Below are 72089 nucleotides of genomic sequence, written 5' to 3'. Positions count from 1 at the left end.
CTGCAATAATAATAAGATTAAGTAAAATAAAAAAATAAAAAATGAGATCTTAAATATCAATAATTGTACCTAAACTTTGCCTAGAGGTTAAGGAGTCCAAGTGATTTCATTATATTTAAGAACTCGATTTTAAATTGACATTTCATCCCCATGCATGTCATCTATTGGCATATACACATTTGTTTATTATTATTTGCATTCATTTTGCATGTTTGTGCATTTTACTATTATTTTTTAATTAATTGTAGCATCATTAGTTTTTTGTCTAAAATATATTTTTATGAAAAATATTATTTGAAAACTAAAATTTTAAAATAAAGCAAAAATAACATCCCGAGAGAAATAATTTTTAGTACTCTGCCTAGATGTTGGAGAGTCACCAGTAATTATATTTTGCAAAGAATGTTATTTTCCTTTTCAAGGGATGTCATGGTAAAGTTTTGAAGAAAAGAGTTATCTTTAAAGTTCTGCCTAAATGTCAAAAACTTTGAAAGTAATTCCTTAACTTAAAGAGTTCCACAATATTCCTAAACAAAACTTTTTAATGAAATTGATTTTTTTTCTTCAAAAAATGAAGGGAATTATTATTAAATTTCAAATCGAAACCATTTTATCGCATACAAAAAATAACACATGATTAATGGGTACCAATTTTTATGGGCATAATAGGGGTGTTAATCTTTCCCGATACTTAACCAACTCCTTAGCCCAATTATACTTTTATAGATAAAAAATTATCTTTTTGATAAACTTTAAACATGTTTTTATTGCTTTATTAAAAAGATAAACTTTTTAGGTGATCAATCGTACTTAAAAAAAATATTGGTGACGACTCTCCCGTTTTTCATGATTTTAAAATTTTAATTGTCCAGCAATTTCAAAATCGTTATGACACATGGGTTATTAAATTTAGTTCATAGATTTTGGAATAGGTTAGTGGAGGTTTTTTGGAAATTTTTTTTGGGTTTTCATTTGACTTTGAGATTTTTGGTGAATTTTGAAAATTTTTTGTTTTTTTGGAAATTTATAGGTTTAAGATGAACTTTCTAATGAAGATTTGAAAATTTTGGCAAGTTTCATGACAGCCAGAAGAAAAGGCAATAGCCAGATTCTAGGTTCATAGTACTCAAATCTTTTTGAAAAATTATGGAAAGTGCAAAAAAAAAAGTGAAAAAAAGAAAAAAAAGAAATTAATGGAGAAAAATGTCACAGTGCTCTACATGGAAAGAAATGATCATTTGTTTGATTATCCTTTAAACATAATTTAGGATTATTTTATCTATTTCTTTCGTAACCCCTCACCCTAGCCTACGTTACGTCCCTTAAAAGTCTATTTTGATCAAATGTGAATATTCGAATTAGAGAATCATAAATTGAACTAAGGTAAATTTGCCATTAAATTGTTGGACATTGAGATCAAAGTGTCACTGATGGATCAAAGGGAAAGAGAAATGAAAAGAAAGATAACAAAAAATATGTGCAAAAAAAGTGAAAAAATAAAAAAAAGGAAGACTTAAACTAAAAACCCAAAAAGGTGATTTAAGTAAAAACTTGAAAAAATAATTTCTTTTGAAGATCCCAAGAATATGGATGAGGTTTGGCTCAAAGATCAAGAATATCAATGAAATGTGTTTTTAAGAAAGAATTCTAAGTTGAAGTTCAAAATTGTCAACCAGTCATTATTTTGGATGTTAGTATCCCATTTAAGCAGACACAGTATTTTTGTGTTTTGATTTATTCTTGACCAGACTTCCTTTTGATAATGAATACCCAATTTTCTTATTCTTTGCTAAATGTGATCTCCTGAATGAATTGAGAAAATGTATCATATTTGTCATGAATTAAAATGATGATAAACAAGTGAATAACAATGTCCATAAAAGATTTTTCCATTCTTTTGAAGGAAATCTAGATGACTGAAGTGAAAGAAGCTTGAGAAAATGATTTGAAAAGTGCAAATGAAGTAACCCAAAGATGAATACTGTGATAGATTGGTCGATATAACCTATGAGTTAGGATCAGATGAGGAAGATAACATGGTTTAGTAGATAGAATTTGTTCTAAGATTGTGATGGAGTCTTGAAAACCTTGTTACCACGATTAAAATTTTATAGCATTGATTTAATGACATATGCATTACTTACATTGTGTTTACATTGTACATATATAATTGGATGAATATTTGAATCCTTAATATTTGCATTTGCATCATGGTTGATGTATGCATTTGCATCATCTTATGGCATATGCATTATTGTTTAATAGATGCATTTGCATCATTTAGTGAGAATATAGATTATTACATTTGCATCATTTAGATAGCATTTACATGACATTTGTCACATACAAGAATTTGATTTTGATTGGAGAAAGTTTTTTAGTCTTGAACCCTCGAATGATGAAGATCTTTCATGATAAGATTTTTTTGACAAGGGAAGCTTTTCAAACTTTTAAAGGTATAGAGCCTTTGCTTAAATGAGCTTTTTGAATGAGAATCTTTAAAATTTTAGATGCGAAACCCAAAAAATTTATTCGAATGAGAATCTATAAAATTTTGGACTTAAAGCCATAAAGTTTTTAAAAAAGAACCTTTAAAACTTTGGACCTGAAATTCTAAAATTTTTCAAATGTAAATATTTGAAATTGTAGATGTGAAACCTCAAAATTTTTCGAATCAAAATTTTTAAAATTTTAGTTGTGAAATATTATAGTTTTTAAATATGAATTTTTTTAAATTTAAAATGTGAATCTCTAAGTTTTTCAAAGGAAAATCTTTAACTTTTGGATGTGAAACCCTAAAACTTTCGAATGAGAATCTTTGAATTCTGGTTATAAGCCTTGAAATCTTTGATGAAAATCTATGAATTTTTCAAATGTGAAACTTTAAAATTTTGGATGTGAATCACTAACAAAAATCTTTTGAATATGATCTGTCTTACGAATCTTTGTTTTACAAATCTTTAAATTCTTGTAAATTTGAAAGTCTTTACGAATCTGAAATCTTTGTAAATCTAGAATCTCTACAAAATTTAAAACCTTATGAATCTAGAACCTCTATGAAACTTAAAATTTTTGTGAATCTAAAACTTTAGCGAAACTTAAAAATTTTATGAATCTAGAACCTTTGCGAAACTTGAAATCTTTGCGAATCTAGAACCTTTAAAAGTTTTGAATCATTTAAGAACTTTTGAAATTTTGTGAAACTTGAAATTCTTGCAAACCTTTGTGAATCTTAACTTTTTGTGAAACTTGGAGTCTTAGAATCTTTTAATTTATATTACGGAACCTTGCGAATCTTTGACACAAATCCTTGAATTTCCAAATTGTAAAATTTTGGATTTCAAGCTAAAATTTTTTGAATTTTCAATTTTTTTGAACCTGAGCAAAATGTATATCTTTTGACATTTCCTAATTAAAGTTTTTAAAGTTGTTTAGCCTAAATTTCTTAATTTACAATTGTTAAACCTATGTTTAGAGGAGTTCTTTAAAAGTTTTCAAAAGTTCATACCTTTATTTAAAGGATTCTTTGAAAAAAATATATTGATTTGGTCCTAGATGTAGTGGGTATCAATATCCTTGTGAAATTTTTATTTCACAGAAAATGCACAAAGAGAGGCAACTATAAATATCTCATTTAGTGTGAGAGTTTCTCTAGAATTGAAATGGCCCTTCAATTGTCAATTAAGTCAATTGTGAAGCTTTGGGCTCAACATGAAAATTTTTAATTTTAAGTTTAATTTGATTTTTGGTTAGTTTTTATTATTATTATTTTAAAGTAAAAAAAAAAAAAAGGGAAAACAAAAAAAATGAGAATTTTAATTGGATTCAATCTCAAATTTGATTCTTGAGAATTGAATAATTCATGAAAATTTTGGATCCCAATCTTCAATGAATTGGAAAGTCAAAGGAGATTAAAATCAAAATAGATTTATCAAACAAAATCACAATTTTGAATTGATATTTTCCAGAATTAAAAGGATTAAATCAATATAAGAATGGAATCAACCACATAGAAAAATGACACAAAAAAAGAGGAAATTCTTAGCAAGAGGGAACTCAAAGCAATTAAAAGTTTTTATTTTTGGTTTCTTGTTCCAGGTTGATTTTATGGTGGATTTTCTAGGAGTTTCTAGGAATTGTTCTAAGTCTGGGGTTTTCAAGGTGTAGTTTAGAATTTAATTTCTATTTAGGGGTTTGAGTTAACTTGCAATTTTTTTGAAGAGCATAGGTTATTGAATTCAGTTCATAGATTTTGAAATAGGTCAGTGGAGGTTTTTGGGAAATTTTTTCTAGGTTTGTGTTTAACTTCTAGATTTTTGGTGAATTTTGAGAATTTTTAATTTTTTTGAATTTTTTTGAGAAATTTCTAGGTTTAGGATGAACTTTCCGATGAAGATTTGAAGATTCCAATGAATTTCATGGTAGTCGAAGGAAAAGACGACGGTCAGATTCTAGGCCTGACCCTGGTAGAGATGTTAAAGGATGGGGAATGAATGACAGAGGAGTTTCATAGAGCTTTGGTGCAGACAAGGTGTCAGAATTCTCAATGAAGCATGATTTAGATCTTGTCTGCCGCGCGGATCAGGTTATTGGTTTGGCTAAAGTTCCGTGTTCATCTATTTAATGCTTTTCTATGTTAATGCTGAACTGATTATTTTGGTGTAGGTTGTGGAGGATGGTTACGAATTCTTTGCTGATGAGAAACTTTTTACAATATTTTCAGCACCTAACTACTGTGGTGAATTTGATAATGCTGGTGCAATGACGAGTGTAGATGAAAAGCCGGTGTGTTCTTTCCAGATTCTTAAGTCAACGGAGAACAAAGCAAAGTTCATGTCCACAAAATGTGATGGTTGCAGCTCATTTATTATGGCTTAAAAGTCTTTACCAAGGTCAGCTGAATAGAATTATTTTTGGTTCTAATTTCTTATTATCGATTGAATGGTTGGTGATTTTCTGGTGTTTGTGCTCAGTAGTGCATATCTATATTTATGATATCAATAAAGTACATTTATTTTCATGACTTTGCTCTAGGTTCTGCCAATATGTGGTTTTGAGCGTAGGAATAAATCAATTTAATGACTTCAGCTGACTACAGTATACCATTGCAAAGATGTGCCATTAGTAACAAGAGTACATGATGTTCTTAATTTAGTAACAAGAGTACATGATGTTCTTAATTATTAATGGTTGCTACTTCTCTCTGTGTATACTTTTAGAAGGTTTCGGCATTTTCAAGTATCTAGTCCAGTCTGAATATGCTTTTGATATTAATAAAAAATTTGCAAGTGAATTGTCAGCTTTTGGGTGGTAGAAATGTGTGTCATTATCAGAATTATCATTATAAGCCATTTTTGTCAAGCCAATCATGAAATGCTCATTATTGCATTTGATGATCCACTGATCCAGGTTCCTAAAATAAAGGAAAACACCTTCCAAGATCTATCTAGCTCTCTCTCAGGATTCAGATTGAAGGGTTGTCTGGATCACATTAAAATAGAGAATGTTAAAAAGTCAAAAAGGCTGGTAATAGAGAAAAATGTTAGTTATATGACACAGAGCACTTAATGTAATTGTTAATCAAGTTTATCATTTTTTATTACTGGCGTATGTTATTCATATGGTTATTAAATGCCATACCAAGCATCAGTGCTACTTTGTACGATTTACTGTTTCTCTTTTTCTCTAATGCAGATATCCTTTTTTGTTTCGCCTCCAAAAAATGGTTGAAACTGAAGATCTCTGGCTACGGAACTTTAGTTAGAAGAGGTGCAAGTGACAGCTTAATGCAAAAGTGTTTGTAGGGTGAAAAGTTTGACAAAACTGGTTCAGGCAATAGCTCTTTTGTAGAGTAGCAAAAGCCTGAAGTGTTTTCTCTTATTCTTCTCTTTTTTCCCCTCCCTGTTTAACTTTTCTTTGTTGCAGTTAATCTGTGGTGCATGTGTAGATTTTCGGGTCTGGTAACTTGAATTTGTGCTTGGAGTTGCTGGAACATAAAAACAGCCGCATCAGTCTTCTGAAGATTTTTGGTTTTTCCCAGAATATTTACTGATTGAGCTGTTTGTATGGATGAAATTGGGTGCATTCAAATGTTATGAGATGGTTAATTGCAATTAACGGCCTATTTTGCAAAGTGTAACGATTCGTGTGTTGTGAAGATTTGTCTTCTCTTGCTATATGAATGACCGGTGGCATCTTTAATTTATAATTGCTAAGTTTATAATTTTTGTTCGTAGCACCATACAGAGTCAGGTTAATATAGGGAGATTTAGTTGACAGCTAATACTTCTAGTGCAGCATTGTTCATTTCCAGGCCAATAGATATAGCCAGAAGCAATCCAGTGCTCACTACGGATTGAGATGCTTTCAGTATCACTGATTTGTCTGGTTTAGTAGTGTCCATAGCTGATTTAACTGTCAAAAAGGTGCAGGTGTTACATTTTCGATGTCTTCATAGTTATTGGTCAGAACAGATTGAATCGTTGATTGTCGTCGTATGAATGAGTCAGAAACAGATTGTTTATTCATCTTTTTTTATTTGATCCAATACTAGAATGCATGTGTCATTTTGTCCAATAGAAGCTTTGCTTATTAACATCAAAGGATAAAGATGACTAGCAAAGATGCTCTCAAGGAAGCAAGACAAAATTAGGGATGCAAGAAAAGAACCAACCCCCAAAAGAAAATAACAAGAATTGCAGATGCTACAATTTCTAGTCAGCTTTTGGGGGTTTCGTTCCAGTAAGTTGGCAGCCTTCAATCCATGGTTTCTTTTGCATCGGATAACAATTTAGTAAACCATCAAAATAATCCTGTTAAGGTTATCGCAATCATCCATAAAAAACTAATTTAAGGGTGCATTTGGATCTCAGATTATCTCTGGCACGACTTGGAGCTTCAATCGCCACCGAAAGATGTTTGAGTCTCATGTTCTGGCAAGGGTGAGTCCTCTCTGATTGCATTGGAACCTCCGATCACCATTCGTACCCTCACGTCCCTGCCTTTTTTTTTTTTGGCAGAATACCCCTAATCATTTATAGTTTTTGCCTTTTTTTTTTTGGTTATTTACATTTTCATTTTTGATTTCAAATCATTTTTAATATTTAAAATTTTATTTATTATTTTAATGTCAATATTTTGATTGAATAAATTTTTTAAGATTTTAAATGTTAATTAATATTAAAAAATATATATAAATAATTTTGTATTACATTTTTAGATTAATGTTCTTAATATTCAATTTTTTATTATATTATATTTTATTATTACAATTATTTTTATATCCAAATATATATATCACTATTAATTTTAATCTCAACATTATAATAATTAATTTTATCACTTTCATTGTTTTTATTTTCTCTAAAACTAATTTCTTCATCATCTAAATGTACCTTTTAAGTAGAATTACAGATACACCGGTGACAATCAGATATTGTATCCCTGAAATGAATCCCATATCAATCAGAGCCACTTCAAAAACCAAATTTTTAGAGTACGGCAAGAGTTTGTCTGTTGCATGCTTCTCCCCAAAAGTGTAGTCTTTCAATAAGAAACATGGAAATTTGGAATTTACTTTGATAATCATCTTCATTACAATCTCTCGTGGTAGAGTAAAGAGGTTGACTATCACCAGCATCCACAGCAGCAGATTCTTTGCATTCCATTGAATAGTGTCCTTTCATCCAAAAAGGGAAATTTATACCAAAAGGTTGGGAAAAATTAACAATAAGCCACATAAACCATTCTTAGCATCGAAATTGAACTTTCAAACTCAATTTTTTTAGAGGTATTTGATACGTAAAATCTTAAAATTAAGAGAAAAACATGATACTTGAAAAAGTGCAATACTTGAAGTTTTGTTTGATTTTTAAGATATCTCGTATTCAAATTCATTCATTTAATTGAAGAGAATCTATATTTAGTAATTCTTATATAATTACTATAATTTATTTGACAAGCTTGAGGCAACCTTTCATTTTGTTTTATTAATAATCAATTCTCAAATGATAAAAGATACCTTTAGCAGCCAAAAAAAAAAAAAAGAAAACAAATATTTTAATTGACTTTTTTTATTTATAAAATATCAACAATTAAGAGGTTTGTTAATATGATCGTCTTAATTATTAATTTTATAATTTATAAAACATCATCATATAAGGAGTTTGTTAACATGAACATCTTAATTGACAATTTTATATTTTGTAAAACATCATCAATTAAAGCATTTGTTACTATGAAAACTTTAAATGATATATTAAATTTAATTTATAAAACATGATCAATTAAGGCATGTCTCATTATGAACGCCTTAATTGATAATTTGTTATAATTTATAAAAACATGATCAAATAAGGCGTTTGTATATATGAACACCTTAATTGATCATGTTGGCGTTTCTAATGGTGAACGCCTTATTTGCTCAAGTCAATTAAGGCGATTTTCAAAGTGAACTCCTTAATTGATTACTTTTTTTTATCAAATATGACATTTATTTGTAAAAATGCCTTAATTGCTCTACAAATAAAAACCATTTGTTTAACTCAATTAAGGCATTTGTTACACACAAACGTCGTAATTGATAATTTTTAAAATATTCATTTTACATTTTTGAACCTTGAAAAACCAAATGGCTAAAATGCCTTTAATAGTTCAATGGCTAAAACCATAAACCTATTCACTTTCCATTTTCGTTTTTCATCTCCCTCGTTGACGCCAACCATTATACCCTCAATGCCGTCGCACATTGTTTTAATCTAGTAAGTTTTTTTTTTCTTTTTGTGCATTGTTTATTCATCAATGTATGCCACTTTTTTTTTGTTCTTCCTTACTATATATATTTTATATATTTATTTAGATATGCATAAACCACTGTCACCAACATATCACACCCTTCTTGCAATGCACACATGGTTACTTTTTGGTTGTTTGGTTGGAGTATTGTGGTTTACCAATTGGTTTTATGGAAAATAGGTCTTATATTTGTTTTTATTTGTTTTGGATGGACTTTTATGATATGATGAAACTTAGTATGGCTTGTATAGTGCATAATATTATTGGTTTTGTTCTGTGTAATGTATATTGGTTTTTTTACTATAATGGATATTGGTTGTATTTACTGTGTGGATATGTAAAGAGAAAATTTGGTGTATTTCATGTAATTGTGATCAAATTCTCAAGTATTATAGCTTCTGAAGAACATATGTTTCATTTTATTGAACATGAAAATGATATACCCGCTTTAAAAAAGAGAAAATCAAGAAGACGTGGCAAATCGCTTAAAACGAGTGGGATGAAAATTCATGTGGAGTTCAATCAAGATGGGTATTCTATATTAAATGGAGGTGCAAAGTTGGCTAGTCACATTGGAGCTATCATCTGACAGAGTATATCAATTACATAACCTAGTTGGTAGATGATTCTTAATTATAGGAAAGACAGTATATAAGATTTGATTATAGTATGTTTATTCAACAAAATCTAAAGTTTTGTTAATTTTTAATGGAATTGAATTATTGTGTTGAGTTTATTTAATTTAATCATATTTATTGAAATTGTTTAACATCCCAACCAAGTATAAAAAGCTTGTGTTGCAATCGATTGGGAAAGCATTCAAAAACTTTAAGAGCATATTGACAACCAAATATATTTTACCGTTCGTTAAAAATTTTGAATTGTTGGCAGATCCTCCAACGACATATGCAAATGTTATCAGTTATGAAGAGTGGTTACAGTTTGTTTGATATAATCTATCGATGAATTCTCGGTATGCAACCCAGTTTGTTAATTGTTTATAATATATTGTTTATATATTTGTATGATAATATGTACTTTATCTTTTTAAAAAATCAAATAACAACAAAAGAACATACGACCTAAACAATTATATCATTATTGGATATTGAGAAAGGGTTATGCAAATGTCAAGCATTATCTTGTAAGTGTGCAAACACTTTTATTATTCTCATATATGAATATTATGAAATGTAAATGGAAATGTGAAATTTATTATGATTCATGGTTCTAGGAATCATTTGGCTTTGGAATTGAAATTTCTAGATAAGATGTTTTGAAAAAAAGATTATATATACAAAGATGGATCATTTGCAAATAAAGCAACTAAAGAAATGGCTAAAAAGATTATAAATTGATTTCATTTTTTTATCAAGTATGAAAAGTGTGCTTTTATACATGACTAAATATTGTATTTAGTTAGTTACGCATAATCATGTTATGTTTCAGGATGAATTGGTTACGAGATAAGAATCTGGTGAGCTATTAACCGGCTATGGTGAAGATTCGTTGTCCTTAGCTTTAAGATCCAAAAAGAAACATGGTCAAGTTTAAGGGGTTGGTAAATTTATGTTGTCATCACAATTTTTCAAAAATCAACCAAAATCCCATGCAATGAAAAATGCAAAATATGAAGCAATCATTTAGCAACAATATTAATGAAGCAATAGCAAAGACTTGATGAGCAAGTGCAATGGCTTAATGATCAACAACAATGACTCACAGCATTGAAGGTAATGTTGGTAGCAATACAATCTAATATGCTTTGAGGACAGTTTGTTACCGACATCCAATCGAAAAATGAAATAGTAAACAAGTCTTATAGCAAACCCAATCCAATAATCATCATTAAATTTATTTTGTTTATTGATTAAATATTTATTTGTATTATTTATTTTTTCAATTGGTTTTAGGATTTTATATTTTATACTATTTTGTAATAGGATGTTCAAACTTAAACGATGACACTTGCACAGTTTCCCATTAATGCATTAACCCCTTATGTGCGTGATCGTTTATTAGGAGGAGACGTCATTATCATTAAGGGAAAATATGGATTATTTGATTATCCCTCGATGTCGTACATAGGGTGGTTAGAGATTAAGGTATTTTGTACCATGGATGAAATATCAATATTTGATATTGTTGCATATATGCAGTTAGCTTATCATTTAATCTAATATATTCTGTCAATTTGTTTTCCTATGTTATATAGTATTACTTAATGATACTGTTAATTGTCATCGTACAACTTCTTATACAGAAGGATCAAAAAGAGACAATTAACCCATAGATATAGATTCATTAACCCAAATTTGATTGGTAATTTAAGTGGCACTGTCACTACTTGTGTTCGTCATATGGCTCAATGCATGCAAAAATCATCTGAATATTATTTGGTACCTTATAATTTTAGGTAAGTTATATTCGTAGTAATAATTGTATCATTTATGATATCTAATACATTCTATATAAGTGTATGCCAAATTTATATTTTTCATATTATATATTTTAAAATAATATCATGCATATTATTTTACAAGAGTTATTGGTAGTTTGTTGAAATTGAGATTAATGTGAAGACTCCTTACTTATTGAACTCCAGACAATTAGGGTCGATGCCTATACCCGATCTTGCCATTTTAATAAAAGAGGTATTATATTTTATGTATAAGTGATAATTTAATTAAATTATGTTTTTGTGTAATTACTATTATTTATGTTTACTATGATTTTTGTGTTCAATTTAGGGGAATGGCTACAGTTCATAAGAATAGAAAGTTCAATTGGTTGATATTATCAGTAAGTGTAACATATATTCTTTTATGTTGAGTTTATTTAGATAAATGTTTAGCAACCCACTCAATTTTATTTTTAGGTTCTTCACCAACCAGGAGTTACCAAATGTGGATATTATGTCTTTTATTTTATAAGGGAGATTGTTATGTAATCTTATGAGCACACCATTCAAGGTTAGTATAAATATCATATAATAAGTAATATTTTTCAATTAAACTTATATAATATTGTGCAAATTGATTAACATTGACTCCTTATTTTTTGTTAATGGTGGCAAAAAAGGGAAACTTCACACAATAAGAAATTGATGAAGTCCGTAAAGAATGGTATGATTATGTATCTACTTTTACACAACCTTAATGTTGGACAACCAAATTGATTGTAAATATATACAAACATTCCAAATTTTTTGGTATAGGCACTAAGATTGTGTATTTGTTAATTTTTATAAGTTTATATTTGTTTAAATTAAAACCAATCCCCAGTTGTTTCATTTAAACAATATAATGATCAATTTCCTATATCATTCGTATTCTACAACTGAAATGTGATCATTTTAAGGCAAATTGTTCATCCTAATGCTGAATTGAAATTCAAATCATTTCATGACTCATACACTCCATAAAACATATATATTAATACAAATATGAAATTAGTTAAAACCAAATATTTATATTATTCACCAAGTATGATTTTTATTCTAATAATACAAATGTGAAATTAGTCCTATATATAATCTTAAATTTCAATCTAAACAAACGAATTTATAATATGCAACTCTATTTGCATTAATAAAAAAAAAAAAAAACATCTTCATGTCTTAATTAAATGAAAATGCTTAAAACATAATATATGAATCTTTATACAAAATACAGTGCATTCTATATGTGTCCAATAGGAGGAAAGTCAAACGATGGGTAATATGCATTACATTTGTTTAATTGTTTTCTAATGTAATCCTTTCTAAATATAGGTGGTAGAGAAAAGAAAAAGTCAATGTTGTGATTTTCTTTCAACATATACTCACCAATAATGATCACTTCATCATGTGAGAAACCGTTGAGTTGTATTATTTCATTTAAAAGTGACATTATTTTATCATTACTCTCTACTTCTTTCTTGAAGAAGCTGAAATGCCCTCTATCACATTCACAACCCTATCATATAAAGCTCTAAGCTTGCCTATGTGATCAACCAATTCAACAATTGGTCCGTCTTCACTCCTAGGATGCTTCTTGCCTGACAACGTTCTAGTGTTACTTAGAGCAACTGAATCGATTTCTTCTTCTTTGGCTCCTCTTTCATATTTCTTTCAATATGGATATCAAACTCTAGAGAAAAGTAAGCATCTTCAGTAGCATTCATTGATTCAACTGCATCAGCTTCTATTTTGACTCTTTGATCAGTTGCTTTATCGAATCTAAAAATCACTTTAAAATCATTAAAGAAAAAGAAAGGTTTGTTCCTTAATCCTTTAGTATGTAGATAAGTCTACACAAAAGTTTAAGCAAATACAAATAAAAAAGTAGAAAATAATAAAATAAGGTAAGCCATAATGTAATCTTAAAATATTTATTTGAACCCACTCATTAAAAACTTCTTTCTTAGCTATGATACATTTTTCTTGATAATTTCATCCAAATCAATTAGTATTTTTCATATCACAAATTGCATGATATTGTCTTTTGAGTGGTTTAACCTGAACTCGATGTGGGGGTGGCTTTAAGTTGGAAAGTAGGCATAAGTTGCTTTGGCATTTGTTCAAGATAACCTAGATATCCAATGCTAAATGTCTCATTATCCGTTCTCCATTTAAGATCATTTACCAAAGAATTTAGGCATTGAACCATAAAGGAATTCTCATATCTTATCCAAGAATGATTACCAACCCTTAAACTTTTGGTTCTTTATTTGGGTAGGTTTTGTACGGATTACGAATGATTGGCACGCAATGAAGATATGTTCAATTCCTAATCACATGGATGCAACAATATCAATATAGTAAATCAAAAACCCATCAAGGGAATGGATTCAATGAATACACATGAAAAGTAAACAAATGTATATGTACTAAAAATTGTAATATACATTGAACACTCGAAAAGAAAAGAAATATCAAATAAACATATATTCAATAATGATATAAACTAAATTCTACACTCACCCATATGGTACATAAATCAATTAAATTGAGCAAATGTTATAACATATAAAAAAATTTTATAATGTTCTTATCCTTGGGATTGCAAGCCAAATTATCTCTAAACTGAGTCCAAGAATCAATGACTTAACATGCGTAATCAATTCTTGATATTTGGATCTATCTTGTTGGCTAATACTTACTTTAGTAATATCACCTTTAATATGAGCAATTACGCTCTCAGACCTAATAAAATTATGGAGAAGACAACAAGCAAAAATGATTCTACATTGTATCTTTATTGAATAAAATGACTTATCTTTTAAAATTGTCCATTTAGCTTTTAATATATCAAAATATCTCTCAATACAAGTTCTTGCTTGAGATTATTTCATATTGAAGTATTCCTACGAGGTCATCTGTTGGAGTCCTACCCTCTAATCACTAAAGTGGTATCATTGACCTTTATAAGATGCTAAGAAACCTTTCTTATTTATGTATCCAGCATCACACAAATAGCAATTACCTGTTACAATGGAACATCAGTAATAATATAAAAAAAAAGTGTTTGTTATAAAGTTAAAACAAACATAATAAAGATAATACATTGTGGGATCCTCAACCCATTCTTATGTGTAATGGCATCCCTTAGCATTTTACCATCTGCTATAGAACATTTTCATCCAAGTAGAACGTATATAAATTGCATATCTGAGGTGCAAACACCAAGAAAATTAGTAGCAATTTCATTTTTTTTAGTCATGTATCTAGGCTTATCAATTGCGTCTATATTAACCTTGATGTGTGTCCCATCTAAAGCACATAAACAACCCTTGAATCATTTTCATCTATTATCTGTTGAATTATTTAGTATTAGTTTAGGTTTTTTAAACAATAACATATGCAATCCTTAAAACAGAATTCAACACAAAATGGAATTGCTTACTAATTATCTCTCTAAATCTAGCTTCTTAACGCTTTACAACCCTTTTTTTTTATTTGATAGGCAATGATGTGGAGGAAGTTAATAATCACTTCTTCTATTAACATATGTCTAAATGTTTGTAATCCCCTTTTTGTTTGAAACAAATTATATAATTTTGCAAAAACTCTTCTATCCATTCTAGTATTATCTATACACTGTATATCGCTTTAAAAAATCATTACATTTAAGTTTAACTCTCTAATATGTAACCTATCATAAGATGTTTCACCATAAGATAGTCTATGTCGTTATCTAAGATTCATATGTAATAAAGTCACAACAACAAAATATGACACATACGACAAAGTTTCCATCTGGTTCAAATGCATCATAAGCAATGCAACCAATTGTATCATCGTTTTTAGTGATAAATGAGCCATAATTGTTTAAAAGACAAAATCTCATTAAAGTTGAAAACATAATTAGAAAGAAATCTTTGCATATGGTATCTAAAATCTATCAAACATAAAAAAGTATATATAAATAAGCAACAAAACATTTGTGGATGATAGAGCTAAAAAAAATAAACCATAAACACATTAGATATATCAACATAGTTTCAATCCAAATCTAAACAACATCTAAAAAGATGAACAAAAAAAGAAAAGATTGGAATTTAACAAATAATGTATAACAGATAATTAGATATCGATAGTATACATACCATTTTTTGAAAAAATTAAAGATAAACTTAATGGAACGAAGATTAAATTATGGATGTTGAAACTAAAGTTGGTTCAAATAGAAAAGGTATTTACTTTGAGCTCAAATATGTTGAAATAAAAATTAGAAACATATTGGTTATTGAAACATGATAAAGACATCAAATAAGGCATTTCATATATAGAAATGCCTTATTTGATGTATAAAATATAAGTTCTTCTGAAGTTGATTAGACATTACAACATTTATATTGTTAGAATATGATCTTCAAGAACGAAAATAAAATTTTAATTATGGCGTTTGAAGGAAAAAAATGCCTTAATTGAGAAGGAAAGTTAAAATTTAATACTTCTCTTTTACAGCGTTTCTAGGAAAAAACGTCTTAATTGATTATCAATTAAGGCATTTTTCCATTAAAACAACTTAATTAATTATCAAATTGCGATTGAAAATCAATCATGTCATAACATGGTCCTCGAAACCCAAAGATCAATTTAATATGTAGAATTAAGGCGTTTCTTCCAATTAAGGTGTTTAAATGAAGAAACGCTTGATATATAGCAATTAAGGCGTTTCAAGGAATCAATTAAGGTGTTTAAAAAAAAAAACATTTGATGTATAGCAATTAAGGTGTTTCAAGGAAGAAACACCTTAATTGATTACTAAATAAAACTAAACTAAAAAAAAAGGTAAATTTTTTGAAAAAAAGCTACAACTGAGTTCTAGATTTGCTTTTCAAAAGGGTAATAGATATGTGATCAATTTTTTATTCAAGACAAATTCGAAAATAAGGTAACTTTCTTTCCTAAAATCTTAGAATACCATAGGTAGAAATGGGTTTCTGATTCCAAGACTTTGGGTACTGTTAAAAATTTAACATTTTCTTTCGTAATTAGATTACCCTAAACTAAATATGAAAAAAAATACCCACCATTAAGATTTCGAAAAAAAATTTATGGATTCCCCCGAACTTAGCGCACTCTTAGTTTTATATGGTACTAAGAAGATTATGCGAAATAATTATGAATTTTATCAATAATAGATAAAAAAAAAAGCGTGTTCCATTGGATAGAAACACTTTTAGATCATATAATTAATCAATTTTTAGACAAATTTTAGATTTTAAGCTCAATTTGTTTTGCAAAAAATGATTTTCAAAAAATAATTTTCGTATTTTCAAGTATTTGTTCGATAGAAAATTGGTTGGTCAACAGAAAATGATTTATTGGTAAACTGAAATTAAGGCTATTTTTCTAAAATTGTTTTACAGATTTAAAAAGAAAAAGATATTTTTTGAAAAAAAATTGTCTATGAACAGAATTATTTATCAATACTTTTGAGCATAATTTTACTTATAAACATTATTATATTAATAAATAAATAGTATTATATTAATAAATAATATATTAATATATTAATAAATAACATATTAATAAATATTATCAATAAATAATATTATAATATATTAATAAATAATATAAAGAATAATAAATAGTTTTGTTTTAAATATTTTTTACATTAACATAATATTTTAATATTAAATATTATTATTAAAATATAATTATTTTTTAATATTAATATTTTAATAATAAATAATTTCAATATACTTTAATAATAAATAATTTTTAATATTTTAATAATTATATTAATATTATTTGAAAAAAAATAGATTTTTTAAAAAACAACCAAACAATAGAAAATATTTTTCATTAACTCATTTAAATAACAGAAAATATCTTTCAATTCAAAAAATATAAATACTTTTCAGAAATCATTTTTTGAAGAGCATTTCCTGTAAAACAAACGGAGTCTAAGTGGCATTAGGTGCTATACATCATGATCATTTAATTCCCATGTTGCTTATATAATTTTGAATCTCTAAACTCACCAAGATTGAAGACAAATATGTTGAGATTGATTCAAATCTTATATGAGATTTGGATAGAGATTTATTCGAGATAAAATTAACTAAATGTAGTTTGATGGATCAAAATACTTGTAAAATAAAAATTTTAAGAAAAAATTGATTCTTAATACTTAAATTGGTGTACTTATACACAGATGGAGTCTCATAAAGCTAGACAAATATGTAAAAGAGTTATAAGATTTTATTTGATGAACACCTTATAAGATTTGAAGAGATTGAGAGGATTCTTATTTATGTATATATTTGAGTTGATTAAAAGAAATTACAAAGGTCTAAATGTATGTGTTAGTATTTATTTGAGTTGAAAATATTCTATAAGACTAAATGAGATAAGAGAGTCAATGGGTATTGTTTGGGATTGAGTGTTAAAGATTATAGGTTTGTAATTTTTGATAATTAATTGATCTTTCTTTTATTCATAGACATAATATGGTTAAATTATGTTAAATTGTTAGTTCTTATATGATTGATTAATTATTTAAATACATTTTTGCTAACTTAATTATTTAATTGAATTGAAATTTTTTACTTAACAATTGATATTAGAAACATGTTCGAAGCTTATGGATGGAATTTCTAACAAGATCAACCATTCAAGATTCATTTAAGCAAGTACTCTTTCTTATAATTAATAAATAATAAAAAAGAAAGAAAAGCGTTAGAGAGAGGTTTCTTTAAACAATAGAATAATTTTTTAGCTATTGTTATCGGGATACACACCAAATTTCTAATCTTCTTTTGCCAAAGGTTTTCCAATAGATGAGAATACATCTTTCCTCACTGATAGCGGAACATCCACGTCATTTTGTTGCAATTTGCACTTCATTTTTTTTTATTTTGATAATTTTTCACTAGATTGAAGAAAATACAAAAATGAAAAAAGCCACTTAAAAATAACCAGGCTACCCATATGCCTTAGCAAGCAAAAGAATTCTTTATATATATATATATATATATATATATACACATATATGTATATATATATATATATAAAAGAAAAAGAATCAATTTTCATCAATATAAAATTTTTTACGTTTTTTACATTTTCCTAATCATTGATTTGAATAGATCCAAAAAACAAGATTAAATTCTTTCTTTTTTTTTTTTACTTCTAAAAAATTATTTAATATACTAACAATAAAACTTTTTAATTTTATAAATGAAATTAAGATAATGACACATGTATCATTTCTTTTTTAAATTAATTTTTTAAAAATATATACTAAGCAACATATATCATCTAAATACTGCTTGTAGAATTAAAAAAAACTCCATTATCAATGTATTTGATAATTTCTTCTAATTTATTTCTCTTCTTTTTTGGATTTATTAAAATTAATTGTTAAAAAAATATAAAATTAAAAAATTTTATATTGATATAAGTGGATCTCTCCTTATTCAATAATAAGATTGTGAGCATTTTAAGTTTTGTATAAACTTATATCCTCTAAAGAAATTTTAAAGTTGTAATTTGTAAATTCGATTTAATACATTAAAATTTTTTATAAATACATATTGAAAAAAAATTATCTTCTTACCAACTAAATTATTTTTTATTTAAAAAGAACTCTTGATATTTAATTGGTTAAATAGTCAGCCTTGGTAATTTGTTTGTCATTTAATTAGTATTAAGAAATTAAATATGAATGTTTGTAAAGAAAAACCTAGAACTAAATTACAATATTGTCTTGACAATAATGACATTTTTCACGTTTTTTTTTCTTATTAATGCTGAGGAGCAAGGATTGAAAGTAGTGGACAATTGCATAACTTGACAAGAAAAAAAGGAAAGAAATTCTACCCACCTCCACTAATGCTAACCACCAATCCACCAATGGTGTGCTCAAAATTGGAGAGGCTGCTTCTTTTGCTTTTACTGCTTTTTTCTTGTGTTTCCCTCTTTTCTAACAGTAATTAACACTACTCCACTTGAATCAATGGCATTGGCAGGGAATTTTCTTTACATTTTAAAAGAAAAAAAAATTAAAAAAATATAATTTTTTTTTATATTTAATAATATCAAAATTAAAAATTTAATCACTATAACTAAAAATTTAATATTTTACCAACAAATCATATAATTGTCAATACTTTTTTTTTCTTTATTATAAGATAACACAACAAGAAATGTCATCCATATTCCTCCAAAAAAAAAAATACCGTCAATATAAACAAAGCATAGAAATAAAAAAAAATTATTTTTTAAATCATAACTAAGATTAATGATAAAAACAACAAACATCAAAGAAATTTACATAAAAAACATTTTGGCATGATGATAGTATAGGAACAAGGATTATTATATTATATGGGATAACGAAGTTTTTAAATTTTATAAGCATAATTAAAAAATTAACATATGTGCATTTAATGTTTTACCAATTTATGAATTTTTATAAATATAACATTTTTAATGATGTTTGTAAAATTTTAAAATTTCATGACGTATAGGATATAATTTTATAGAATGTTGCAAGTTGAATTTGAACAAAATAAATTAGTTTGTCCTTTTCAGAAAATGATTTAATACAAAATATTAAACCTTTTTTAAAAAAATCATTCTTAATACTTTTAAAATTTTGCATACAAAATTTTCTAATTTGTACACAATTTTAAAAAGGACCCAACACTCAAATGGTCATCGCATTGAATGGGTTTTCTTGTTTTTTTTGCCATACGTTGAATGGGTGATTTAAACTCGAAGCAAAGCCCATGTCGCTGCCTATGAACCGGACTCAAACAGTCTAAAAACAATAACTCTTTAGAAACGACATCGCTTCAAAAACCTGTTTCTTTGAAAAAGAGGAAATCAGGAGTAGAGTTTCTCACTCTTCAAAAAAATTAAAAAATCAAATTACCCTTTCAGTATATAAGAATTCGTTTTATTTTTCTCTTATCTTTCCCACACTTTTCCCTAATAAAACAAATATTTTTATTTTTTTTCCTCTAAAATACTGTTCCGCAAAACTCTTCCACCCTCCAACAAGAAAACACTTTTTATTGCGCTTTTGGGTTTTTAGGGCTTGGTTAAAATAGGGCCGTTGAAGGAGGAGGATCTAATGGCGGCCGCGACACAAGGGCAGACGGTGATGATGGACCCCACGGTACTGGATGATATAATCAGACGGCTGACGGAAGTCCGATCTGCCAGGCCAGGGAAACAAGTGCAACTATCTGAAACTGAGATCAAGCAGCTTTGTGTTGCTTCCAGAGACATCTTCCTTCAACAGCCCAATTTGCTTGAACTTGAAGCACCCATTAAAATTTGCGGTAACTTTTGGAGTATTTTTTTTTTGGGGGGGGGGGTTAAGTTTTGATTTTTGTGTATAAATTTGCGTTTTATTTTTTTCTTTTTTGGAGTTTGTCAAGAGAAAATATTTTGTGGGTTTTGAAGGAAAGTTGAGTTTTTTTTTTTAATGTATTTTAGGGGAAACCCGTGTGGATAAATAGGTTGTGGTACAGTTGGAAAGGTTGCATTTTTATAAGAGTTGAAATATAGTGTTGAGGGAATAAGATTCTTTTATTTTGATGGGGTTTCAATAGTTGATAATTCTGAACCAGATAGAGTTGAATTTTACCTTTCTTTTTTTGAGCCTAATTTACCTTTTTCTTGGAGGGGTTGGGGTGGGGGTAATTTGGTTGCTGTTGTTTGTTTTTACTGTTTGATTGCTGAAAGCTGTGGGAAAATATATGAAGCAATTAAAAATCATGTGGTCTGCACACAACATTTTCGATTATGATAGTATACTCAAATGGAATGAAACATTGGATATGAGTCCAATGGGACTTTTAGTGCTACCATCATTTTTCTGTATTTTATTGTTTCTAGTTGTAAAATTTTTGTTTGTACCTTTAGGTGACATTCATGGACAATATAGTGATTTATTAAGGCTCTTCGAGTATGGGGGTTTTCCTCCTAGTGCCAATTATCTATTTCTTGGCGACTATGTGGATCGTGGCAAGCAGAGTTTGGAAACAATATGTCTTTTACTTGCTTATAAGATTAAATATCCAGAGAACTTTTTCCTATTGCGGGGGAACCATGAATGTGCATCTATTAATCGGATATATGGATTTTATGATGAATGCAAGCGACGGTTTAATGTGAGACTTTGGAAGAGCTTTACTGATTGTTTTAACTGCCTTCCTGTTGCGGCTCTTATTGACGACAAAATATTGTGTATGCATGGTGGCCTTTCCCCTGACTTGACAAACCTTGATCAAATTAGAAGCTTATCTCGTCCAACTGCTGTTCCTGACACTGGTTTGCTGTGTGATTTGCTCTGGTCTGACCCTGATAGAGATGTTAAGGGATGGGGAATGAATGACAGAGGAGTTTCATACACTTTTGGTGCAGAGAAGGTGTCAGAATTCTTAACAAAGCATGATTTAGATCTTGTCTGCCGTGCACATCAGGTTATTGACTTGTCTAAACTTTTCCGTGTATCTATATAATGCTGTTCTATGTTACTTCTGAACTTATTATTTTGATGTAGGTAGTGGAGGATGGTTACGAATTCTTTGCTGATAGGCAACTTGTTACAATATTTTCAGCACCCAACTATTGTGGTGAATTTGATAATGCTGGTGCCATGATGAGTGTGGATGAAAACCTGATGTGTTCTTTCCAGATTCTTAAACCAGCAGAGAAAAAAGCGAAGTTCATGTCCACTAAAATGTGATGGTTGCAGCTATCAATGTGTAGTGGCTTACATGTAGACTTGACCAAGGTAAGCTGAATAGAGTTGCTTTTTTGTTCCTACTTCTTATTACTGATAATTTTATGGTTGGTGGTGCTTTTGTTTGTGCTCACTGCTTAGCAACGGATATCTTATTTATAAATATCAATAAACTGTATTCCAATTATGCAGTTGTGAGAGTCGGAATAAATCATTTTAATGACTTCAGCTGACGAAATGTTTTTAATATATGTACTATTGTCTGTTAGTTTGCAACATATGGATATACCATGGCAAATATGTAGTACGGGTAAGAAGGTACATGATGTCCTTACTGATTAATACTGTTTGTTAATTCCCTCTGGATATTCTTTTAGAAATTTTATGCATTTTCAGGTATCTAGTGCAGTTGAATACGTTTTTTATATTAATAAAAAATTTGTAATTATAAGCTTTTCAGTGGAAGTAATGTGGAATCATTATCAGAATGATTGTTATCATAAAGCTCTTTTTGTCATGCCAATCATGAAATTGCTCATAATTTCATTTGATGATCCAAGTTCAAAAAACAAAAGAAAATACCTTCTCAAATCTCTCACTCTCTCTTAAGTTTCCGGTTGAAGGGTTGTTTAATGGAGAATGTTCAAATGTCAATGAGGGCTGGTAATAGAGAAGAATCAATGGAAATGATATTCTTTCCATAGCATAATTTAGTAATCAGCCCCCCAATCCTCTGTATCCTCTTGCCACCTTTCTTCTCCTCCAATGTCTTCCTCTCTTATTGGTTGTTAAGAATATTGGTGATTGGTAATGTGGTTTTAGTTTTGTTATTGTCTGAAGGGCGAAATTCAGAATAATGGATCTTTTTCCCTTTGAAAACATATGATGCTTACTATAATTGTTTATTATGTTTCTCATTTTTTTTTATTACCATTGTCTGTTATTCATCTGGTTATTAAATGCCGTGCCAACCATCACTGCTACTTTGTATGATTTACTATTTCTCGTTTTCTGTGATGTAGTTATCCTTTTTATATGAAATCCTAATAAGGGTTGAAGCTGAAGATCACTGGCTTAAGAACTTTTGCTTATGGAGATGCAGGTGACGACTTTATGGATACTATTTGTTGGGTAAAAAGCTTTACAAGTCTGTTGTAGGGTAGTGTAAACCACAAGTGTATTTCTCTTATTCTTCTCTTTCTCCCACCTCTCCGTTTATCTTTTCTTTATAGCAGTTAATCTGCGGTGCATTTGTAGATATATCTGGTCTGGCAGCACGTGGTTGTGCTTTGAGTTGTTGGAACAAAAGAAATGGCCGCATCTGTCTTCTAAATATTTTTGGTTTTTCCCAGACTATTCACTGATTGAGCTGTTTGTATGAATATAATTAGGTGCATTCAAATGTTATGATTAATCTGTTTCGAGGATTAGTCTTCTCTTGGTCTATGAATGAGTAATGTTCAAGTGTAGCATCTTTAATTCCTTATTTGCAATTTTATAATTTTTGTTCAGTTCAACGTAGGGAGATTTAGTTGTTAATGCTTTTAATGGAGCATTGTTCATCTCCAGACTTTGAGGAACATAATAGATGTCTCATTACCCGAAAAGTATAAGATAGCATTTCCAGTGCTAGTTGAAGATTGAGGCTCCTTTTGGATGCACTCGACCCATCCAAAGGGAGTCTGAGTCGCTTTCTGAATCATTGATATGACTGGCAAAAGATGGGGAGGTCTACAAAATTTGATATCTTCAGAACAGATTCAATTGTTGATGTTCTTGTTGATGGTCCTTCTATGAGTGAGTCAGATATCCTGATTTTATCCTATATTAGAATGCTGGTGTCTATTCTCCGATAGAAGCTCGTCTTGTTAACATCAAAGATGACTTTAGCAAAGATCGTACCAAGGAAGCAGGACAAAACTTTGTGGGTCCGTAGTTCAAACTTATTCTCCTTATTTTATAACTAATTAAGTTTACAACTTTAAATTTACAATTTAGAACAACCATTCGAATGGGATACTGTTATTCAGTCATTTTTAAGAAATTTAATTTAATGGATTGATGAAAGTTTATCAACAGGAGAATTTTTTCTCGAAATATGTTAATATAATAATGATCTTTCATGTTCTTTCCCATTTTCCTTAAAAAGAGAATTGTACTTGTTATGTCTTTGATTTTATATATACAAATTAGAAAGTTTATTTGAAATTTGAAAAAGTTTGAATATAAATTTTAAGTTCGTTATATAGACGGATATAAGTAATAAAATTACTCTTATTTTGAGTAGGGATGGACCAAAGTAAGCTTAAAACTTGTTCTATGTCATGCTTAGATCTGGACTTATAGATAGACTAGAGAGAATAGGAGAGAGACATAATTTTATGATTAGTGTACGAATATTTTTGTGTTGGTGAGAGTTATTTGGAAGTTGAGTTAGTGAATTTGTCTTATTTGTCAAAGACAAAACGGTTAAGGAATATTAGAATTAGGAGTTTAAGATGCATTTTAAGGCTCAAGTCAATATATGTCAAGAATGAGAGATAATAACAAGAAGGAAAGAGTAGAGATGAATTGGTTAGGATCCTCCTCCAAGCTTTAACCTAATATCTTTTGTACCTTTACCTCTGGTCTACCAAGCGTCATCTAGTTGTGATACGAGTCAATTAAGTGTAATTTGAGCTTTTTTTTTTTTTTTTTCAAAGAAAATATAATTTGAGCTATTTTCCTTTTTTTGGTCTCAAGGGCTTAATTTATTGGGTTTAACGAAGATAAAAATGGTTAAGAAAAGGCCTAAGGTTGAGTTTTTTTTTTTTTTTTTTTTTCTTTCAAGAAAGAAAATTATTCAAATACATGCTTTTTTATTGTAGGTGAAAAAAAGTTTAAGAAAATAAAAAATCAATTAAAAATTATAGTATTTGATTTACATCAATTTTTTTATTTTATTTGGATTAAATTTGGATATTTAATATATATATTAGGTTCAAATTAAATTTCGAATTGGGATATAAAAATTAAAAAAAAATGAACCAAATTAAATTATATTTTTTACTAGTTTTGCATATATTTTTATAAAATAAAAATAATTATATTATATTTAAATTTATTTAAATATATTAAAAATTATAATAAAATAATATATATAAAAAATTTAAATTTCAAAATTTGATAAAGTGAATTAGTAGAATTCAATTTGGATAAATTTTTTTAAAAAAATCAATTCAAATTCAAATTAAATTTAAAAAATTTATAGTATTATAAATTTCATTTAATCCGAATTGTTATTATCTTTACATTTTACTTCATGTTTAATTAGGTATAATTTTAAAAATTATTAATAAATTAAAATAATTATTTCATAAATACATATTAATTAAAAAAATTTATTTTTAGACTGAAATATAAAATATTAATAATTCCATTCTTAATTAATTCTCATACTAAAATTTTTAAAAATACAGAGTTTGGCAAAGACAATGAAAATATATTAGAATATTTAACAAAAAAAAGGATAAAATATAAAAATAAAAAAACAATAAAATACGAAATAAAAGAAAAAAGCGAAAAGTGCTTATAATTACAATGAAGTACAAAGGCGCCCACTCCATCATTTCTACACGCCAATTTGAAACTTTTTTCGCCCCTCTTCCCTTCTCTGTGTACTTTCCCGTCGGGTTTAGACTTACACTCATTCTCTAGCCACCAAATTCCAATTATATAAAAAATTTCCAAATTATTTTTTTTATTAATATCCTCATTTCTCATTTCCTTTTAACTATCCGCTAAATTTTCCTGAAAAAAATATATTTTTGTTTAACATTTTCTTTTTCAAAAAAGGATTATAATGAATCTACCGGATCCGTCGCTGGAGTTACTATTGGCGAGCGGCGGCGACACCGTGAAGATCTTCGACATTAAGCTTGAATCGAACGATCCTTGCGTTTTAAGTTACTCGCCTTCTCCGAGTTTCCTTGTCAACTCGGTTAAGTGGAACCCCACTAGTAAGCTTTTTTTTTTTTAAAATAAAATTCTATTTTTTCTCCCATTTCTGTTGCTACCATCTGTTAGGTTGCTGTAAATGTGGTTTCTTTTATCTGCTTTTTTTTTAAATTAAAGTTTGTATTTTTAAATGAATAATTTATATTGAATTAAACTGAATAAGTTATTGTTTAAGCTTAATAAAGTGAATTTTAAAAGTTTAGAACTTTATTTAAGATTTAATTTTAGCAATTATGCTGAGAATTTGAGTTTTTTTTTTTTCCTATATACATGATCCCAGCTGAGTTAATGTTATGGTAGATTTAGTGGTGGCGAGTGCTGGAGGTGATAAGAAGATATCGCTGTGGCGGAAAAATGGGCAGAATATGGGGACAGTTCCTGTTGCCGGGACTGATAGTGGAGATAACATTGTGGTAATCATTCTCTAGGCTTAATACATTGTTAACTATAAACAAAACCTGTTGAATCTTATTGAAGTACTTCTATTTGATTATTTGCGGCTGTAAACTTTTGGAATGCAATATAATGTTTATTTCCACGTATATCATGTTACATTTGAAATTTGTCATAAGGTTTTTAACTGCAAATATGTACATGATGAAATAGAAGTTATATGAGACCTAACAAATATGGTGAATGACACTCATTATAGATTATTAAATCTTGTTGTGATTTGATTCAACTATGAACGAAAGAGAGTAATGTAAGAGTCCCTATTCTAGTGCTATCTGTAAGTTTCTCCTTTATCAATATGGAAGTGCAGTGTGTTGTTGTCTGTTGTATAGGAGTAACAGTGAACAAAATATCATTGATTTCTCTTCAAAAGCGCTTGTGGCTATCTGTATATAGAAGCACTATATGATTCTAGCATCATTGTAGGGATGTAGCAAGAGAGGAGGATGTGTCTTAAGTAGTATGGATGGACAACGTTGCTCAAATATTTGGTGCTTTGCATTGCACTAGAATAATGTCCATTTCCTCAAATTAGATGCTATAATGTTTTTATGCAATATATATATATACACACACATGTATGTATATGTATTGCGATCTCATTTGCATAACCAAACCCTCAAGTTTTTATCACTTGACAGCCAGAATTGGTTATTCATTAATGCCATTCCTTAGTTGTTTTCAAGGCTTATTTTCTACTATTATTTCCATGAAATTTCTTAGTAAATTTATCGAGTAAAATTTCCCTTCTATTTGCAGGAGTCTATTTAGCTTTGGCAACAAGGGATCCAGATACATATGTTCAGGGGGAAGTGGTCAAGTTGTAAGAATATGGGATTTGCAGGGGAAGCGTTGCATCAGATGGTTACAGGTGTTATGTACAACGGCAAAGATGAACACTTGGCCTTCATCAGCCTAAGTGGGGATCTTATTCTTCACAACCTTGCATCTGGAGCGAGGGCTGCTGAACAAAAGATCCTAATGAACTGTTTGTTTAATTGTTGCATTCAGGTGCTTATGTTAAGTTCTAATTCTTGTTTGCAAGCTAATTTTCCTTTGATGGATGTTAAGACCAGGTATTGAGGGTACTTGATTATTCACGGATTATTCGACATGTTTTGCCAGCTGCAGGTGATGATGGATCTATCCATTTGTGGGATACCACTGGTTATAGCCCAAAGGTTCTTCTCTGTCTCCCTCTCTCTCTCTTTTAATATTCTTGCTGTTTTAAACACATAATTAATTCCATTTGCTCCTTTTGCAGGTTTCCTGGTTGAAGCAGCACTCTGCTCCCACAGCGGGCATTAGCTTCTCACCATCCAATGATAAGGTCTCAGTATTTCTTTTTATTCTCTTCCTCCTCTTTCAGGCTTAATTAAAGGTAAGGTTGAGCTTTTTTGTAAGTTTGAGATGAAGCTTTTTATGTTCAGGACATCTTGCAAATATTTGTTAAATTTCTGTCGTTTCAAGTTTCTTTTTCCTTTTTGACAGATAATTGCTATTGTTGGGTTGGATAAAAAGCTGTACACTTATGACTCAGGGTCTAGAAGACCCTCATCTTTCATTTCTCATGAGGCACCTTTCTCTTCATTGGCATTTAGAGATGATGGTCGGACACTGGCAGCTGGCACCAGTAATGGTAGAGTTGTATTCTACAATATTCGGGGAAACTATGGCCTTTTACTGTTCTTTGTGCTTATAGTAGTTCAGAGGTCGGTCCTCTTTCCCTCTATGTATCACTTTTTAATATAAAAAGGCCAGATCATAATAATTTACTGTCATTTGCAGTCGCTTCCAAATTCTATTTTTTCCTTAAGAATCTAACTTGATGTAGAATTTCGAATGATATTAGTATATAAGATCCTGTTCTGTAATGGTACTAGTGATGTCTCATAGGTTATAACTGCTTGCTTGTTTGTGCTCCAACTTCAAAGAGTTTTGTATAAATGGAACAGACTAATGATAATCTTATTGTTCAGTTATGAATTTGAAAGTTAAGAACCTTCATTCCTTAAATCATTTTAAATACTAAGTGTATATAGTATCCATCAGGCTGTTTCAAGTTTATGCTAGCAAAGATCAAAACCAGCCATCGTTAATGAGAGTACATGCACTGCTGAGACTGCTCTTTTGGGAGGTGTAGTGGAGGATTCAATTCTTATGCCTGATCCACTTCCATTTGTGACATCATCAAGCCTTTCACTATCCACAGCAATTTCTGGTTCTCATATCACTGGCCATTCAGGTCCTGCAGTAGTATCTTCTCTTACAAGTAGTAGTGGATCAGTGTTAAGCACACTCAATCTTTCTTCTTCTGAAGAAACACCACATAAAAGCCATTTGTGTCAAGGAGGAACACTGACGAGATTACATGCTTCTTGTTTCTACATACAATTTCAAGGATGATATGGAAGTGTTTTCCCCTCATGTGGATGTTCAATCGATTACACCATCACTGGATAAGCTGTGGGATGATCATGAGGGTGTAAAGAAAGAGCATTTACTCACTAATAAGAAGCTTTCCTTATTGTTTCCTTCTAGCAGGAGCTTTGCTTTTGCAGATGGAGGTAGTGATCACCCAATATCTGATTGGAAGTCCAGTTCAATGTCTCAACAGGTTTTATGCTTTTTCATCTTTTATTAGATTTACAGTACCACATGGCATACTTAATTTGATTTTTCAGTAAAGGATGTTTTATATGCAAGTAAGGCAATGGGTAACTGTTCATGCCAGTCTCTATATGTATCAGTCATTTTTTTCAATATTCTTTTGATGTTCTTGTTCACAACTTCTACGGCACCATTCATTTTTTGGCGATATGGTTCTGAATGATGATGCTTTATCTTGAATTGTGAACACAATTCTTTCAACATATTATTGTTCAAGTTGCTAGTATTATCTAAGATGATCTTTTTTAGGAACCTATATCGACATATTATCTCTCTTTTTATAAATTTGCACATCACTAATTGGGTAATATTGGCATACAAAGCTGCTTCCACCGACTTGATGAAATAGTCAATTATTACAAAAATAAAATGATGTCCATTTGAAGCTTTCGGGGTTATAGGTCCAATCACATCCATCTCTCACATAGAGAAGGCCATGGTGGTGCTAAGACATGAAATGGGACTAAAAGGGAATGAATTTTATCTGTATAAATTTGGCATTTATGGCACTTTTTGCCATAACTAATGTAATCATTTTCCATTGTAGACTTGTAGTAACTCACTCTCATAATTTGTTTGACTATTATATTCCCTTTGGCATGTGTTTCATAAATTCCCTTGTGTATTTCTTTAAGTATCTTCTTATTTCAATAGCGTCTACATACTTTAGCAAGATTTGGTCTCGACTTTTTTTATACAGGATTTCTCCATCAAGCACAAAACCTGCTACTAATCTTTAGATAATCCTTTTATCTTTTTTTGAGGTCTACTTAGGGTAGTTTTGGCATTTGATATACTACACAATGTCATAATACCATGGTTGTTAATTTACCTCTTTTTCTACATTCGAATAGTAGGTCGGTGAATCTTTTATTTGTATTCTGATGAGTTGGATTCCCATATTGTCATCTAACTTGAACATTGCTGTCAAAGTAGCCAAGGCATCAGCAATCTGATTTTTTTTTTCAAGTAACATGCTGAAATTGGATTTCTTTGAACTATTTTATCAAGCTAGTTATGTGCCTTTGGTATAACACTAATTTCGAGTCCTTGGTTTCCTTTTTGCCTTTTATTCGATAAATTACCAAGGCTAAATCCCCGTATACTTTTATTGTCTCAATCTTCTTTTAATAGCCATCTGCAAACCTATGGCATATGCTTCATATTCAGTAATATTGTTTGTGCAATTGAAGTCTAACCTTGTAGTACAAGGGTAATACTTCCCTTTTGGGGATATTAGCACTGCCCTAATACCATGTCTTATTATATTGGATGCTCTATCAAAAAACATCTTCCACACTTTTTATATAGGCTTTTCATCTTTATCTTGTAAGATCACTATTAAGTTTTCATCTGAAAACTTAAACTTCATATGCTCGTAATCTTTTATAGTTTGATCAGTAAGAAAATCATCTATTACACTCTTTTTTATGGATTTTTGTGTTTTATACACAATATCATATTCCAAGAGCATGACCTACCATCTTGTTATCTTGTTCGATAGAGACGATTTTTTAAAAATGTACTTGAAGGGACCTAACTTCGATATCAGCTAAGTTGTATGATAGAGCATGTACTGCCTGAGTTTAGAGTAGTCCAAGCTAGGGCACAACATATTTTTTCTATTTAAGGGTACTTAGCCTCATACTTCATAAACATTTTACTCAAATAGTAGATAGTATGCTCATTCTTACCAATTTCATCCTTTTGCCTTAATATACACCTCATTGAATTTTCTTACACCGTCAGATATAAAATCAATGGCCTTCTTGCAATTGGTGGTACCAACACGGGTGAGCTTATCAAATACTCTTTAATGTTTTTAAAGATATTTTGGCATTCTTCATCCCATTTACTAAGATTATTCTTACGAAGCAACCTAAAGATTATATCACATTTTGAGGTGAGTTAAGATATAAAGTGAGAAATATAATTCAATCACCCCAAAAAGCCTTTCACTTCCTTTTGCGTACACGATGATGACAACTCTTAAATGGCTCGAATCTTATCATGGTCTACTTCTATACCTTTTTCACTAATTATAAACCCTAGTAATTTTTCAGATTTAACACCAAAGATATATTTGGTCGAATTCAACATAAGTTGGTATCTCCGTAACCTTTCAAAGAATTTTTTGAGATTAGCAACATGATCTTCACATTTTTTAAACTTAGTTATCATATCATCGACATACACCTCTATCTCCTTATATATCATATCATGAAAAAGAGTTACCATCGCCCTTTTATATGTGGCTCCAGCATTTTTTAGCCCAAAAGGCATGATTTTATAGCAAAATATGCCTTACATGGTTACGAATGTAGTTTTTTTTTATATCTTCATGAGCCATTTTGATCTAGTTATAGTAAAAAAACTCATCCATGAATGAAAAGGTAGAGTACTTAGCAGTGTTATCCACAAGGGTATCATTATATGGCAATGAAAAATTATCCTTTGGGCTGGTCCTATTTAAATCTCGATAATTTATACACATTTTAACTTTTTCATCTTTCTTAGGAATTGAAACTGCATTGGCTACCCATTCAGGGTATTTTGCTACTTCTAAAAAACTTACATCAAATTGCTTCTTTACTTTCTCTTTTATCTTCAACAATATTTTTGACTTTATGCATCTTAACTTTTGTTATATCGATCAACATTTTGGTTTTAAAGGCAATCTATGCTCAACCACATTTGTGCCAAGTTTGGGCATATCCTGATAGGACCATGCAAATACATCTACATATTCTTGCAACAAATTCACCAATTTTTGTTTCTCAATTGGTGATAATAAAAAATCGATCCTAACTTCTTTCTTATTCTCACCATCTTCCAAATTCAACAAGTCAGTAGATTCTTGATGGAGTTTTATAATTTTTTCCTTTTGCTCTAACTATTTTAACAGATTATGAGGCAAATCATAGTCTTCTAAGTCAACATTGCTATCAAGCTCACTAATGTGAATCGAATTTTCAAAATCAATCCCAACGTTATTGCCTTGGTCATCCATAATGTTCATTATTAAAAGACCTAAAAATGGGTATAATCACAAAGAAATATATATATATATATATATTGATTTTGGCAAGGGTAAGGCGAATAGCAATTAAAAGAAAAAAAAAGAGAACATGGAATATGTGAAATGCATTGCATTCATCATTTTATTAAAACAATGAAAATAAGTCCATACATTTAACCTCTGCATACTCTTGGGTAGAAGCAATTGGAATTCTTAAGTTTGAACGGTTTAAGAAAAATGAAAATGGTGCATCGTTCTTGGATTTCCTAACCTAGGAAAGGAAAAAAGAACATATCTTCATTTTGCACATTTTTTTCATCTGCCCCAATATAAACTTAAGAAAAGGCTTCCTCTAATCCTATCATTGACTCACTCTTTTCAACCTCTAACAATCCAGGATGGACATATCCACCAGAGCAAAATGTCATACAAATAGGGGAACACCATTCTTTCATCAACTGATTCATACTTTTGAGGCGTGGCATTTTTTTTTTCTTTTCTTGCATTATATTCTTTTTATTAGCAGCAATAGGTTTATAACATAAACTCTATCTCTCTTTATTTTTAGTTGTGCTCGATTCTTTTTTGATTCCTTGTAAAGACTTTTTCAAACCTTGTCCTACTTGCTAATCTTTATTGATCGTTTGTTTGATTACCATACCTGTAGTCTTTGATAGTCGAGAGATTGGTATCTTTGATCTTTCTTTAATATAAGTAACATTTGCTACTTTGAAAGCCCTAAATGAGCATTCGATCACCTCTTTCTTAGCTTCAACATAAGGAGTAGTCAGGGTTTTGGTCATTAACAAATCTTTTTTACCATCTAAGCAAATTTATTTCCCTTCAATGGTGAATTTTACCTTCTAGTGTAAGGATAAAGGTATGACTCCAGTGGTATGGATCCAAGTTCTTCTGAGTAAATAGCTATATGTAAGTGTTATATCCATCACCTGAAATGAGATATTGAAAGTGCATGGGCCAATTTGTAATAGAATCTCTATATCGCCAATCACTTTTTTTATGCTTCGTCAAAAGCTTTTACAATCATATGGTTGTTTCTCATGTGGGAAAGGTTCACTAGTAGTTTTGACAATGTCACCAAAGGCATGACATTAATGGATGACTTATTATCAATCAATACTTTAGCTATGGTGTGAGTTTTGCACTTAACAGTTATGTGTAGGGCCCTAACACTACTTCGCCCCTCTGAGGGTATTTCATCATCATTAAAAGTAATGAAATTCAGGGCTATAATATTCCAAACTATATGATCTACCTTCTCAACAAAAATATTATGTCCAACATAAGCTTGGTTGAGTACTTTCAACAAAACATTCCTATGCGGCTCAGAATTCAACAATTGTGACAATAAAGAATACAAGCTGGCAATTTGTTCAGCTGATCGATCAAACGTACTTGCTATACTTAATGATATTTAAGAACTCACAAGCTTTTTTCTTTGATACTAGTTTGTTGATTTATACTTTCGAGCTTACCATCGATTGAGAACTTCGATTTTTTCCTATGTTTTCTTCTCTTATTTTACCTTTTCCCTTTCTAACCTTTTCAGATATCCCAAGAGTATAACACTGACCACTTCGAGTCATCCCTTTTATACTTGTTATGTTTGCAGTATTCGCCATACCTGGATTATTTAAAGTCATATCAAGTCCTCGCATCACAATATCATAGTCGTATTTCTATGGGATTGTTTTATCAGTTTAGTAAGGGATGGACTAGGGATATAAATAGTCATTAGTGTCTTAGAAAAAGGGAATAGCTTTTTCAGTTACGGGCTTCAATTTCTCATCATAGTATATCGTAAAAGGTTAGGGATAAAAGACTTGCCAGAATGCTCATCACCCATCATATTCACACTCCTTTCATCATATTCATCATAAAACTCAATGATGGTCACATACATCAAGCTTTGCAATATTTGTTTAAAGGCTTCACAACTTTGGATTGGATGTCTGACCATTCTTCTATGATACATACAAAACTAATCGAGGCCCTTATAACTTTCACTATCAACCAAAAATAGCAGTTGGATCCTGCCTATTTCACACAAATAGTCATACACTTGTTTAAAAGGAGTTCTCATTCCATTCACTCATCTTTTGACCCTTACGTCTTTTCCATCACCCATCATATTAATCTTTCATTTGGTATGATCTGGCAAAAGGTTTTCATTGACAATTGGCTTGAATTTGGTGTCAAAAGTTACGAGCCTATCACTTATCAGACCTTGTACCTTATGTTTAAATGCCATATAGTTTTCGGTAAAGTGTCTTGTAACACCATAATGATAATCACACTTGGCATTGGAGTCATACCAACTTAGGTAAAATAACTTTAATGGTGTTATACGGGTAAGGGCGATGAGGTGGCCTCTCAATAACTAAGGGTAAAAATCAGTGTAAAACATGAAAATTGGGTTAAAATGATGTCTTTTCTTATGACTATTATTTTGTGGGTTTCTTTTGTTATTGTTTTGGTGGTTTGGTTGGGTAAATGGTTGAATTGGAAGGACATGGGTGTAATTAGATGGTTGAGGATTAAAGCTTGGCTTGTGTAGTGGTTGTTGGGGCGCTCGATAATAATATGGTTGTTAAATATTTTGGTTGGTCGTAGGGTAATAGAAAGCGTATGGTAGGTTTGGATTATATGGAACAAAATGATGGTGTGAGAGACTTCCGTAAGTGATTGCATGTGTCTTTTTTTTTTTTTTTTTTAATTTGTTGTCTTCTTTTCGGGCCCTTCAATTTTGTCACTTTTAATAGCGTTCTCTATCATTTCTCTCTAAATTACCATATAAAAAAGTTTTTCGTTACATTCTCCACTAACTTGCCATAGTATGGGGCTTTCAATATGTTGACAAATAGTATAGTTATCTCCTTTTCAGTTAGTGGTGGTTGGACCTAGGTCGTCGTATCTTTCCCCTAATGCGTATATTCTTTAATGGTTTCCATTTATTTCTCCTTCATATTTTGTAATAATAGCCTATCAGGGTCATATCAAGGACATGCTTATATTGGGCAATGAAAGTTTTGGCCAAATCTTTCCATGAGTAGATTCAACTCCGATCTAGCTGTATGTACTATCTTGCTATAGATCCAATTAAATTATCTTGGTAATAATGTATCAAGAGTTTGTTATTCTAGGTATGACTCGTCATCTTTCAACAAAATATGATAAGGTAAGCAGAAAGCATTTTGTTCTATTGTATTTCTCAAAATTTGAGATTTTAAATTTTGCCAAGATAACTAAGTCAGGTACCAATCTAAGTTCATTAGCGTCAATAACCACATAGATATAATTATCTTCCATTACTTTGAGCTTTTTTTCAAGTTGATCATATTTGTTTCGTATTTCTGAGTTTATAATGGGCTTTGACATTTCATGAAACTTCTTTTGTTCAACTTGGTCATCAAGATTTGGTACCATAGTAAGGTCAATTGGAATAGATCCTGGATTAGTATTCAAGTGGATTTGTTGTTGGCTAGTAGAATGATTAACATAGGGGTATAGTTGCACACTTGGTAGCCGCACATGTATGCCACAAGGAGCTTGAACTTAAGCTTAAGACGAAATGAATCTTAGAAGGTATAATGGCTCCTCCGTATTAACTTCTTCCTCTAGCCTTGATGCACCAGTGATTCATTTACCTTTCAATGAACTAAACATTAACTGTCTTAATCCAACCATCTGTGCTTTGACACGTTGCTGTTTCTTCAATACTTTTTCTCTTATTTCCTCTTGTGCCCTTTTGACTTTTTCAAATTTGTTTGTATTTTTTCCCTCTATAACTCAAGCTTGACAATGAGTATTATACCTATACGAGGTTGATTGACTTTGCTTTTTTGGCCTTGCTATCTTTGAATCTTAGTTTATTAATCATGAATTAAATCGCATGATATAATATCATTATTATTGTTGTTAGTGTTTACCTTTATTAAAATTCATGTATGAAATGAATGTAATGCAAATTGGGGATATTGTTTTGGATCAATCGGAGTAAAAAGAAACTTTCATTAACCATGGGAATCTTTATACATCATCCGATCATCCTTGCATTAAAACCATAAAAACATTTGATTTGAGCATATTGCTCTCTAGCCTTACATAGAAAATTCAATAATCTCTGATTGTGGCATTGGGTCGATACAATCTCCCATTTCAGTGCTTTCATTTTTTTGACTATGTTGCCTGCTTTTCAGACAGCCTTGTAAATTTAAACGGTCAAATGTTCTATGTATTGTTGTCTACCTAGGCTTTTTGCTCTCCACATTTCTTGAGCATCCATTTCTATGTTACAAGTGCGTGTCTAATAATCTTCTTTCTATTGCCATGTAGTTAAAATCTTGTCTATATGATTCTGATTATTGGTCAACTGAAGCTCCAAACTCATTAATTCTTGCTCTAAAGTTATTTTTTTATTTTACAAATTAGAGTTCCTTAACTGTTCCTTCTTTAGTTCTACCTTTAGCTTTTCGTTTTCTTTTTGGCACTTGGCTACCTTTTCAAAAGCTCTCAAAAACTTTTTTTTTCATATGTGCTGTTGTTTGATAAGTGTAAAGATCACTTTCTTGCTTTCACGAGCTATATTTTTCCAATACTCCACCATCTCTCTTGATTCTCCCATATCCTTCTTAGATCCCCTCGAAGGTCTAATGTTTGACCTAAATTTCTTATTTTTTTTATGAAGGTCTTGTAAATCTTCTTACAATACCTTTCGTTCATTGGTCAACTTCTATATTGTATCATCTTTTATCATTAAATTATATATCAATTGGTTGACTTGATCCATCATTGCCATCTTTTTCTTCTCTAATTTTTTTCTTTCAATCTCAAACTCCCATTGGGCGATCTCAAAAGTTAACGATACTGACCTTGAAATGGGAGTGGGCAACTTATTTGAAACATCGGCTAGTAAAGGCCTAACTTTATTAACCCTTTTTTCATTCTCCATGCAAGGTGACTTCCCACAATATTATCTATAAATCTAGCTAGGCTTATTTGGTTAACTTACTTTCATACCTTGATGACTTCGCAGACCTTTTTCACATAACCAGGTGTCCCATAATCAAATTTGAGTGAACTGAGTCCATGAGTCATAGTGATGAACTATAGCGAGTCATATTGTCGTTGAATCATAAGAGGTGCATAACTCACTATCCCTTATATTCCTAATAAGGGTACTCATGGCTCATCTCTATAACTACACAAGTTGGTCATAAGAAGCATCCATGGTGCTCTTCATGTTACATCCTCACTGGTAAACTCTAGAAAGAACGACATCTATTAACCTTTTGTCCACTCCCTCCACCATTCCTTAGCAATAGACTGTTTGATAGAAACAAAATGAATGGAGAACAGCCAAAATGATATCTTTTCTTTTCCCAAAAAGTGACTTCTAAGCCAAATGAAAAGTAGCTGAGCACATCCTATAAATCACCTTTTACCCTTTCTTCAACAAAAATTAAGTGATCTACTAGTCTCTACTAAAATAGTCAGTGAAAGATTTATACCTTTATCCAATTGCTCAAAAAAGTCAACCATTGATGCTTTTATATGTCCTAATACCTTTGAAAAAATCATCAATCCATACATGGCCAAAACAAACACATCCAACCCCTAATCAGTATCAATATACTTTTTTATATGCTTAAAAAAAAACTGATGAAATGTTTCAACCCCGTTCTTTTCCTTCTTATGCTTATCTATCTCATCAACCCCTATTTGTATAAACTTAGCTAACTTTTTTCTATATCCAGTAGTCTTTTGTTCTTTCCAATAGATCTTGTCTTGATTAACAGACTTTATCCAGAGTAAAGATGAATATTCTTTAATTATATGGACGAAGTCTTCTTGGTTGAACACAAAGCATTGATAAGATGGATCCCATAATTGTACTACTATAATCAACTATTCATCAATCTTTACCAACATAAATAGTGCCACATCCCTGTATTTTTTGGAAAAAGATTCATTTCTCTCTGTTTCTCACTGTTTCCAAATAACCTCTAATTCTAATATGTCATGTTGACTGAGATCCATATGCACTGACTACGACAACGTTGATATATAACCATTTGCTAAATAGTCCCTTTTTTTTTCTTGACTATTTTTTTATTGGCTCTTAACCTTTAAGTAGTTCTTACACATGGATGATACCACTGTAGGTTTCATAAGAGTTTTTCATGCTACAAATTGGCCCAAAACAATACCCTTATAAGAAATGTACCTATATGATGCATGTCACAAAATTGAAAGCAAGAAAAGAATTAAACAAGTCAATAATGTTAATAAAATAAATAAATAAATAAACAAACAAGCATAGTATATGACAGAACAGAATATACATAGTGTTTGAGTTTTAGGTAATTTTCTCGAAAAGGATGATATGGCTCTATCCTAAGGTTGGGCCTTACGGTTCACTATATATCAGGTTAAAATTTATGTGTATAAATGTTCCTAGATTATTCTTTACATCATTACCTATTATGACTAGTAAAGTTTCTCAATCTTCACCCATTATAGGCTACTAACGGAAAGGATTCAATCTAAGTGAAAGTATTTCGCTAGCAAATGTGAATGTTATCATCTCACGAGAATGTAACTACTTTACTTTCTCCTAAAAGAAAAAAAGCTCAGGTCTATAACTCATGCATGTGAGTGAATATGCAAAAGTATATAATATTAGAATGTCTGCACATCATACAACTTGGTTGAGACTAAAGCTGACTTATCCAAAAATGAGATGGGCTTATCCTTGGTCCAAATTCACTAAATAAATATAAAAATAAGGTGGGCTAAAATAGAAAAATTATGTTCACACTAGTTAGAGAAATAAAGCATAAATATGGATAGGATTATAGTCGATTCATTATTATGTAATCTGTAAGAGTAAATGAGTTCACATACAAATCTTTTAATTTTAGGCACGATTCTAGCAATGCAATCTAAAAGTTTTCATGTTTGGAGGGATGTTCCTAGCTTATATATTTTCTATTGTTCTTTGGTAGAAGGCAAAATAGAGTTTTCTTTATCTTTAAATAATCTTTTAGATTATTCTTCAAGTTATGTATCTTTTAGGTAGATTTTTTAGAGTGGTGAACTTCTATTGTTCTGTATCCTTGATTAAAATTCTTATGATGGTGTTTCTGTATCCCTTAATTTTTAGTTTTGGTGATGAACTTTTATCCTTTTTAATCCAATAATCATATTTTATCATTATTCAAATTCTTGTGAGTTGTCTTCTTTATGAGTTTTTCTATTTGCAGTTAATCTTCATATTTCAAATATCAATTCTCGGTATCAAATGGGTATTAGAGTTATAGTAGGTTATCATCGTCAAACACCAGTAGAAAAAGTTGAAGCCAACACTGATGTTAGAGTAACTACCAACATTGACCCAATAGATGCCCTCATAGAGGAAATACAGTAATAGATCCTTCAACTATAACATCATATGCATATACAAGAAGAAAAAGAAGAGATAAAGAGGTAACGAAAGAGGAACGAAAAAGATGAAAAAGAAACCAATCCATACCATAAAAACAATAGCAATTTTGTTAATAGCACATTATCTCACTCATGACAAGTTAGAGATTATCTACGTAGAAATCAACTTCAACCTAGCATATTCAATTCGAAGATAAAAATTCCTATGTTTGAAGGAAAGATACAACCTAAAGAATTCTTAGATTAGTTACACATGGTGGAATATATATTTGAATACTATGATGCCTCTAAAAATCATAAGGTAAGCTAGTGGCTATCAAACTCAAAAAGCATACATCCTTTTAGTGGAAAAATCTAAAAAAGCAAAGGGAAAGAGAAGGTAGGAAAAAATTTATAACTTGAGAGAAAATGAAAAGAGAGTTAAGGAGAAAGTATCTCTCAGACAACTTTTAGCAAGATGTCTACCTGAGACTCTATAACTTGAAGCAAAGAGATTCTCAGTGGAGAAGTATATAGTTGAATTTAACCACCTTATGTTAAAATACGTCATCTTGATCAACTTAGTGATTTGACAGTTCAGACCAATCCAAATCGGTTCACTGGTGGTTCATCTAAACCGACTAAAGGCTAGTTGAAACAGATTGATGGGTCGGGTTGCACGGATCTCTGGTTGCATCATGAGCACATGCAAATCCTCACTTTTGCCCAAAACGACGTTGTTTTTGTCCTAGTCTTTTATATAAAAGCCAACTATTTTTTAGTTCATTTCATCTTCTTTTTAGAAAAAAAATTTTCAGCTCCAAAAAAGAAATTCTCTGGTCTCACCGGAATCCAGTGCCGTGCCATTACACCGGCTACCATCTAAGGTCGTCGTCGATGGTTGTTGTTGTTGGTGGTCGTCAATGACCGAAAAATGCCAAAAACTTCCAAAAAATTATCCTTAACATGCTCTTTTCAGATCCAATATTCCTTTCACTAGGAACAGCCCTAATCGACGTAGATCATGGTTGGAAGCCTTAGTGTTCCTTTCCTTTCTTTCTCTCTCTTTTTATATATATACATATATATAAACCAAAACTGATGATTTTTTTTTTGTTTTTTGCAAGTAACTCGACGCTGAAGGTTCTTCCATAAGGGAAGGACTGTCTGTGATTGTTTGGTTTTTGCTTTTTTATTTTTTTGTTTTTCTTTGCTTTTTGATGGGTGCTGGGGGTCTTTAGGTACGAAGCTTGGGTTTTTTAGTGTGAGAAAGCTGAGGTTTCTAGGTGTGGGAGCTGGGGTTTTTGGGTGTGGGAGAGCTAAGGTTTCTGAGTGTGGGAGATGAGGTATTCCTGGTGTAAAAAATCTTGGGTGCTTGTGTCTGTGTCTATGTCTATGTGTGTCCGAAAAAGTTGAAAGGAGAGGAAGCTAGGTGCTTTATAAGGCTAGGCGCTTGGGATAGTGGGTAGAGTAAGTGCCTAGTAAGGTATGGGTGCCATGATAGAGTAAGGTCAATGGTTCTGGGTAGTTGGGGCTGGTGAGGTGTAGGGGCTCTAGGTATGAGTTTCATGGGTATGGTGCTATGCAAGGCAGATGAGTACACTGGTAAGGTATAGTCGGTGTCTGGCGTAGGGTTTGATGGGGCACATGGTGGTGGTAAAGTGATTGGACAAGCTGATGTCGTGCACGACACCATGCCTATCCCTGTCCCAACTCTTTTCTTTTTTTTTTTAACCAATATTATTATTATTATTATTATTATTATTATTATTTAATAATTTTATTATTATTATTAATTCATAATTTTAATATTAATAAATAAATAAATAACTAAAACGAGATCTCATCTAATAGATCCAGATAAAATTTGGTATCTACAACCTTGAAGATTCTCAACATATGTTGAGAGAATTAGTACTACATCTGCCTTCAGTGATGGAACATCCCTGGTGGCTTCTCCAAAAACAAAGAAAACAGGAGCTGAAACTAGAGAAGAGCTGTTGAGTAGCCTGTTGTTGAGGTCTGAGTCATTGGCTGCAATGGAATCAGGAATTCTGCTGGCTATGAATGTATGAAACCTGGTTTGGTTAATAACTTGTTGGTTTCTACATTTTATTTTCTTGTATGTCAGATTGCTTTTAGAGTGGAGGTCTAGCTTTAGTAATCCTCGTGCTTGTTCATCATGAATGGTTTCACTGTTTGCAATACTCCGTCATTTACACAGTGAAATGGTGAAGGCATTCATGATGAAGGATTCTTATGAATTTCTATGATTTAGTAGTTTTCTTCGGTCATGATAGTTGATTGGTTCTGACTCTAATAGGGTGAAGCACTACAACCCCACAAGGCTCCTCAACTGGATCCCCAGCAGGGAAGTAAATTTACTGTTCAGCTATTTCAAGGTACTTTTGAAGAAACCCTTGTTTCATTTCAGAAATCCCTTCATGGAGATACGAGGAACCTTCATATTGAAATTTTAAGACAATTCCACATGCAGAAGGTATCTGCTTATCATCTCTCTTTGTATTGCTTTGGCTTTCACGTGAATATTCTCAGCTCTAATTTATGGAATTGCTGCAACAGATGGAAATGTCTGGTGTGATGAGCTCTATTTTAGAGAACCAAGCTGAACTGATAGAAGAGGTTAAGTCTCTAAGGAAAGAAAATCAGCAACTTCGTCAAATGCTTTGAGTACCAAGTTATAGCGGTACTATGCCGGTCAGTGAATCTCTTTTGATCACCTCCCTGTTTTATTTTTTATTTTTTATTTTTTTTATGATTTCTGCCTTATCAGTAGGCTTGTTTCATATTAAAGTAAAATTGCTTCTCGGCTTTTGTTTGTACAGAAATGGATAAAAGTATCACCAAAAAAAAATTGACATAATGAAAAGCGTAAATATTTGGGGCTAAAAGATTGGTTTTTAAAATGAATATATAAATAAATCTCAGTTGATTGACAAATGAAGCTCCTCCTTATTTTTAACAGAGTGATATGAATATCGAGTTCCGTGTCAACGTTGATTGAAAATTTACATATTATATAAAAATATTTCTGCTTATGTATTCTACTTTCCTCATTTTATTACAAGCTGCGCTCTAATGTCATCAACAACTTTTAACGCAATGTAAGTGGCATATTAAATTAAATAATTAAAGAAGAAAAAAAAACCATTTCATTAAGAGTTTGAAAACTTCTTGAATATTTATTTATCGACAAAAAAAAAAAAGATAATAACGAATATTTATATTCAATTCACTTCTTCACCATAATCAGCATTATAATGGCAATATGTGATCTCCTAAGGTAAGAACCCTATATCTAACAACAAAGACTTAACAAGCATATGTACTTTAGAAGAAGAGAACTTCTATCAGGACATCATGCAAAACTTGTAGACATACATTGTTCAGGTATAAAAGCTCGAGCCAAACAATTAAAATGTCGTTTTTTGTATTTTGGATTATGGTTGGAGTTTGAATGAGATTTTTAATTTTGAAATTGACTCCGGTATTACTTAGCTAACAGTTAATTGGTATTAAAATGTCATTTCACATGATTTTATATATATATATATGCAAGAGTGGTTAAGTTTTACACTTGCCCCCATGCCGGCGATGGAAACAACATGAAGTCTCTCTTGTTCTGTCATCAAACGAGCCAAAACATCCCTTGTCAAGCTAACAACATCCTCTTCCTCAGCAAGTGAGTATGTACTTCTTAACTGCAGCTGCATCATGGGAATAGAGTCCTTCACCAGATATCTCATAAGCTGGAAAACACATGTAAATATGTTCAAGCTTAGTCTGGACTGCTTCGACCTGCACCCCTATTTTGTGCGAATGGGAAGGCTTGGTGAAAATGGAGGTGAATCTCTTGATGTGCAGCTTTAAGAATGAAGGTATCAATAACATCTTCAGCATTCCGCCACTTTATTGCTGAGACGCTCGTCTTGTTCTTGCTTATGGTCAGCATCTTTCAAGAAGCACTGCATCCGCTTGAGTGCAGCCTTTAGGCTATCAACTTCTCATCCAAGAAAATGCGTAAATCCGAGATTCTTTCAGTAGCTAAGGAAACAATAGCATCTGCAATTTCTTCTGCTGATCGAAAACAGAGTCTAAATTACTCTTCTTTCTCTAGGATTTCTTTCAAACTCATCCGCCTGTATCTGCACAATATTCTAAATTTCTATGTATTGAGCTGGGGTATCTCTATCAAAAGTTGAGAACCTTTGTCTTTGTGGTGCTTACTTTCACCTTGGACAGGAAAAGCTAAAGGAAAAGAAACAACCTCTTTACTTTCTTTTCCACTGTACTTTGTCCTACAAAATCGATTGAATTCAACCCCATATCGAAGACCCAAAAGTCATCGGCGATAACTGATAATATCAAAAAATAAAAAGGCAATTATTCATTTTTTGGGGGTGAATTGAGAGCAAAGAAAATTGCTTTAGCATTTTTGTTATGTTACTCCTATCTATCTTTTACAATTTGTGACTGTTTGAAAATTACAAAATGAAGTCAATTGTTTCTTCTTCCAATAATTAATCATGAACTTATATAATTAGAGACCAAGTGATTTGAAGCATTACTTCCATTAGGTCTGTTTCTTCTTTAGGACTTCAAACAAAATTCCAAGCAAAATTTCCCTTGTCTTTGGTTGTTGAAATCATCGTGATATATACTTTCTTTGCAAGAGTGGTCTTTACCTATGGCCCCCATTCCCACTATAGGTAAGGCAACATGGAGTCAAAAGACATTTTCATTTAAATAAAAAATAAAAAAACAGCTATCACAACATTGCAGCAACAAGAACATGATACTTGGTTGGAAGGGGCAAAATATTACAGACACCAATTTTTTTGTTCAAAGTGAATTGAAATGATTTGTTGTATTTGTCTCAACTGGTACAAAAACAATACTTCATTTGCACAAGGAAGTTACGCCAATTTCGAATTTCATTACCGAAAATGTATACCTAACTTGACAAACCCAGAAACAGACAGCTTGGAAGCTCATTAGCAGGCAGTTCTAAACCACGGGAGCAGTTGCCTCACTTGGAAAAGACAATGTTGTCGGTTGCACTAACATAGATATAGGACGCACTACAAGCGCAAGGGATGCTTCAGCCTCATTTCTTGATTAATCTCAAGACATCACCAACAAGATGCAAGGAACCAGTTAGAAGGACCTAATCAATCAAAATAAGAAAATTATAAAAACCCACAAAATAACACCAAAATAGTAATCTAGAGCAAAGCCATGACCTCAGTATGTTTTCAATTAGACCTGATCAACAACAGATGCACTATGACAATATAGTTAAGTTTTTGCCATTTCTCTTAAACATTGTAAATTACTAACAGCATGGCTGGATTTGGTTTCGTCTATCTTTGCAAGGAAATTTCATCCAAACGACTACATAAAATAGAATATGATCAGCTACATCTTTGAGGAAATTGTTTGTTAAGCCTAACCAAGTATTCCCAAGAAAATAGGCTACAAGTCTCTAACCATCCAACCAAAATATATATTAAGGCTAACTCAGCCGATAGTTTTGTCAACAAAGATATTTCTTTCTCCAACCTCAAAAGAAAAATATTCACTGTCACCAGAGACAACTCAGTGTTCTGTAATCAAAAAGAATGTTTCAAAGGAACAAGAGTCATCTAAAGGCTCAATTCATGCATAGCCCTCTCTGTTCTAAAAACCTTCAAGGTGTCACTTGCTACACTTCAACAACCTCATCAGAAACAAGCTAGGATACCAAGTTCTGAGAATTAAGCCAGGAACTCAATTTATGGTTCTCTATCCTTGTTATATAAGTGGCTGAAAAATATTTGCAACAGCAGGCCATATAATCTCAAGCAAATATATCCCAAAAAACAAGCATTACCTGAAAATGAACAAATTGATCCTTCTGGGCAGTGTCCATGAGCCAATGGTAGAGAAGAAAAGACTACTGTTTTTACAACTCCTAACGCTCATTCCTGTATCATCTTTCACTTCTTCACAAACTTGATCTGTCTTACCGGCATCCCCTCCTAGTAAATGAAGGATACAAACGATATAAATTAAACTGAAAAAAACCACCCTTGAATGCTCCTTGTCTCCAATAATTTTGCACATTTTTTGATGATCATAATTAAAATCTATGCATTTATATCCTGAAGAAAGACAATGGAACTTGAACCGAAGGCAAGTAAATTCCATAAGAAATCAGACTATGGCAAAAACTCAACTTTTTACTACCAGGAGGTTGAAGCGTTTATTAGTTTAAAATTATGAAATTTAACACAATTTCTAACCTATGAATTTTGAAACATAAGAAGAATGTGATGCCAAGTATTAGACCAATACCCTTATCACCCTGCATAAGGTTTTCCCACACTCTTTGAAGAGCAAATTGCCATGACAAATCAACTTGAGGATCAGTTGTTGGTAAAGCATGAGATCCAACTTTGTGATACACAGATATGTTTGGTACAAAAAGTGCCTTCTTGAAAGAGACACCTGAAATATCAGTTAAATTCTTGTTGTTAAAATAAGATATGGAATTCCTTTTTCCAGGCAAGCTTCTTGCTATCCAATTGCCAATAAATGGAAAGTGTTTTGTTGTCCAAATGAATCTTATGTTTTATTCAATCCAAAAAATAAAGAAGATAAATCTTATCTTGCTATAATAACCCTACACGCTTTCTACAAAGAAATTTGAGGTCTAATTAACTCAACTCAGCCTAATTTCATCATTTTTTCCCTTACGACTGTTTTGGGGAGGCCTTAAAAGTAGAATTCAATTTAAAAACAATTTAATTGTGTCCTTTTCTTCTGACACATGTAACTTTCTAGAGTTCAAATTAATATATAACTAAAACAACGAAATCAATACCATTCTCATCTAGACTAGAAGATGGCAGATTTGAAATGGGATTCCTTCATTGTGTCATTAGGATGTTGGAAGAGCAATATATTCCCTCCTACAATTAAAATTTGTCTAAAGCACTTGAATTTTAATCAATCCCCTAGCACACCAGAATTTTATGAACTTCAAAAGCTTTTATGAAGCTTTCCATTACATGGCTATTAAATTCTATAAATCTAAGAAAACATATATAAACATGCCTATAACTGAAGTAATTATCATGACTGGCACACGTTTTTATCAAGCGTGGCAAAAGCAACCGCGGATCTCGCACTTACATACAATTGAACAGCAGAATCTGCACAGTAATTCTCATAAAACTTCGTTTTAGCACCACCAACATGGAGCCCCAATGCTTAAAGTACAACTTCAAGTTCAGAAAGTTATGATAAAACCAAGCAAGGAAGACACAATGCTGCATGCATATCCGTGCATGCACATTAGGCAAAAGTAATAACAGTTTACAGACAGACGCGCAGGCATTATCAAAATATTGTTTACTTTTGCCTCAAAGTTATGTTTGAGCCTTGTAAACTCAATCATTGAACTTCTGAAACTTTCTACACAAGCGATACCCTCTTAGGTTTAGATATCCTTGATACCCGTAACTCTTAAGCAGCGTTAAAATCAGCACCCCAATCTACATATTTTATTCCTTCTTTTGACTTGCTAAAATAGAAAAGCTTGAATAGTGAATATAATTTACTGAATGCAGATATAAATTCTGAGTATTCAATCATTAACAACACTAATTTCAGCAAGGTCAGAGTACTCTCTTTTCGTATCATCTTAGCTTCAAATATTGCGGAAACTAGTGTGGTCTCAAGCAGGTGCTCTACCCGGGCAGTATCCTTCTTAGATCCTTTGTCCATATGCTTCTGTGCCACTTCCTTTGAGGATTCAGCATAATCCTGTGCCTGATAATTCAGGTTAGGTTGCAGATTGTCTTCCTTAATGCAAAGAGAAAACAACTTGGCACATGCTTCCATGCTTTCGGTACTGTGGGCTCCATCCAGATAAAAAACCAGATCTCCAGGGTTTTCAATGTCAGAAAATTGATCATGGACAATCTGAGCACGCCCTTGCAAACTTGCGGATGTTAGGCCCTTGTTCAGGTAACGAACCCTATTCCAAGCAGATAAATAAGTTTTAAGCCGAAGAGAAAAAATTAATAAAACAACATGCAGAATGCAGAGAAAGTCTCTGATAGATAGACCTTATTGTTTGATTTGAGTTGGTGATAGGATGATCGGTCCTCTGAAGCCAAGGAGAACATAGTGCAAGACCAGCATTTAAATATTGATGTTCACCTTCAAGTGCGAGTTTTAGACCATTCAGCAAGCTTGCATCTAGAGGATGTGCCACTTGAAGGTGTAACTGTTAAGAACTGGATTTTCTTCAGGACTAGCATAGGTCCTCATGTCATTAGAATGCGGCAATCTTAAGTATTTGTGTGATAAAACTAAGAAATAAATCAGTGTGAAAACTAAATGTATATTGAAAAACTGCTCTTAAGAATTATACAAAAACCTTGGGTTTATATACAACTAACTAAAGGTTAAACTAGGAAATTAAATCTTCCTTAAAAACTAATCCTATAATTGAGAGATTGTCTATCCTAATTTTTTGTCCTTAATTCTAGGGATACAAATACTTAATTCTAAGGATACAAATATAAATATACAGATTACAAGATTACAACTAGCTGTAAATAAGTGTTTTCCCACACTCCCCCTCAAGTTGGTGAATAGGTGTTTTCCATTCCCAGGTTGCAAATAATTTCTTGAAATGTTGCATTGCTGAGACCTTTAGTCAACACATCTGCAAGTTGACCCTTGGTTGATACATAAGGTATACAAATCAACCCACTGTCTAATTTCTCCTTTATGAAATGCCGATCTACTTCAATGTATTTTGTTCTATCATGTTACACAGGATTGTGCGCAATGCTTATTGCAAATTTGTTATCACAGTAGAGTCTCATTGGTCCATCTCACTTGATCTTCAAGTCTTCTAAGATAATCTTTAACCACAGTAGTTTACAAATTCCTTAAGCCATTGCTCTAAACTCTGCTTCAGCACTTGATCTTGCTACCACATTCTGTTTTTTACTCTTCCAAGTCACAAGATTACCACCTAAAAAAATGCAGTAGCCTGAGGTGGATCTTCTATCAGTTACTGAACCTGCATAATCAGCATCTGTATATGCTCTAAAACTAACTCCGAATTTTTTTTGAATAAGATACCTCTCCTAGGATTGGCCTTCAAATAGTACAATATACGGTAGACAGCTTGTAGGTACACTTCTTTAGGATTATGCATAAATTGACTTACTACGCTCACAGCATATGCTATATCAAGTCTAGTATGTGAGAGATAAATGACTCTTCCAACTAATCTTTGGTACATCTCTCTATTTACAACAGCATCTTCATTAGCTTCTCTAATTTTATGATTAGGATTTATAGAGGTATTTGCAAGTTTACATACAAGTTTCTCAATTTCTTTCAGAAGATCCATCACATATTTCTGTTGTGAGATGAAGATACCATGCCGTAAGTGAGCTACTTCAATTCCTAGGAAGTATTGCAATCTCCCTAACTCTTTTATCTCAAATTCTCTAGCCAAACACTATTTTAAAGATTCTTTTTCTTTTTCATCATCTTCAGTTACAATTATATCATCAACATACACTAATAGAATTGTGACTCTCCCTGAATCAGAGTGCTTAATAAATAATATGTGATTTTCTTGACTCTGTTTATATCCCATTGCTAGCATCATTTTGGTAAATCTCCCGAACCAAGCCCTAGGAAACTATTTAAGGCTATATAAAGCTTTTTTTAACCTGTATACTTTGTTTACTTCTAGATGACCTCCAAATCCCAGTGAAACCTTCATATATATTTCTTCTTCCAAATCATCATGTAGAAAAGCATTCTTTACATCAAATTGTTGAAGCTGTCAATTGTAATTTGCAACCAATGATAACAAAATCCTAACTGTATTCATCTTGGCAACTGAAGCGAAGGTTTCCTAATAATCCACTCCATAGGTTTGAGTGTAATCCTTAGTCACTAATCTAGCTTTATACCTTTCAACAATACCATCTGCTTTGTATTTTACAGTGAAAATCCATTTACACCCAACTAAATTTTTTTCTTTAGGCAACACTACTAGTTTTCATATCTGATTTTTCTTTAAGACCTCCATTTTTATTTTCATGGCTTGCCTCCATTTTTCACTGGATAATGCCTCAGATAATGTAATTGAAACAGAAATAATGTTTAGGCTCACAAAAAAATTTTTGTGAGATGGTGAGAATTTTTCAAATGACACAAAATTAAAGATTGGGTATAATGGATGCTTAGTACATTCTCTGGTTTCTTTTCTAATGGCAATAGACAGATCATAATCACTAGTTATAGTTTTAAGAGATTCATGCTCATTTTGAGAAACAGAGTCAAAAACTATTCCAGAGTTAAGATCAAGTTCTTGGACTGACACTGGTTCAGGATCTGAAACTTTTCTTTTTGAGTACCCCTATAATTCCTTCATAGAATCAAAAATAATATTATCTTTTGTCACATCTTTTGTATTTGAAATGAGTTCAAAGTCAAATTCAATGTTTGATTTGGGCTCAACAAAAATAGGTTTCGACTCAAAGAATTAATAAATATTGAAAAAATGGACAAATCAAGCAAAAAAAATTTTTATCCTTATCTTCCATAAATGAAGTCTCCCCCTGAAGATAAGGTTGAGTAAAAAATGATTTACTTTCTTCAAAAGTGACATCTGCAAACACATAATTTTTTGGTAAAAGGATGATAATACTTATATCATTTTTGAGTTGAAGAATACTCCACAAAAATATACTTAATCGCTCTTAGATCCAATTTTTTCCTATTATGACTATGAACATGAACAAATAATGTACAACCAAATATCCTAGGTGTAAGATTGTTTGTGGTATTGAGATTGGGATAAAATTATGAGAGTAATTCCATAAGAGTTTTAAATCCCAAAATCATTGAAGGTAACCTATTTATAATGTGACAGTGAGAACAGTTTCTTCTTAGTAAAATTTAGGTACATTTACTTGAAAAAAAAAGACTCGGGTTGTGACTAGTAAATGGCTGTTTTTCTTTTCTGCCACTCCATTTTGCTGTGAAATATTAACACAAGATAACTCATGGATAATCCCTTCTTTTTGAAAATAGGTAAATAAACTCTGGTTGAAGTAGTCTCTTGCATTATCAGACTTAAATCTCTTGATTCTCACTCCAAATTGATTTTGGATCATGTTTTGAAAGCTTAAAAACACTCAATTCACATCTAATTTGGATTTAAATAAAAAAATCTAAGAGACCCTAATACAAACATCTATGAATGAAACAAATTATCTCGCACCAAAAATCTTAAGAATTGTAAAAAGACCCCAAATGTCACTATGAATCAAGTAAAAGGAAGTAAAACTTTTGTTACTGATTGGAAAAGACACGTCTATGCTTTGCAAGTTCGTAAACATCACAATGAAAATCTTTGACATTTAATCCTTTAAATAAAGAAAGAAACATGTTTCTCAAAATTCCAAAAGAAAGATGTCCAAGACGAAAATGATAAAGCCAAATTTTGTCTTTATTGAAAGATTTTTCAGAAAAAAATGACAAAGATAAACTATTCTTGATATTACTTGTATTATTTGATGTCTCAAGATAGTATAATCCATCATTCTCCTTAACAAGTCCAATCCTTTTTCCCAAACTCTGATCCTGAAATTCACAATAAGAAAGATAAAAAGTTACTTTGTAATTATCTCTGGTAAGTTTTTGTATAGATATCAAATTAGTAGATAATCCAAGAACATGAAAAACATTTTTTAAAACAAACGAGGGATTAACTTGAACATCTCTTAATCCTACCACTGTGGCAAGTGAACTATCTGCAACAACAATTTTCTTATTACTAGAACACAAGTTATATGTACTAAACTTTTGTGAGAAATGTGTCATATGATCTGTGGCTCTTGAGTCAATGACTCAAGAATTCGTAATAAGCTTAACCGTGACATATAATCCATGAGAACTGAAAGCTTTACCTGAACTAGAAACCTTACCCAAAGAGCATACCACAGTAAACTTTTCAAAGATTTTCAATAAATTTCTCAGCTTTTTAATCTTTTTCTTGTCAAACTCTCCTTGTTTCTGAGACAACTGTAATACTCCAATAATTTTTTCAGTTAACATTTCTTCAAATTAAATGGTAGTGATATCTTTCTTTGAAAGAATTCGACAATAAAAACCTAAAAAAATCAACAATAAAGGTTGAAAATTTTGTTTTCTAAGAAAAGCATAAAGCTCTAATACCATGTGGTAAAACTAAAAAATAAATCAGTATAGTAACTGAATGTATATTGAAAAACTACTATTAAGAATTATACAAAAACCTTAGGTTTATATACAACTAATTAAAGATTAAACTAAGAAACTAAATCTTCTTTAAAAATTAATCCTATAATTGAGAGATTGTCTATTTTAATTTTTTGTCCTTAATTCTAAGGATGCAAATATTTAATTCTAAGGATACAAATATAAATATACAAATTACAACTAGCTGTAAATAAATGTTTTTTCACAATTTAAATACAAGTTAATTCCAACATCTATAATTCTCTATCTCAGGAAACTCAAAAATGAGAGAGTTATGCAATTTACATTCAACTTGGAAGTTTTCCCTTCAAGCATATGCATTGCCTCATCAAGTTTAGGGATGGCGAGCTAACTCGTCCTTGACGGGTTCCAGCCCGACCCGACCTCACAAGGTCAATTTTTTTTTTTTTGAAATTCGGGTTTCGAGGTCGGGTCAAGTAAAATAAGGAAACATTCAAGGTCGGGTCGGGTTCGAGTTTGCCTAAAACTTGAACCGACCCGATATTATATAAAAAAATTATTTTTAATTAATTATTTAATTTTTTATTATATATATTTATATAATGATATTTTTAAATATTTATATTTAAAAAATAATATTTTATTAATTTCGTGTCAAGTCAGGTACAGTTTACATGGTATCAGGGTCAGGTCAGGTTCGGGTATAAAAAACAAAAAAAAAATTTCGAGTAGGATCGGGTTCGGATTTAATAAAGTATTAAATCGGGTCGGGTTCAAGGCGAGCAAAACCCGCCCCGAACCCGACCCGATGCCAACCCTAATCAGGTTGTGGTACGGTAAAGGCAAGAATCCCGTGCTGCATCAGAAAAAGAACAAATAAAGAGAAGGAAGTAGATTTAAATTACGTTTTAAACTGGAAACGATCTCTTATCGTAATGCTTTAACTCAAAGTAATTCTAAAAAACACCTTGAAAATACCAGCCTTCTCCCCAGCAATTTCTCCCAGAGTATTACCTGTTTATAGCATCCAGTAGAGAAAAGAAAGCAATCCTTAGCATTAACTTCAATTATTCAGAAAGCAGCAAGATATTTACCATACACCTAATGACATAATTCACTAGTAATTAATTCCCATATAATCCGAAAGTTAGCACATAAGAATATAAGCAGATTCCCAAGTGTAAATGGAGGCATCACGTAGACCACAAAAATAAACACAAACATAACCATGGTTTTTCACTTAATTCTGCATAATTTAGATTTTCTTACATATTAAGCTTAAAACTTTAAGCACCCTGAATAAACCTCATAGATATACAGAAAAATATTGTTGCAACATGAGGTTCAGAAAAGTCATTGATTGTCACAAAGTTACCGCACAATGATAAAAAATAATGGAATACAAATTAAAATGCCTGTGTCGCCCACAGAGATCTTTTCAGCATTTGCAATCTGTCAAGTAACCTTGAAAGAATTAAAAGCTCAAAAAACAAATAATAGAAAATTAATGACATGATTAATAAGGTTTACTGTTTAAATAATGCTCCTTGTTTTCAACTTGGCAAATATTGCATTCACAAACCAATGAATTACACCATTAACTGCATCTCACAAAGCTTTTCAGAGATCCGTCATTTATTTTTAACTATGACTCATTTAAGAGCAATTACCTAAAGGAAAAAACATAACACTAACCAAGAATCTCCATGTGGTCATACCCAAGGGAAGATATACCACACACAATAGGTGTCTGAACCTGAAAGAATGACACAATCGACTAAGATTAGAATAAGTTAGGCACCAACATCATATTCCAGCATCAGAATGGCCATAAATGATAAGCTTAGCTTGGCAGATGTATAATGAATCAGTGGCATGTTTGTGAACTAAATTACGAAATGTACCGCATTTGTTGCATCAAACTTTCCACTTAAACCGACCTCCAAGATAGCAACATCAACCTGCATGGACAATTTAAAGGCAATAGTATTATGTCCACTTCATTAAGAGAGGATGCACATGAAATGGCAGAAGCAACATGGAAAACAGCTTCTCATTGAAGGGTCATAACACACATCAAACCTGCTCTGCCACAAATATCTAAAGGCAAGTAAGGCCAGGAAGCAAAAGTATGTAGGCATTAGCACATCCTCATTGGCTTTTTCCTGCAAACTGACAAAGAAAAGGCAACAGGATTAAACAAATTGTTCAAAGACAACTCAAAATTGAAAGATTATACTGTTTATTCAATGATAAATTTGGCATTGGATTGAAAGAGAAAAGATATCGCAGATGATGTGGTTTCAAGTTGTCCAGGACAGACAGTCTAAGTAAGTCGATGTGGCCATTCAGGTTTGTTTCAAATCCTACAAAACTGAATTCTGCAAAGTCCATATTCCTTTTATTAGGTTGTTTGGCTAAGAAGCCCCTTTTGGAGACAAGAATTCAGTTTCATGTAGGCCATGTCAGATTCTCAAAAATTTTTCCGCAAAAGGAAAAACTCATTTATATCCACCATGCAGCATTCTTACTTTTTAGTCTGCTGCTACTTTATTGGAGACAGGATAGAGAAGAAGACAACCAGGAAACTCATGCACAATGCTAGTCAGCATCATAGGAAGTTTTACTGTTGAGCCAACTACTTGCTAATTTGAATAGACAATAATACATCTTTAGGGAAAAAAAAAAAAAGAACCAGTACTGCTATACAAAGCCCACTTAATAATGTAACGAAAAGGCTATGTATAATGGCAGAAGACCTGAGGATGAGTTCATACACGTATGAAACACAAGTGCAGATGTACCTTCAGCCTATCATAACACCACCAGAAATATTCCATGAATTTCTCCTCACATTTTTCCATACTGGAGCATCCAAGAGAGACAAAAAATTTTCCAAAGCATCAAAGCTATATATATCTAAAATTGTAATAAACATAGTAGCAGTGGTTAACCAGCATTTAGATAATGGAAAGTAGAAGGACCAAAAGACAATAACTTAACCTCTTACATCAAGATAATCAAATACACATACTAGTGAATTGAAAGACTCACCCATTCAATTGAAATCTTTCTTGAACATCAATAAGGTGAGGCGATGTGAAAAGTCCTGTTCAGAACCCACAATTACGTAATATAGATTCTGTGAATGTGCACGTTGATCCCTTTTCAATTCCAAATCAAAAGAGAGTTAGTAGCACAACTTACAAGCCATAAGCAAACAAGATAGGAAAACAAAATTTACTCTCTAGATTAAGTTCTGAAATAAATTATGTTTCACCAAAACCAAAACATATCAAAATAGTGTGTGAAGTTACAGATTATGCAGCATACAAAGAAAAGTAAGGGAAAATTTTCTTAAAGTTGAATGGTTAGAAGGCTACCTAATGGAGCTATTTGCCTATTTCTATCATATTGCTAAGTAATGCTAAGTATTTTACATAAGTCAGGTATTCGAAAACTATAATACAGTAACAAATAAGAGAACAAACTGCATAATTTTGTCCCTTCCGTATAAAGATAGTAAAAGAGCCCCAAAACTTAACCCAATTTCAAATATTGCTCGTTCATTCATATCCTAATGAATAAAAAGGTGCGAAGCATTAAAAATATATAAAAAAAAAAAAAAAAGTATTAGTTAAAAAATTGAAAGACATATTGATCTAATAAATCTTAGAAAGGTACAATATAATCCTAATCAATTAATAACACTAAGGTAGTTTTAATAAAAAAACTTTTATCACCTTTTATATTTGCTTTTGATTTTTTTATAAACACTTCTTACCTTATATTTAGCCATAAAGAAAATGCAGAAAAATTAAATAGCATGTCTTTTATTTGCTTCATAAATTATAAATTGCTACTAAAAATACTCAAAAAAAAAAAAAAAAAAAACCCTTAACATTTTCTGAACGAATAACAGTAACAATTTAAAAGATTTTATTATAATACAATATTGTCAAAATTAAGGAATAACTTTCAAAGATGAAAATTAATAAAAAAAAAAAAAGAAACAGAAATAAGATTCAGAAGAAGAGAATAGTTCCTTTTAAATAAAAAAAAATCAGAACAAGAAAATTTTTATTTCAGTACCTTTCCTTTAGTGCCAGCAACATGGATGATTTTCAACTGTGAAAATTGGCTCCTCCAATTCCAAAATCCAATAAAAAAAAAAAAAAAGCTTAATTTATGCTCCTAGACAATCCATTTGTAAAATTAAAAAAAAAAAAAAAAAAAAAAACCCAATCAAACAGAATCAGTTATACTTTTAAATAATCAAAAAGCAAGTCGAATCGATCCTCCTTATTACTCTTATCAGCGCCACTCCGTTTGGTTATCAAAGACGACAACGCATCCAATGTCGACTCGTATCGGGCAGCCACAGACTCTGTCGATCCACCTTCAAAAACAAAAACAAAAAGTAAACATGAATTTTAAAAACAGTCTTTATTTACTTTTACCACGGGCCATGGGCATGGCAATTTGAAATTCGATGGAGAAAAGGTTTGAGAGAGTGAGGGAAGGAATGAGATGTGAAGATCTTGGGGTTGGAAAGGTTAATAAGTTAGAAGGTAAGGTAATAGGAATTGAATAATGACATTTCTCTTTTTTTTTTTTTTTTGTCAATGAAAGATTGCTGACTTGCACTTGCCTGATGGATTTTGGATCTTTGCACGAGTTTGAATTTTTTTACTATCGATTTTTTGCCACTCGTATTTTGGCTCGCAATTTTTGGGATTTTCATTTTTCATGCAAAATGAAATAATTTTAATCCAAGGTAGTAAATGCTTCTTTTGATCAATTAAAATTTACAATTGTTTTACATTTGATCCCTTTATTTTTAGCATTATTAAAAAAAAATACACTAATTACACTTTTTTTTACTACTAAACACTTAGAATTATTAAAAATACGTTTGGCTCTTATCTACTATCATAATTTTTTTTCAAAATTTTGAGAATAGATATTTATTTTTCATATTTTATTCAAGATAATTTGATTATATTATAACATATCAAATTTTTAATAATATTTAAAATTTTTGAATAAAAAATTTACTTTTTCTTTTGGTATTTTAATATTTCAAAAAAAAAATTATCTTATTTCTAAATTTAAATTGAATAAAAAATTATTACATAGCCTTTACCCTTTTAAAAAATATGTTTAAAAGTAATAGGACTCAATTATAAGTTTTTGTTAATGGTTTTTTAATTTTTTTAATTGTAATTAAAACATTTCAATATAAAAAATATTAATTGATATCTTTATTAATTATGACGTTTTGTTCATCAAACGCTTTAATAAATGATCAATTAAGATATTTTTTTCACAAAAATATTTTGATTGATCTTTTATCAATTTTTTTTTTCTCTTTAATATCGTATTATGACATAAATGTTTTTCAATTATACTATGATAAAAATTGAAATGTCTTACTGATTAAGGCGTTTATATGAAAAATATCTTAATTAATTATAAAAACGTCTTAATTGATTATTAATTAATATATATTTTTTTTTACAAATTCTTTCTACAAATGCCTTAATTAATCTTATTTTTAACTTATGAAAAATGATCAATGAAAGCATTCAAAGTGCCAAATGTCTTAATTGATCATTTTTTTAATCTTTTTTCTCTTATCAATTAAGGTATTAATGTTTACAAACACCTTAATTGATGATATTTTATAAATAAAAATAACAATCAATTAAAATATTTTATTTTTTTGCTATTAAAAGCATTATTTATCGTTGAATATTTATTATTAATAAAATAAAATAAAAAAATTATCATCATATATATGTTAAGAATATTATAATAATCATACAAAAATTAATATATATAAATTTCTTTCAATCAAACAAATAAATCTGAATACAAAATACTTTTAAAAAAAATCCCTTAAGTATCCTACTTTTCTATAAATCACATTTTTACTCGAAATTTAAAATTCTACAAATGAAATGCCCGGTATGAATATGTAAAAGAAGTAATCTTACTATTATTTAATCCATATAAACCCAAAAAGAATAAAGAATAAAGAAAAAGAATTACGTGATCACCGACGTCCAAAGTTCTGAAGTCAACAACATATCAACGGGCTATAACTCTTTAAATCCTTAAACTCTTAAACCCATTCTCTTTCTGCATATCTGATACATCACCAAAAACAGGCTACAACAAATGATGTTATGCCTTCTCAGCCGGATACATCACCATACATCGTACGGCTGGGGCGTCCGTTCCACACAAAATGCTTAGTTGCGACCATAGCTGATCCTTTCTTATCATCGTTTCCCTCCTCCACCACCGCCACCCGCCCCAACACCCTCTTGATCTCTTTGGCCCCGCCGCTTGTCCGCACCAACATCGTAATTTGTTGCTACGTCAGCAAATTCATCAATGGCAAGTCCTGGATTGGACGGTCAGTGATCACCACAAACACGCAACCGAAACTCATTGCTTCATCGATCCCCGATATCTTGGGCCCGAACTCGAACAAACAAAACTTACTTCCGGCAAGTCTTTCCTCGTAAGTCATCTGATCGACGGCTCAGATTCAACCAAAATCTGGGGATCAGCTAAAAGCAGTTCTACTAAATTTGACACTTACACCCAATTATACTTCATGCAACCCAAATAAATTGAGCTCTTACTACCCGAGGGGTGAGTTGGCGCGTGAACATTAGTAAGTGGGGGCTAACCTAACATCTTTATGATAAATAAACAACCCGAGTGTTGCCGGAAACCAGGAGATCTAAACCGAGTTTTTCTTCAACTTGACCATATTCCGATCTGAACCATAATGAGTAATTTTTTTTATTTTTCTTTTAACAAATTTAAATTCTGATTATTTAGTTTATTCAACCTTTTCTTTTTAATTTGAGTAAACATGTTATTTTTCTTTAACAATTGTGGAATGTGTTAAATTGATTTTAAAAGATTTTCTTTACAAATTTAAAATAAAAGGAGAAGAAACGGTTAATGAATCAAATAGGCAACAATTTATCACTTTTTACGGTTTTCACAATAGGTGTAATCGATTGAGTTTTAATTAATATAGTATTGAATTTAAATATAAATTTAATTTAAAATTTAGTTCAAATTTGATTAAATTTTATATTTTTAATTTAAATTTAATTTTAAATAAAAATTAAATTATTTAAATTTATTTATTAGACTCAATTAATATATAAAAATAATTTTAATTTTTATATTTGATAAAAATTTAATTATTTATATTAAATTTTAAAATTAAACTCAAATTTAAAATATTTTATTAATTAAAATAATTAAAATATTTTAAAATATAAAATTTAATTAGACTCACAAATTATTAAAGTTTAATATAAAAATATTTAAATTTATTTTAATTGATAAATCAAATTATTTTAATTCAAAATCAATTTGATAATAATCAAATTATATTTAAATTTTATTTGAATCAAACTTAAATAATTTATAAATATTAATATATTATTTATACTCTTAATTTTTACAAAAAAAAATATAACAACTAATACTAACACAGCAGATGAGAAACTTTTGATTAAAAAAATTTATCCATTTTTCCCTTTTTTTTCTCATTTCAAATACTAACGTCTCCTGGTCGGTACTTTTGGTATCCAATACTAATAAGAATATTTAAATGAGTGATAAAAAGCGTCGTCGTTTAGGTGTAGTCGGTCATCACGCTAGTCTCCCTCGTTCGAAACCCGACTCAGACATTTTGCCAGTTTTCTCTTTTCTGTTCCTTCATAGTCTGAGAAAAGTTTGAAGTAATGAACCCCACCCCCCAAAAAAAAAAAGAAAATTTTTTATTTAGAAATAAATTTTTGCTTGCTACCAAACTTGGATACATATTATCTAGTATGAGGGAATTGGAGCTTTGCCAACTCCACTATGAAAAAAAAAGGGGGTTAAAAAATGTTCCTAGCTTCATTGTCTTTATAATAAACAAACAGATAAAGGTTTTGCAGTCCTTGAGTTAATGGAGTACACCCTTGGTTTTCTTTTTGTATTTCTTTCCGTGTGGCTGGAAATAAAACATGAAATTATCAAGTATACTTTCCACTTCAAAGTGTAAAAAAAAAAAATGTTTATTTTTGGTGGATATAAGAAAAGGAACTGCCCTTGATAATAAAGTACACAATAAATTATACTAAAACTAGGATTTTTTTATACTAATTCCACATGAATATAAAAGACTACAACAGGGCATATATAAATCTTTCAACTCTCTCTAGTTTGCTGATAATAGTATTAAAATCAACAATTAAATCTTTGTGTCGGAGGGAAGATCTTAATAACTTTTTGAGTCATTGTGCAACTCGAGAAGAATTTTCAGCAGTGGCACCATTCCTCTCGAAAGGCCCAGAATTTTCTGCACATCAGCCATCCAAACCATCCTGTGAACTGAGTCTTACATAGCCCAAGACCAAGAGTACATGCTTGATACCTGCAACATTACTTAAACCAAAATGACTATTTATGTTGTATGAAATTACTTGTAAATATATATTTTCTTTTGACTTGTGCTTACTTGAAACCAAAATATTCCCCATTTTAGTCTAAATAAATATTTATTAATAAAAATAGTTAAAAAATACTTTATTGATTAAACTTTTTTCAACTTTTTCTTTTAAAAAAAATTCCTGGTCCATCAAACATTTTATTGAACTTTAAAAAGTTCAACCAAGCAGGTCCATTATTGGCCCGAATCATGTGAACATCGCTGGAAAGTGCAAAAGACAAGAGGGAGCTCTCAGTCGTGTGCCGTTTGGTCAAATATTTCTTATTTAATTGAAAAAAATAGTTAATATGCAAACAATTCATCTTCTATTTATTATTTTAAAATTTTAAATTTTATTTCATTAAATATTTTAATATTTTACATTATTATTTATCAGTTAAATGATTCATACGATATAAATATATAATAAAATTATATCATATATTATAAATATTTAATTATCATCAAATCGTAAAAAATTTTAAAATAATAAAATCTATTATTTAAAAAAAATTAATAAAATTTTACAAAAATAAAAAAGATGACATGACAAATAAATAATATAGTGATAAATAATATATGAAAAACATATATAGTGAATTAAATTATCAAGATTGGTGTCGAACGAAGAAAAGAAGGCCTTGTATGAAGGTACTATTTATTTTATTTTTAGTTTAAAGAAATTACAATTTTTTTTTATTTATTTGGATATCGTGCAGTTCCTCAAGCGAATATGCAAAACTTCCCTCCAAATAGTGGTAGCGGAGGTAGTGGTCGAGGTTATCAAACTCTTGGAGCTCTAAGTGGCATATCCTTTTTATTTCATTTACTTCATTTTCTCGCGATTCAAGAAAAACTTAGTTAAATTTATCAGTCTTTCTTTTCCTTAATCTGAAATATTTTTATTTAGAAAGTGATTATTTTTGGTAATGAGGTGATAAAATTGAAAACCCGCTATTTGCATTGATTAATGTCGTAAAAGACTGGTTTAGTAAAAAAAACTTTGTTCTTTTATAAATTGATAATAACAAAAAAGAGAAAGAGACTTTCAAGATCCTGGCATCTATGGTTGAGATGTTAGAGATCTGGTCATTCAACTAAGTTGTTCTTCTTATTGCTTTTTTTTTTTTTTTTGGTTAAATGCTTCAATTAAGATCAAATATTTGGATAATTGCTCAATTTAGAATTAAATGTTTTAATTCAAAATGGCATATCATCATCATGCATATCATTCATTAGCATATATGCATTTATTTATTATTACTTACATTCATTCTACATGTTTATGTATTTTTACTATTGTTTCTTAGTTAATTATAGCATCATCAATTTTTTTGTTTTGCATAAAATGTTTTAATGAAAAGTATTATTCTAAAAATAGATTTTTAAATAAAACTAAATTAACATTCTAAGAAAAATAATTCTTAGTACTCTGTCTAAATGTTAGAGAGTCACCAACAATTATCATCTACAAATAACGTTATTTTAATTTTGAGGAATGTGGTGACAAATCTTAAGTGAAAAGAATTATCCATAAATTTTATGTAGACGTTGTAAAATTTTAAGATAATTTTTTAATTTAAAGATTTTCTTTAAATAAAAAATTTTAATAAAATTATTTTTTTTTAAATGAAGGAAATTATTATTAAATTTAAGATTGAAACCATTATATCCAACATCGAAAATAATACATGATTAATAGGTATCAATTTTCATAGGCGCTGTGGTGATGCTGATTCTTCTCCACATGTAATTGATTCTTGAATTTAATTCTATTTTTGTAGATTGAAATTATTTTTTTGATAAACTTTAAATCAATTTTATCATTTTATTAAAAATATAAATTATTTTGAGTGACTAATTATACCTTAAAATATATTAACGATGACTCTCTGTCTTTCTCGATTTTAAAATTAAACGTGTAGCGGTCTAAAAATGGTTATGACACTCTTTCAGCTCTGTATATTGATGTTTACGCCGAGCCTAAAGAATGGACGTTGCTGCCATGCATCAAAAAAGAAAAAAAGTGGAAACTATTTATATTTCTGTAGTTAGCTTCGATAAATTCTTTTTCCTTGATATTGTTCTTACCATTCTTGTCTCATGTTTTGCAGCTTTGCTGATCTTCAGCAGCCGCAATGGAAAGGCATGTGCAGCCGTTGGACAAAATAGTCTTATGGCCCTGTATGATATATTGTTTAATGAGGTGGTCATGCATTCTCTATTTCATGGCTGCATCAGTCTTTTTTTTTTTTTTTCTTGAAGTTTATTACCTTAAAGTTCTTTCTTTCTTCACTGGAAAATTTCATCTCTATATCTGAGATGCATGTTTATATCACTGGTATATAGAGCTTATCTGAAAAACCTTTTTATTTTTGGCTGCAGCAGAGCGATTTTAGAGAGAGATTTTAGGAAGCAACTAAATGAAACAGTGAGGTCTTTATTATCGCTGAAAGTTATTCCAATATTTAACGAAAATGATGCACTCAGTACCAGGAAAGCTCCATATGAGGTACTTTTTCCTATGTGATGATGTCTCTTTATATCAATATACCAGGATCGATGCTATTCCTTTCTGCCTACAGTAATGTTATCCAATGCTAGGATGAAAATTGCTGTTCTTCATCATAAGTAGAAGCTTAATCTTAGGAGGCTGTACATATACATTGTAATGCATCACATTCAACGTTTGTTCATGTCTGTTTATATCAATACCTGGATCAACGCCATCCCTCTGCCTACAGCAATCTTATCTATTGTTGGAATGAAATGTCCTTTTCTTCTTCATAATTAGAAGCTTAATCTTAGGAGGCTGTACTAATACACTCTAATGCCTTATAAATAGAAGCTTATTTCTCAAGGCTTTAATGCATTGTGCCAACAGATATTGTGAGTTTCTTTCTATGATGGTATCAAAAAAAAAGTCTTCGAAAGCTTTGACTCATCTGAAAGTCCAAGGTTTGAGAACTTTTGCAGGATTCTTCTGGTATATTTTGGGATAATGACAGTTTAGCGGTTCTATTGGCATTGGAACTAGAAGCTGATCTTCTTGTTTTGTTGAGTGATATAGAGAGTCTTTATAATGGCCCTCCAAGTGATTCGAAATCAAAGCTAATCCACACATAATGTTAACTTAAGCAAAAGCATCAGAGTGAGATTACCTTTGGAGACAAGTCAAGGGTGGTATGACTGCAAAAGTAAAAGCGGCTGTCAATGCAGCTTGTGCTGGCATTCCTGTTGTTATGGCCAGGTATACTACATCCTTTACTTCAGGTTTAGAACTAGGAAGTGCTTTACTGTATTGTGACACATGTTAAATGTAATAAATAGGATCAACTAAAATGATTGAACGCTGTTTTTGCTAGGATTTCAATCATTGAAAATGATATGAACATACTGGCCAGTCTCCTGCTAGTAAGTGCATCCAGGGCTAAGAAAATTCCAGCAATTTAGCCCTTCCTGCCTCATCTCATCTTAAGATTATATGTTGTTCCATGAATTGCAACTCAAAAAAAAAAAAAAAAAAGAAAACTTATTTGTCTGGAACTTCTAGCCTTTGATATATAATATTGATTTTGCATTCATATTTGATGCTGCCATGCTGGTGTCAGCCACTTGCCTTCTGCCTAATTGCCAGTAATTTCTCTTTTGTTTTTTATAAAGTGGATATGCGGCTGAGAACATAATAAAAGTCCTCCAAGGACAGCGAATTGGTACTCTTTTTCACCAAGATGCACATTTGTGGGAACCAGTTAAAGAAGTTGGTGCCCGTGAAATGGCAGTTGCAGCAAGTGAAAGTTCCAGGCGACTTCAGGTAATATTATTGCTTTTTGGCTCCAAATATTTTATGTGAATTTTTCTATAACATTTTTTTGTTCCCTCCTTAAGTTGTGGGTCTGGCTGACGACATCTCATGTTGACAGTCAGATTTACCTTCTTGGCTAGTGGTAAACGTAACTTGATGGCAATTGTTCTTGAGGCATTGTCTTTATAAGAGCGGGAAAAGATTTTACTAGACATTGCTGATGCTCTCGAAGCAAACGAAAACTTGAAAACTATCGAGAATTAAGCTGATGTTGCTGCTGCACAACAGGCTGGATATGAAAAATCCTTGATATCTCGGCTAGCTCTGAAATCTGGGAAGGTAAAACGCTAAATCTAATTCGTCCATGTTTGCTTATTGAATTTGAATTACTGTTGCTGTTTATTACCTCTCAGCAATTGTTCTTGAGGCATTGTCTTCATAAGAGCGGGAAAAGATTTTACTAGACATTGCTGATGCTCTTGAAGCAAATGAAAAATTGAACACTATCGAGAATTAAGCTGATGTTGCTGCTGCACATCAGGCTGGATATGAAAAATCCTTGATATCTTGGCTAGCTCTGAAATCTGGGAAGGTAAAATGATAAATCTAATTCCTCCATGTTTGCTTATTGAATTTGAATTGCTGTTACTGTTTATTACCTTTCAGCTTTGACCATGTCTTCAAATATCAAAAGCAGATGCAACCCTTGTGTACCAAATTCCAACTATACTTGTGCCTTCTCAGATTAATTTATAGTTATGAGTTTTGTTCTGCGTTGTTGAATTTACTCCCTTTACAACAGATTTCGAGTCATGCAAAGTCAATTCGTGTGCTTACTAACATGGAAGACCTAATTGGCCGTGTTTTTGAAGAAAATACAGGCAATAAAGATGTAGTCCATATGTTCAGTAGGTTGATACACCAAGGAGTGGAGTAACTGGAGGTTCATTTGGTTTGAAATGTAATTGTTTAATTTCTAAACCTTTATAGAAGCGGGGCAATAAACGTTCCTTTTTTTGGGTTGGGGGATTATATTAGGGACAATGTGAATGGTTTAAATAGATTATTTTTGTTCTGAGATGGACTTATGTACCTAAACCCGTGTTTTTTACCTTAATTTGGCTTGGCCAAGGAAAAGCTATCTGCATGGTATGAGGTGGAGCTAAGAGCTATTTCTTGTTTGCCTAGTCAATTTATATGCTTCTGTTTCTGAATATACTCCTATGGCTTTATGTATGATTTGAATAGAGAGCCTCGTTAACTATCAGAAATGGGAATGTGCTTCTCTTGAAACAGGGAAAGGAGGCCAAGCAGTCAAATGCTATTTTGCTTAAGGTTTGGATTCTAAAATGAATTTTCTGGAATGTACTGCAATGTGATTTCTTGTCTAGATTTCTTTTCTGATATTTTATCACACCTTCTTGTGATTATGTTGGTGCCGAGCTGCTAGGGATAAAACCCTGAAATCAATAAAAAAGAGAGAGTCACCAAAGACAAAGGCTGAAAGTGATCTTAGCATTTGTGTTTCAATGCTCAAATCAGAGATCGACAATGGAAAATAGAAAAGAGAATACAAGAAAAATAGAAGAAAGCAAAATGGTGAAATGGTAACTATATGATCCTATATATACATAGGGTCCAGGAAGACCTAACAGACCGAGTTAACTTAGATGTTGACCATCCACTCTAGGGATGAAAAGTCAACATTTAGAAATATTTACTGGATAGATTAGTGAAGTGACCAAGCTAACATGGTCGCGTGAGATCAGATCAACTTAATATATCAGCTAAGCCCAAAAATAAAAAATGCCCATAGCTATTTACTGCCAATCTCAAATAAAGAAAAGACTATTTTATCGTTTGGACCTAAAAATGGCCCCAAACAGAATTCATAGTTAATAACTGAAGCCATTCCAGACACTGTCGGGGGCAAAGTTATTGGACTTGTGACTTCAAGAGAGTAGATTCCTGATCATTTGAAGGTTAGTTGACCTTATAGTAACCAACGATTAGAACAGATACTTTTGCGATTAAGACAATATTATACAATTTAATTTGGAACTCAGCATTAACATTTATACTTCAGCTTGTTGATGTGATTGAACTTGTGATCCGAAGAGGCAGCAACAAAGTTGTTTCTTAAATCAAGAATTCAACCAAAATTCCTGTTCTCGGTCATGCAGATTAGATGGGTTACTATTGTCTTATCCATTCATCATATGCTTGGCCTGATGTGGAGATTTTGTTTTTTAAAGGAAAAGATACTGCTGCCTGGTTTTCATGTATTGAACTATTCTGTTTGTTTCAGATGATTTTTGCCATTGTATGTTGATAAGTATGCTGATATGGATATGGCAAAGTGGATTGTTTTGGATGCAAAAGGAGGTTATCCTGCTGCTTGTAATGCAAAGGTAATTAATCAATTTATTTCTTCCTAACAAATTTAAGTAACATTTTCAATGATCTTCTTTGAGGTTCTATTTTTGTTTGAAACATTTCAGATTGTATTCATCACATTGCATAGTTCTTCATATTTCTCTGACTTTTGGCAGGAAACTCTTCTTGTACACAAGGATTTAGTACAGAATACTGCACTTAATGAGCCTATTGTTGATCGTCGTGTAGAAGGTACATTGCAAACAACTTCATTTACAATATATGATACTTAAAACTATCCATGACTACCACATGGTTAATTGTTTTATCAGAAAGTGAATAGCTCTAGTTAAAATATTATAAAGGACGGGGGAAAATTGGCACCGACCGCTATTAAATAGTTCTTTGAACTTGTAAAAGTGGAATTAATGGAGCATAGTTAACGAATTGTCCACTTATGGTTTTAGAATGAATGAACAAATGAAATGGATAGTCTATGCTTTTGAGTTTTAAATCTCAAGATCTGTACATTATAAGGATGCAATAGAAGGATATTTGGAATTGCTAACGACCTAATAGAATAACTTGACCAAACGTGTCATTGTCCTATTTGGATTGTTATCCATGTTGTTATTTTTAAAACCTTGTTGTTTATCTTGATTTCTATTGTTTGGCAATTATGTTATTACGGTGCCAAATTTATTAGGATGCAATTTCTACGCATTTTCCGAATAGATTGTAACACTATATTTGGAATATCTAATGGACAACGAGGGTAATGTATCTTTTGCAGGTGTTATTTTATATGGTGGGCCAAGGGCAAGTTCCTTGTTGAATATCCCACAGGCACAATCATTTCATCATGAATACAGTTCAATGGCCTGCACTGTTGAAATAGTGAATGACGTGGGTGCAGCAATTGATCATATCCATCGACACGGAAGGCATGTTACTCAGTCTTGGCAAAGAAGATTATTGACATATCTTTGTTTGCATTTTTATGTGTAAATGTATGCCTATGTTTGCATGTACGGGTGGACATGGATATGACCTTCTTTTTCTTTTTTGCTCAGTGCACATACGGATGGTATCATCATAGAAGACCAAGAAATTGCAGAAATCTTCCTGCATCAGGTTGACAGGCAAGATTCAATTATCTAGTTTCTGAAAAATCAGCTTGTGTGCTTATTCTGTAACATAAATTCATGATGAGTTTCTGTTCTCTCATCTTACATGTAATATCTAAAATAAGAAAATGCAATGGGTCATACATTGATTTTGAATGCAAAAAATACTTGAACTTGGTGCGAAGACAATGGCTTTTTTAATTGTGGGATATCATGTAATAAATATCCTGTATTTAAATGGGCAGTGCTGCTGTTTTCCACAATGCAAGCACAAGGTTTTGCGATGGGGCTAGGAGCTGAGGTATCATATCTCTGTTATTTTCAGCATATTTAATATGCTCGAGTTCATTGGTTTAGTATTTGATTTTCTTCAATAACTGAATAGGTTGGGATAAGTACAAGTAGGATTCATGCTCGGGGTCCTGCCGGAGTTGAAGGGTTGTTAACAACAAGATGGTATGGATCTAATAAGATCTTCATTTATCCACTGCATATTTTACATTCCATTGTTATTACTGCATACATTTTATATACATGCATTTTTACATATATGCTACCTACAGTATAGATCATTTTGCAGGTAATATAAATTCTGTTGATCTTATTATAGATGACATTATTATTGTAGCATTCCAATGAAGAAATTTGATAGAATTAATATTCTGAAGAATTTCTTTTTGATAAATTACACAATTTCATGACGAATAAAATTAATATTTGACATGCTGTGGGTGCCCATTATTTTAGAAGAATTCAAATTGTTTCTTTTAAGGTTATCCTCTTAACAAACATTTAATTACAGTTGATTGAAATCTATAAATATTTTGTATTGTTAAAATTAGATATTTGCATCCTTAAAATTAAAAACAGAAAATTAATATATCCCTCAATTATAAAAATCAACTTTAGAAAAATTTAATTTTTTAATTAATCCTCTAATTAATTATATATAGATATAAAATACTTGTATAATTCTTGAGAGAAGTTTTTCAATTTACTCTCAGTTTTCCCACATACCTTATTATACTTCCATTTTCTTTTATTTTATTTTCCCCAAATACATTGGAAGTGGGCGGGTGGTGGATAGCGATAAAGGGGTCATTTACATACATATCAATTGACTCTTAAAAGTTGCATCAGAAAAGCCTAAAATGCGAAGGGGAAAATTCCTGAAGCTGGTTGCTGATAGGTTTCTACTTTCTTATTTTGTCATTTCTGTCTTATCCTTCGTTTTAAGGTGGGGATTGGAGTGTTTGGTCAGGGAGTTAGTATTATTCAAGCTATATGGTTTATTGTTACGTATTCAAGCTAGGAATAAATAGCAACAAGTAAATTTTTTTCTAGTGTTAATGTAATTTGTTTTAGTAGAAAAAAGAACATAAAAAATATTATGATGTAATTTGTGAATTCAGGAATTCTGCTCAAATACTAAAATATTTCACCAGTCCCCTTCTTTTAGTATATTTTTGGGAATTTCACGGGAATTTAGACTAGGATCCATTTGGGTCGGATCCCATTGGTTTCTAATGCTGTTTAGAGGAGTCAGTTGCAATGGTTTACGGGAAGTTAGGGCAGTGAAAAGCTTCTTTCATACATATATACATACATACATATATATATATATATACACATATTTTGGCCATAACATAAGGGCTAGTTTAAGAAAGCATCACGTTGATTATCATTCAAAAAAACAAAAACAAAAAAAAGGATTATTTGTATAGTAGTAAAATTCTTTTCAAGTGTAGAAGTCCTAAACTGGATTCCTGCATTGATTTTTCCTCCTTATGAAATTGAAATTAAAACAAATAATAGTAATATATTGGGGAATTCTAATTTACGGAATACCAAAATGGGTATACATTTTTAGGAATGCCAAAGTGACTATCGATGCATACATTCACTCCCAAAAGGGCAAAGGCCAAAACTATTCAAGGAATACCAAACTCAGATATAAGATCATATGCTAACAAAGTGGGTCAAAACGACACAACAGAAGGCACTTCCACCACCATGCTAATCAAACGTATTCTCAATCTCTTCAAGATTTGATGGCAGATCACAAATGCGGCATTCAAACACCGTTCATCTAAGGAAGATAACAACACAAACATCGTTTTCATTTTTATTTTGTTAATTGCATTCTAATCAATTAAGAAAGGTCAATATGAAGTAACATTCTTGCATGCTTGTTTTCAGTTCCTGCAAGACTTAACAAGGATTTAGTTCACACAAGTGTGAACAATATATGAGCTCAAGTGCACTTAATTCCAAACATTTGAAGTTTTAACCACTTCAACCATTTCAAAAACTTTTCATCTAAATAGAAATGGGCATATGTTATTTAGTTCATATAATAACTGGCAATTGTGCTAGTTTTCTACCAAAAGAGAATACTACTGGCGCATGCACTTTTTCATTAAGAAGCTATAAATCCTTCATTCTTCAACAAACTTCCTGAGGTTCTTCAACCACCTAAGGTACTCTCGGCTATCCTTGCTGATCATGTATTCATGCAAGTAATTGGTGGTGCTTGGCTTGATTCCTCTGATCTCCAAATACTTGTGGAAAGCCTCCTGCAGGTTCTCATCCAAATCACTGCAAAGCACAAAAACAAAAACATTAGTTATAGCAGAGGACAATCAAAATCACAATTTTCCTATGCATACAATGCATGTAAACATGAACTATGAAAAGCTTACTGGAAATCAGGGCCTTCATAGGCAAGTTTGTCCTCAGAGTTAGGATTTCTAACAGTCAAACTATTGATTGCAATCTCATCAGGGAAAGCAGTACAATTAAACTTCAAACTAGGACCACCTTTCTTTGAGACGGTAACAACCAATGGGATACTTTGATTTACAAGGCTTTTCATATTCATCCCCATCACCGTCTTCATCCTCCTTCTGTTCATCACCGGTATCGAGATCAGGCATATGAACATCAATTTTGATGAGCTCACCATCATATTCTCTTCTCAACGTTACAGTTTGAAGTTCAGGAGTGTCTTCAATTTCGAAATGGAATCCACTTGGAGTGTCTTCAACCTGTGAACACATTTTTCCAAAACTTCTCTCAATAACCAAGTTGTGAATAGCTAAAACATTTTTATGGGAACAAAATGATGTCTTCATATTAAAAGTTACTACATTTCTTTTACATTTCCTTGAAAGGAAAAAAAAATCTAAAATCCTTCATGTTATCATTTCCATTTCAAAAAATCAAACCCTCAATTTTCTATGTTTAAACCAACTTTAGTGAAAAAAAAAAAAAAGATATTAAATAAATGTGTTTAGACACCATTTGCAATAGCTCCCATGTTTTTTTGGGAAAAACAATTTTTTAAAACAAAGTTGCAAAATTTTCAATTTCCATGAAAGAAAAGAACCACTAAATTCAAGCATTCATATCTTCCCCTTACTTTCGCATAAACCCTAAATAAAAAAAAAAATAATTACTCACCTGATCATAGTCATCACTCCCCTCAGCACACTGAATCTCAGACTCAAGAACTCGGATAAGAGCCTCATCAGAAGAGGTTTTTCTAGAATCAGCAGCGGCTGAGAAATGAAGGGTGTTTCGGTAAAAACGTTTTACAGCCGGTTCATGGGACTGGAAGCTATGGTTGAATGCTGTGAAGATGCAAGAGTGGTAGTTCCTCTGGACTCGGGTGAGTCAAATCGCGAGTGGAGCCATCGAGTTGGCTGATTTGCGGAGAACCGACGCGACAGCCATCGAAACAGCGGCCAGAAGAAGAGAGGAGGGATGGTTTGCTAGGGTTTTAGACTCAATTGTGAAGGTTTTAGGCTTTTAAGGCGAAAAGAGGACATGGATTCGATCTGATTCAGGCCATTTTGTGCCTCTTTACCCTCGGAGTGGGCTAAGTTGGGCTGATTTAGACCTCATATTAGGCTCAATTGGGCCTAACTTTTATTTCAAGAAAAAAAGTTGTGATTTCAACAACAGTCATTAGTATCCATGCCATGAAATATTACTATGCCAGCCAGCAGGTCAGGACAAAAGCATGAATTCCAATACCATTCCTATCATTTTTGGTTTTTTTTTTTTTTTTTGGTTCAGTGACAGTACTAGCCACCCATTAACACCAAAACCAACCTCATTTTGGTTTCCAACATAAATAAGATGCATGAAATATAGAACATGCTGATCAATCCTTATCTCAAAGGAAGAAAATTCCCACTCCACTACATATCAATAAGAGAAATGTCCATTCCTCAAGTTGGTCAAAACATATTTGCTGGACTAGAACAAGCCTCAAGTCTCGACTATGTTCATCCAGTTCTTTTATATATATATATATATATATATATATATATATATATATATATTCCTCTTGGAGCAAAGGGTCGTTGAGCTAAATCATACATGT

At 31.1% G+C, this 72089-nt stretch overlaps 2 protein-coding genes, 1 long non-coding RNA gene and 5 pseudogenes across 12 annotated transcripts in view; 4 read left to right on the top strand and 4 right to left on the bottom strand.

Annotated features, from left to right (window-relative positions):
• Positions 1–3889: 3889 nt before the first annotated feature.
• On the top strand, positions 3890–6917 carry LOC111294133 (uncharacterized). The gene is made up of 3 exons (XR_016327607.1): positions 3890–4585; positions 4666–4892; positions 5695–6917. It is a non-coding gene; the product is annotated as an uncharacterized LOC111294133 (long non-coding RNA).
• Positions 6918–20139: 13222 nt separating this feature from the next.
• LOC111293813 (serine/threonine-protein phosphatase PP1 isozyme 4) lies at positions 20140–23465 on the top strand. 2 transcript variants are annotated; one of them, XM_022886777.2, is made up of 4 exons: positions 20140–20577; positions 21164–21723; positions 21804–22037; positions 23009–23465. In XM_022886777.2, exons 1-3 carry the CDS (start codon positions 20367–20369, stop codon positions 21987–21989), a joined length of 957 nt encoding a protein of 318 aa, XP_022742512.1. In that variant the 5' UTR covers positions 20140–20366; the 3' UTR covers positions 21990–22037; positions 23009–23465. The 2 variants fall into 2 exon arrangements, with proteins under 2 accessions (XP_022742512.1, XP_022742514.1); XM_022886779.2 differs by having other exon boundaries at positions 20162–20577; positions 23089–23465.
• A 1982-nt stretch (positions 23466–25447) lies between these two features.
• Positions 25448–43870, top strand: LOC111293815 (uncharacterized). 7 transcript variants are annotated; one of them, XR_016327606.1, is made up of 11 exons: positions 25578–25984; positions 26263–26395; positions 27195–27446; positions 27561–27616; positions 27700–27816; positions 27927–28147; positions 28488–29052; positions 41894–42070; positions 42154–42288; positions 43151–43435; positions 43541–43870. XR_016327606.1 is itself a non-coding variant. In XM_089743598.1 (10 exons), the coding sequence occupies exons 7-9, from the start codon at positions 28807–28809 to the stop codon at positions 42259–42261; spliced, it is 531 nt and encodes a 176-aa protein (XP_089599724.1). In that variant the 5' UTR covers positions 25448–25984; positions 26263–26395; positions 27195–27446; positions 27561–27616; positions 27700–27816; positions 27927–28147; positions 28488–28806; the 3' UTR covers positions 42262–42288; positions 43299–43870. The 7 variants fall into 7 exon arrangements, 6 of the variants coding, with proteins under 6 accessions (XP_089599724.1, XP_089599723.1, XP_089599722.1 ...); XM_089743598.1 differs by having other exon boundaries at positions 25448–25984; positions 43299–43870; XM_089743597.1 differs by having other exon boundaries at positions 25448–25984; positions 43203–43870.
• LOC149515078 (putative disease resistance protein At1g50180) lies at positions 42295–44658 on the bottom strand (annotated as a pseudogene).
• LOC111294822 (folylpolyglutamate synthase-like) lies at positions 44508–54273 on the bottom strand (annotated as a pseudogene). Its single transcript, XR_016327290.1, has 14 exons — positions 54119–54273; positions 53962–54051; positions 53784–53840; positions 53575–53635; positions 52847–52893; positions 52685–52735; positions 52204–52242; positions 47706–47866; positions 47395–47614; positions 47092–47099; positions 46710–46809; positions 45928–46081; positions 45464–45611; positions 44508–44758 (listed from the first exon to the last, which is right to left on the bottom strand). The product of XR_016327290.1 is annotated as a folylpolyglutamate synthase-like (transcript).
• Positions 54274–57990: 3717 nt separating this feature from the next.
• On the bottom strand, positions 57991–60443 carry LOC111294821 (uncharacterized; annotated as a pseudogene).
• Positions 60444–62552: 2109 nt separating this feature from the next.
• Positions 62553–68579, top strand: LOC111294820 (delta-1-pyrroline-5-carboxylate synthase-like; annotated as a pseudogene).
• Positions 68580–69867: 1288 nt separating this feature from the next.
• The window catches only part of LOC111294361 (uncharacterized protein At2g39795, mitochondrial-like), a 3183-nt pseudogene continuing 961 nt past the window's right edge, over positions 69868–72089 (bottom strand). The window contains exons 1-3 of the transcript XR_016327605.1: positions 71162–72089; positions 70402–70746; positions 69868–70297 (exon numbers count right to left, since the gene is read on the bottom strand). The exon at positions 71162–72089 is cut by the window's right edge and continues 961 nt beyond it. The product of XR_016327605.1 is annotated as an uncharacterized protein At2g39795, mitochondrial-like (transcript). The remainder of the gene's footprint in view (positions 70298–70401; positions 70747–71161) is intronic.

The sequence above is a fragment of the Durio zibethinus genome, chromosome 14 (assembly GCF_047325235.1).
Source record: "Durio zibethinus cultivar Kanyao isolate XHJ-2024 chromosome 14, ASM4732523v1, whole genome shotgun sequence".
Lineage (NCBI taxonomy): Eukaryota > Viridiplantae > Streptophyta > Magnoliopsida > Malvales > Malvaceae > Durio > Durio zibethinus.
The sequence above is the reverse complement of the archived record's forward strand: the minus strand, read 5'-3'. Positions and strand labels throughout refer to the sequence as shown.

What these genes read in the sequence shown, in the direction of transcription:
- LOC111293813 (XM_022886777.2), top strand. Translation starts at nt 20,367, where the DNA reads ATGGCGGCCGCGACACAAGGGCAGACGGTGATGATGGACCCCACGGTA. An exon ending in AGCACCCATTAAAATTTGCG is followed by an intron (nt 20,578 to 21,163) that starts GTAACTTTTGGA and finishes TTGTACCTTTAG; the next exon opens with GTGACATTCATGGACAATAT. An exon ending in TTGTCTGCCGTGCACATCAG is followed by an intron (nt 21,724 to 21,803) that starts GTTATTGACTTG and finishes ATTTTGATGTAG; the next exon opens with GTAGTGGAGGATGGTTACGA.
- LOC111293815 (XM_089743598.1), top strand. Translation starts at nt 28,807, where the DNA reads ATGCTTCTTGTTTCTACATACAATTTCAAGGATGATATGGAAGTGTTT. An exon ending in CCAGTTCAATGTCTCAACAG is followed by an intron (nt 29,053 to 41,893) that starts GTTTTATGCTTT and finishes TGACTCTAATAG; the next exon opens with GGTGAAGCACTACAACCCCA. An exon ending in GACAATTCCACATGCAGAAG is followed by an intron (nt 42,071 to 42,153) that starts GTATCTGCTTAT and finishes TTGCTGCAACAG; the next exon opens with ATGGAAATGTCTGGTGTGAT.